The sequence below is a fragment of the Cynocephalus volans genome, chromosome 14 (genome assembly GCF_027409185.1).
Source record: "Cynocephalus volans isolate mCynVol1 chromosome 14, mCynVol1.pri, whole genome shotgun sequence".
Taxonomy (NCBI): Eukaryota; Metazoa; Chordata; class Mammalia; order Dermoptera; family Cynocephalidae; genus Cynocephalus; species Cynocephalus volans.
In genome coordinates, this window is record NC_084473.1 from 67181050 (window position 1) to 67253138 (window position 72089).

General features: G+C 45.2%; 1 protein-coding gene across 2 annotated transcripts; it reads right to left on the bottom strand.

Annotated features, from left to right (window-relative positions):
• Positions 1 to 14488: 14488 nt before the first annotated feature.
• On the bottom strand, positions 14489 to 55702 carry ADD2 (adducin 2). Of its 2 annotated transcripts, none has more exons than XM_063077929.1 (14): positions 55520 to 55702; positions 53562 to 53700; positions 41532 to 41683; positions 41063 to 41143; positions 38266 to 38415; positions 36714 to 36857; positions 33876 to 33974; positions 29242 to 29418; positions 25550 to 25807; positions 24583 to 24702; positions 23441 to 23530; positions 21305 to 21452; positions 19863 to 19988; positions 14489 to 14793 (listed from the first exon to the last, which is right to left on the bottom strand). In XM_063077929.1, the coding sequence occupies exons 1-14, from the start codon at positions 55700 to 55702 to the stop codon at positions 14489 to 14491; spliced, it is 2172 nt and encodes a 723-aa protein (XP_062933999.1). The 2 variants fall into 2 exon arrangements, with proteins under 2 accessions (XP_062933999.1, XP_062933998.1); XM_063077928.1 differs by having other exon boundaries at positions 14489 to 14796.
• Between the last annotated feature and the right edge of the window lie 16387 nt (positions 55703 to 72089).

Here is a 72089-nt window from a genome sequence, read left to right on the forward strand (position 1 = left end):
CTAAGCAAAGTACTCCACTGGGTGTCGGGGAAAAGATGAAATGGGAGGTTTCTGCCTTCAAGGAGCTCACAGCCTGATATGGAAGATAGTTCATGAAAAGCAATACATCATAGAAAATAGGAAATGTCATAAGTGAAATGCCACCTTCAGCGGCAGAGACCTGGGAAGAGCGCACTGAGTGCAGAAGGTAACATTTGGATTGGAGCTTGTTAAAAGAGAAATTATCATGTACCTGTGTTGCTTGAAATATAATTGAGACGAATTTATCTTTTAACATAAATAAATAAATAAAACTTTTCAGTGTTCAGATATATAACGTATGAGCCTCCAATTATACTCTAGCCCTGCACCCCCCACAGTTCAGAGGGTTGGTCAGAAATGACTTCGTGGCATGCTGAGAAGGCACAAGGCAAAGACACGCCTCTGGAGAGGAGGAACTCCTGTGGTTCACTCTGAAGTCAGGATATTTTGAACAGATAAAACAGTGTAAACTGAGGTAATCAATTTTAAGTGTATTTTAGAATGGTGCTGGTGTGTCAAAGTGTGACTTTGTGTGTGTGTGTCTGTAGATGTGGATATGAATGTGTGTGGTTGTGTGTCTGTTTATGTGTATGGGTGTGTGTGTGTGTTTATGTGTTCATTTGTATGTGCATGCATTAATTTTAAGAATAGTAGAAGCCAACCTTTAGAGGTCTAAAGCAGTGAAAATTTTATGCTGCCTCCCATGGCATAATTCAAAATTAAAATAACCTTAAATAAAAAAAAATTTAGTTCCCCCAGATTATGATTTTTTCTCCATATTAATTATTTCCCCATTTTACAGATAAGGAAACTGTAGCTTGGAAATGTTAAGTGACTTACCCAAGGTAAATGAGCCCAGAACTAGGGTTCACCCCAAACAGTGTGGCTCCAGAGACATGGGCTCCTGTTCATGATTCTGTACGGTCCTATGGCCTGGAGGACAGACCCGAGTGAGCAGGGGCCATCGTGCTGTCTGCCCAAAAGATGGGGACACAGGAAGTTGGGCACAGAGTACTAGACATTACATAAGTGTTAAGAACTGCTCAGACATGGTAATCAGATAGGTTCTAAGGTCTTGGATGAGTAAGGAGGCTCACTGCTCACCCTTAATCCTTTTGCTGGTGACAAAAAGAGACAAAGGATTGTGACAGCACTGCTGGAGGCTTCCTGCAGAAAAAGGGAGTCCTGCTTGGGACTGTTTCTGCAAAGTGGAAACAGAGAAGGGGAATGTTGCCACCTGGTGGGCATCTTCGGGAGTGGCAGTAGGAGGGGGAATAGTGTTGGGTATGGGGTGGGAGGCAAAGCAAGGAAGTTTTTTGTGTCCTGGAGGATGACTGTTTTTTTCTAACCCATGGCCATTTGAAAGGAATGTGCATTCTGCTCATAGGCTATATATGTGTCTGTTAAATCAGGATTTTTTTGTTACGTTCTTCAAATATTATATATATATTTTATTCATATATATATATATATATTTCTTGTCTACTTGATCGTGAGGGCAGAAAGGCATGTCAACACCTCTCACCTATAATTGTGGCTTGTCATTTTTCTTCATGCCTGCTATGGTTTGAATATTCGTCCCCTCCAAAACTCACACTGAAATTTAATCACTATTGTAACAATATTAAGAGGTGAGACTTTTAAGAGGTGATTAGGCCGTGAGGGCTCTTCTGTCATGAATGGGTCAATGTCATTATCGAAGGAATGGCTCATTATAAAAGGCTGAGTTCACCCCTTCTCTCTCTCACACCCTCTCTTTTGCCATGGGACCATGTAGAGAGAGGACACTCACCAGATCCTGGCTACTTGATCCTTTTTCACAGCTTCCAGACATGTGAAAAATAAGTTTCTGTTCATTATGAGTTATCCAGTCTCGGGCAGACTGCTGTAGCAGCAAAAATGAACTAGACATATCCCCATCTACTTTTGCTTTACATATTTCAAGGCTGTTTATTCAACACAAAAAAGTCTTTTACTATGATCACTCATTGTGGATTGGGCTACTAATGTAAACCAGGCCCCTGTGCTACGTATTTCTAAGCCTTTGACTCCTACTGCATATATTTATATTACCTCTCCTGCTCTTCCTTCCTTTGTATTTGCATAACTATATCTTTGCACATCCCTCTGTTTTTAACATTTGTTATTGGATATGTGTGTATCTTTTGAACAGCAAGCAATGGATTTTTTTGACTCAATCTGAAACCCCCCCTTAAAAAATCGGAATAGCTTAGTCCATTTACGTTCATTCTGAGAACTTATATTTTTAATGCTACTTCTGTTTGGTTTTATGCTTTCCATTTTTTATGCTCCTTTGCTTTCTTTTTCCCCCTCTTTCTCTGACTTTAGGCATATAAATTAATTTTTTAAAAGTTTTACAGAGGCAATAAATGCACATTTATGAATATAAATATATATCATTATAAATGCTGATATATATATACATCCATGAAACTGTCACCACAATCAAAATAACGAATATCTCCACCACTCTCAAAAGCATCTCTGTGCCCTTTGGTAATACCTCCATCCCACACAACACCCACCACAGTCACCACTGACATATTTTCTATCGATCTAGAATAGCTTGCATTTTCTAGAATTTTCTGTAAATGGAATCATATGGTATGTACTTTCCTTTGGCTTGCTTCACTGAGCATTATTATTTTGAAATTCATCTATGTTGTACCATGCACCAATAGTTTATACACCACACTTTGTGTATCTATCCACTGGTTGATGGACATTTGTTTCACAATTTTAACTCTTACAAATAAAACTGGTATGAACATTCGTGTGCAAGCCTTTGTAGGGACGGACATATGCTTTTATTTCCCTTGGGTAAATACCTAGGAGTAGAATGGATGGATAATACCTTAGGTATGTGTTCAACTTTTAAAGAAACCGCCAAACTGTATTCCAAAGTTGTACCATTTACATTTCATCAGTAGTGCATGAGAATGCCAGTTTCTTCACATTCTTGCCAGTGCTTGGTATAGTGTTTGCTCTTAATTTTAGCCATTATAGTAGGTGTGTGGCAGTGTCCCATTGTGGCTTTCATTTGCATTTGATAATCTTTTCATGTGCTTATTTGCTATTCATATTTTTTTTTTGTAAAGTGGCAGTTGAGATCTTTTGTCATTTTAAATTTGGCTTTTTATTATCATATTACTGAATTTTCAGAGTTCTTCATATATACTGGATATGAGTCCTTTATCAGATATTTTCTTTGCAAATATTTTTTGCAAATATTTTCTCCTACTCTGAAATAGTCAGCCCAAATTATTAATAGTGCTGAGGATGAGAAACGTTGCTGTAACTCTTTGTTTTATCATTTTACAGATCATTTCAGGCTTTACAGGGCTTATATCTTTAACTTATCACAGCCCACCTACATTTTCAAGTAATATTGTGTCACTTCATATATAGCATAAGAACTTTACAATAGTATACTTCCATTTCCCAACTCCCAGTCTTTGTGCTACTGTTGTTATACATTTTGATTTTACACGTGTTGTAAACCCCATACCACAATGTTATTTTTATATATACAGTCGGTTATCTTTTAAGGAAATTTAAATAATAACCAAAAAAACTTACATCTTTACTCTTGTACGTAGCATTTTTGCTGTTCTTCCTCCTTTGTGTAGACCCATATTTCCATTGGCTATTTTCCTCCTACATGAAGAACTTTAACAATTCTTGAAGTGTGCTTCTGCTGGTGATGGATTCTTTTAGCTCTTGTAAATCTGAAAAAGTATTTGTTTTACCTTAACTCTTGAAAGAGATTTTCAGTAGTATAGGATTCTAAGTTGAGAGTTTTTTTGTTCTTTAGTACTTTAAAGATATTCCTTTTGTCTTCTCACTTGCATGGTTTCTTACAAGAAATCTGCTGTTACCATCAATGTTGTCCCTCTACATACTGGATTTTTTGTTTTATTTTGTTTTCTGCTTGTTTTTAAGATTCTTCTCATTATTAATCATGGTTTTGAGCAATTTGTTAATAATGTGCCTTGGTGTAGTTTTCTTCTTATTTCTTGTGCTCGGAGTTTATTGAGTTTCCTGGATATTTGGGTTTATAGTTTTCATCAAATTTGGAGAAATATTGGCCACTATTTCTTCAAATAAATTTTCTGCCTTTCCCTCATCTCCTTCAGGAACTCCAGTCACTCATATATTATGTCGCTTGAAGTTGTCCAAGAGCTCGATGATGTTCTGTTCATTTTTTAAAATTATTTTTCTCTGTGTGTTTTGTTTTGGATCGTTTCTATCGCTATGTCTTCAAGTTTGCTAATCTTTTCTTCTGCAATGTTTAATCTGCTGTTAATTTCACTTAGTGTATTTTTCATCTCACACATTATGTTTTTCAACTCTAGGAGCTGGATTGACTTATTTTTTATATCGTCCATGTCTGTACTTAATATTTTGAACATATGAATACAGTTGTAATATATGTCTGCTGAGTATAACATCTAAATAAGTTCTAGGTCAGTTTTGATTGATTGTTTTTTTTCTCTTCATTATTAAGTCACATTTTACTTCCTCTTTGCATGTCTTGTAATCTTTTATTAGACACCAGACAATTTGAATTTTCCTTGTTGGGTGCTAGATATTTCTATGTTCTTATAAATAATTTTGGCCCTTGTTCTGGCATGCAGTTAAGTTACCTAGAAACAGTTTGATCCATTCAGGTCTTGTGTTTAAAATTTGCTAGAGAGGACCAGAGCAGCATTTATTCTAGGACTAATTATTCCCCACAACTGAGGCAAGATAGAGTACCCTTCTGTGTACTCTGTCCAATGCCCCATGAATATTGAAGTTTTCTAGCCCTTATGCTAGGAACAGACACTATTCCTTACGTCTAATCCTTTTGGGTAGTTATTTCCTTGGTCTTGGGTGGGTTTCCTCACATACGTGTGCTGATTGGTATTCAGCTGAATACCCAAGGGGGACCCTCTGCATATTTCCAGAGCTTATCTATGTATGATTTCTCTTTTCCTGTACTCTGTCCTGAAAACTCTAGTTACCTTGATCTCTCAGGGGTCTAAGCTCCATCTCCTTAACTAAGAGTTTTCCAGGCCCTGCCTTGATTCACCCTCTCTGTACCATGGCCTAGAAATCCGCTTAAGGCAGTAAGCTGGGGCAGCCATACGGTTCACTTCATGTGTTTCCCATTTCTCTGAAATCACCTTCATTCACTGCTGGACATGAAGTGTCTTGAAGATCATTGTTTGGTATATTTTATCCATTTTTTGGTTATTTTAGGCAGGATGGTAAACTTGGTCTCTGTTATTCCTCCATCTTAGTTGGATTTCTATTGATTCATTTTTCATTGTTATTTTTCTCTTTAATGATTTGGAGGATATATAGCCTTTTAATGAAGATTCTCTTTACATTTTTATAAATCACCTCTAAGTTTACAACTGTTGTGAACTAATTGTGTCTCCAAAATCCATATGTTGAAGTTCTAATCCCCAATATGATGGTATTAGGAGGTGAGACCTTTGGGAGGAAGTTAGGTCATGAGGGTGAAAGTGCTCATAAATGGGATTAATTCCCTTATAAAAGGGACCCTAGAGAACTCTCTTGCTATCTTTCCACCATGTTGGGGTACACAGAGAGTTGGCAATCTGTAATTTGGAAGGGGGCTCTCACGGTATCCGACCATGCTGGTATCCTGATCTTGGACTTTCAGTCTCCAGAACTGTGAGAAATAAAAGTTTGTCCCTTAAGCCACCCAGTCTATGGTAATTCGTTACAGCAGCCTCAACTGACTAGTAGAACAATTTCATATGTAATTGAACCCGTATTCTAACAATTTAAAAAACAAAATCTATTAAATCCCTTTTATCAATACTGGAAAATCTAGCATGTTTTACCACCCCACTGCTCCAAATTATTTTTTAGAATATTTTAATATTTCAATAATTACTTTTTTGACATTTGCATTGTTTTTAAAATTAACAATGAAAAATTAGACAGCTATAAATCTATTTGGTTTAATTGTTCATTACTTTGTTTTAATTGCATGTCCTTCACATTCTGGAGTTATTATATTAACTTTTGAGTCAACTGGATACATGACTGGCTACTTTTCTTCAAGTGGTGGACTTGGGATCCTTACATGTCTGAACATATCTTTCTGTTCTCACTCATAATCAACAATATTCAACCTTCTATTGACAGACTTTGCCTCATTTTTAAATATGGCATTGTTTTTAATTGCTAAAAAAGTTTTCTTGACTTAAAGTGCTCTCTTTTCATGACTGGCTGGTCTTTCCTGATAAATGGAATATTAATAGAGATGTTCTTAAGCTTTCTCCTGCTTCTTGCCATAACTCTGTCTCATTGAGGACAATGTGTTCGTTTCTCAGACTGACCTTTTAAACTGCTAAATCATAGCCACATTATTTTTCTCCATGCTTATTCTTACCAGAGTGAGATCTCTATATAGATTAAAGCTGGCTCCTGTCAAAGGTGTGTGGCCCTGCGTGCAAAGGCCCAAATGAAGAGAAAAGGAAAGATTTCTATTTCTTGTGGTTACACTGTGCCAGATTAGAGATCTGGTTATCTGTGTGGCAGTGGTGGAATCCACAATATCGTGGCTAAAAGTTTCCTTGTTCATATTCACTTGGGTGGCCAGGATTAGCTGGGGCTGTGGCTCCCTTCTCTGACCTGTTGGAATTTTGGTGCTGATGCCTCCCGCCCACCCCCAATCCTTATTCCTTCAACCTTGCAAATGGTCCTGGCAGTGCGAATGCCAGCATCTGGCTCATTTCTCTGGCGGCCAGGCTTGGTGCCCACCACATTTGCCCAGTATCCCCTGGCCCTCTCACTGCTGCCCTCACTGCTGGCTCAAATGGGAGCTGCCTTCCACCCTGGGTCCTTCCCTCTTGTTCTCCAGGTAGACCCCCTTCCATATGCAGCAAATTGCAGGTTGGTAGGCCCTAGATTCAATTTCTTTCTCCTGCATTATATACTCTGGAGAAATGCCTCCGTGTTTCTGGCAGGCAGAGGGTGCTCTGTTCCCATGTGTCATCCCTTTAGGGACCACAGTAGAAATTGAGGAGGAGTTCAATGTGTGGGTGCACATCACCATCTTAAACTGCAGCAAGCTTTACAAAATGGTGTCAGCACATTGACTATTGTCCTTGACTTGATCAATGCACACAACTGTGAGAGTACAGAGAAGTTGTGTTCTTTAAAGATAGTTTTCTTGGCTACTTCATCAGTGAAGAAACTGATAGCTTTGGAGCAGGTGAGGACCTGGGTTTTTTGTTGCTAGGTCCCCAGGAACCCATGGGAGCTTCGGGGTACATGGGTGTGAGAGGAGGAAGGGGTGGCTCTGTCCTTGGAGGTAGGCAGCATGTGGGGAACGGATCTGCCCAGAAGCAGTGGGCCTGAGAGTGAGGACGGAGACTGCTTCGTGGAGCACTGCCCAGGGCATTCAGGCACTGGTAAGTAGTGGAGCACGGGCTTGGCTACATAGAAGACCTAGGCTTGGATTTGGGCTTCACCATGAATTAACCTGTCACCCACAAAAAGTCTCCTTATTTCAAAATCTGGGTGCTCCTCTATAAACTGGGTAGTAATAATAGAACCAGCCTCTGAGTTTTATGGGGATTAAATGAGGTGCTATGTATAAGATACTTAAACAGCACTTGGCATGTGTGTATGGACGCTCAACTGATACTGAATGTCCGCAGTATTTTTTCAGTACAGAAGAGCTGGGCGGTGGCAAATAGTCTCCTTTCTCTTCCCTCTCTTCCTTTCTCCCTCCTAGTATCTCTATTCCCCTTTCACCTCTAGGGTGACTTCTTTGCTCTCCCCAACCCACTGACTCTGGACTGACACCCCTTTCTATTTCAGCCCACAAATCTGCCACGCTGCTTCCCTGAGGATGCCACAGGTCCAGGTGTCTGTTTTTGCAACCTCCTCTCCGATGCCACCCCACCTAACTCGGTCCCCTCCACAGAGCGGTCGGCCAATCTGCATGGCCTTTCCCTCCTCAGAGGATTATCGTATTTTCTGACTTCCCTTCTTGCATCAGAACTCAGTGATTCACATGTGCAGCTTTCCATGTGTGAGCAAAGGTCTCAAGGGTGAGTTTCTTGTGTGGTTAATGTTTCCATAAATGGGCCCCCTTCCTGACTTCTGTTCCCCAGGGAGCCAGAAGAACTGAAGAGCCGACAGAGACGGGTCACACACACTGGGAAACCAAGCACGTTAGATTTACTAGGGTAATACCCGCAGGTGAGATAATAGCACGTACATACAGAAATCCACAGGCAGAGATGCCACCCTGGCAACACGGTCAGACACCAAAGTAGCAGAAGGGCTCAGGAAGTGGCTTTGGAAAGTTCTCATGAAAATCAAAGGGCAGCTTTGGTGCTCAGAGATTCCAACAGAAAATGATACAAAACCAACCCATAAATATATATATATATATATTATATATGTGTATATATATAAAATTGCAAAAGAAACCCAAGAAATTAACCATCAATTTGCACATCAGTGGCTCAAAAAGTGTCAGCATAGAGAACGGCAAACTGTTTGTGGGGCAGATGCGTGATCGGGGGGCTGGCATTTCAGTAGCAGAAAGGGTATTTACATGGAACCCCTATCGGAAACCTCACAATACCAGGAAAAGCTCAACACAGACAAGGTATGTACAAGGGAAGACAGTAAGTAGTACTCTCGCGTGACGATTGTCAGACACAGACATTTCACTGAAACCATCCACAGCTTTAGAAACACTGCACTTTCTATCCAGACAGGGTTCCTGCAACCCCACACCCCAGCCAGGCAGTCCCAGGCCCCGGTCTGTTTGTTCTCCCCACCCTGTCTCTTTCTCGGGAGAGGGTAGCATAGATTGCAGTACCTGGATATCAAACAAATACCCACAAAACAGGACCAATAGGCATCAGGTGGAGTTAAAATGTTGGGGGTGGGGTTCCCTGAAATATATTCCCATTTTATAAGGGACTTTGATGTTCTTCAAGTGTAGCTACTCTGTCCTTGGTCCAACTGTCACCCTCCTCTTGCTTCACTTTAAAAGGGAAGATCTAGCCTTTGGGCTTTTAAAAATTATACAAAATGATTTGCTGGAGGGGAGAAAAAAGTTTAAGGTCCTTCTACATTTATACTCAACACCCCTCAAATTCTCGCAACATTCCTTTACATTACTTAGAGATAAAGGGTTTGCCACATCGCGGCTGGCCTTGACTCGATGCCTGGGTAACAACGGGTGAGAAAAGGAGCGGAGGGACTGACTCTACCAGGAAAAGTACTGGTATTTTCTCACGCTGAGGGTCTGACTCCAGCTACCCCTGAATCGGCCCCTCGCATCAGTAGTAATAATTTCTCCTCCCTCTTCAGTTCCCAATTTCTCATAGCATGACTCAACTTTTGGGAAAATCTTGAAGGAAAATGGCACCAGACGCCTATTTGGCAAAACCTAATACCACCTAAATATGAACCAGTGCAATCCATTACTTCTGTATTTTTAAGAACACCCCCAACTAGAAATTCTTCCTGCCTGTCCCTAAGAAGAGAAGTTTGCATGCTCAAAGGAACTGTCTGTATAAAAGTGAGGAAAGGTGCTTTCTCCACTACAGGATACCACACCTGAAATCCCTACACTGATCCTCGGCGAGTGTGGCTTCTCACCGTGAGATGCAAAAGGGAGCCTACCTGTGACCTCTCATTTCTGATAGAGGGTGCCGCACCCAAACAGGTTGGCTAGACAGGATTTGTGGAAATAATTACACTATCGTGTACGCTTTTTCACACTGTGGCGCAAGTGGAACTGTGCACGGATGATAACCTCTGAGCATATTTCATGAACTTAGAGTCACTTCAGGCCTCTCACTTCTTGTATTAAATAGTCCCTTTCAAAATAGATGTAGGATGTCCCTTTGGGTTTTGAATTATGGGTGCCCTGTCCTTTTCGTGGGAGCATAGATATATCCTTGCCTTCATTTCTTCTCAGTCTCTTTGAATTTTATCTTAGAGTGTTTGGGCTCAGGTGATGAGATGATGCAAGACCTGATTCCTCCATGCCCAGCATCAGCTGCAGCTGGGGGCTGCTGCTGACCCATGTGTGAAATGAGTAGGGGGGATGTTTTCTCATCTGGTCAGTCGTCAAGAACTGATTCCTCTTGGCCTGGAGCTACAACATAAAATTCACACTCATGACAAAGCATGGCATACAGGCCTGTGGTAGACTATGTGTCTATCTACCCCTCTGCATACCTTCACAGAGAAATCCAAACTGATTTTTAACCTTCTAGACTTTCAGAAGTGAATTGTGCCTTTGGTTCTGTCAAATCCATGGCAACCGAAGAACTGGATTTATGGCATTTCTCCGCACATGGGTGAGTGGTAGCCCTCTGTCACGATGGTGCTGAACAGCACGTGATGGCCGTCTTGCCACCTTACCAGGAGTGAGTGTTATCTGCAAGGAATAGGGTTCACGCTTCAGTCTCCATGAAGCAGTGCGTAGGGCAGTGCTTTACGGTGGGTTTCTTACTGTAAGAACTTACTGCTCCTCACCCAAGTCCCCTAAGTCCTTTAAAATAATTTATCTGTCCACAGAGGAAGAACCTCATTTTAGTTATGGGAGTGTTGAGGGGGGTTCTTTTTATGAGTATAACCTGGTTGCAGTAGGACAGTAATTTGGGTCACCTGCAGGCCAGGAGGCTCTTATGGAGCCCAGACCTGGGCTGAGGAGTGACCCCTGGCAGCACTTATGCAGTTTAGGGATAGGTCACACGGTAAGGATGGTCCTCGCACACAACTGGGTGTCAGCCACCAATGGCGGAGAGTTGTTGGAGCCAAAGTTGTCTCTCTGTAACCATTTACTCCTCTTCCTCCCCTCCCCTACTCCTTCCCATGGAAACAGGCTCAGAAACCTCCCACTTCCTGCTCAGCCAGCCACACGCAGCAGATTGGTTCACATTTTCTCATCCGTTTTCTGCGGCACGTCCAAGCACAGAGGCTCAACTAGAAACAAACCTATTGCCTGCCAATTCTGAGCTCTCGAATATACATTTTATCTAGTCAGCTACTCGTCAAAGCTTTCAGCCACTTGTATCCAGAGCCAAAGAAAATGCCCTTTCCTCTCACCCTAAAAGCCTGAGGTCTTGTTTGGACACATGTCTGTTTCTACAGCGTCTGGTGCATGTCCTCAAGCCTGGAGCTATGCATGTCACATCCCATACATACAAAGGAAGAAATCAACAGAATGACCCAACCAGTCTCTCCCAGCACTTTTATACCAAGGTGAGAGAGAATCAGAAACTGTGGACTAAGCATTAGCTCTTCGCAGACTTCCCTCTCCTTGCTGAAAATCTCTCTTATGATGCTTTATCCAAAGAATTTTATGGAAATGAATTTTGTGCTGGAAATTCGCTATTTGCTATAGGGGAAAGTGTAGTATGGGGCAGGCCATCAAACGAGTTATAGTACTGACATTTCAGAACGGCCTCACCATATCTCCCAGGTCTCCAGCTCATGACCACAGTCCATTCTGCGCTCAGCCACCAAAGGGATTTTTCTAAAATGCAAGTATGATCATGATTCTACCCTGATTAAAAGCCCTCAGTGGCTCCAAACCCCTTCCCTGATAAAGTCTAGCTCCTCCACACTTTCTGTGTTTCCTTGTGATCCAGCCCTGCCTACCTGTGAGGCAAACCTGCCTTATACTTCCTGCTGCGGTGGTCCTGCTTTGCCCCGTGAACACGCCGTGGAGCCTTACGCTTCTGTGCCTTTCCTCGTGGTCTTCTCTCCACGTGGAACACCCTAACCCTTTCATTCTCCTGGAAAATTCCTCTTTGTTTTGAAAACCTAACTCAGCCACAGCTGTATTCAGGAAGGTTTCTCTAGCCCCCAAGATTGTCAGTTGTTGCTTCCTTTTGCACCTCTGTACCCTTCCCTGTTTTGTAATGTCGACACACCTTCTGTACTCACGCTCTTCTTGAGGGCACGAACTATATACTACCCTCATGCCTCGCCCATGACCCACGCTCAGTGAGCATTTCTTGAATGTATGAGAAATGAACAAATTGATAAATAGGAGGTGGACCCCTGGCAGAAATTCCAAGGACGGGCTCCAGCAAGGTTCCAACATTTTCACCTAAATGAGGCCTCTCTGTCACAAAAGGAATACAGAGAATTTGTTGAATTCAGGGTCTATCAGCATCACCTCTGGACTACAACCACTCACACACAGAAAGCCACATCAGGGATCATGTCCATTCCACCTCCTCCCAGCGTTGTCTGCCACTTATTACTCTAGTCACAATGATTGCTTTCTTTTAATGTCAGCATAATGCCTGATGTATAGTGGATGCTTAACGAATATTGTGAAAGGATAAATGAATAAATGTGAAATCTATTTTTTTAAAGAAGGCATCAAAGGATTGACTTTTAAAGGCATTTTCAATAGGACAGATTTTTCTGAGGCATCGGTGCCCCTGACCATGAGCTTAGGTTTCTATCCTTTGACCCAGTCAGGAAGCAGAGCAGAGAGAGGGGCCTAAGGAAGCAGTTAGGAACCTGCACTAGAGAGACACAGCATTGGGTTTTCCTTGGTCATCTGCCAGTTTCCTTCCTTCTCAAGAAATAGCCAACTGTGGATGGTATTTCCTGCCCCAACTGGAAGGCTCTGGCTTCTCCATTGTCAGAGGCACACACCGGCACCACCACAGTCCATGTTAATCAGGAACTTAACGTGCACTGATGAGGTGAAAACAGGTAGCTTCCTGCCTTCACTTCAAGTGCTGACATTATGCACTGGACACCAGTCACAGAAATGGGTCCTGGTCTAAAAGAATCCCCCTTGGGGATTAAAGTCCATCCACCATAGCTGTTAAAAGCAGGGCTCTGGACTCTGACTGACCTGGGTTCAAATCTGACTCTGACTCTCTTTAGCCAATCACCTGAGGCAAGTCAATTATCCTTGTGGGGGTTCAGTTTCCTCACCCATAAAATGGAAATGGTCTTACACACCTCACAGGATTACTGTGAGGGTTAAAGGATATAATGTACGTGAAGCCCACACAGTGTTATAGATAGTAAGTGCTCAAAAATGGAAAACTATGATTTAAGAACTTTCAAAAATATTTTTACAATATCAGAACAAAAGGGAAAAAATATTGTTTGAAGATAACTGTGCTTTAAAGAGAATGGATTGTCTAATTTTTAGGAGCCAAACAATGCTCATTAATCAATGCCCATGGAAGAATATGAAAAGATAGTGTTGGCATTTAAAACAATAGCTGTGGACACTACCAGGCCCCAGGATGGACAAACAGTGACAGAACTGGGGACACTCAAGCATTTTTCTGAGACCTGGTCCAAGAGGATTAATCCTGAAGGGCTCATCTCTGACTCTCTTCTTCTGGACCCAGAGTGACTCAGAGTTGGATCCCCAAAGGAGCCAAGGTCAAGGTGCCAAGAGTAAGATTCCAGTTCTGGTCTGTGAGCAAGTGCTTCTGGGTTTGAGGAAAGGTCAGAAGACCCTGACTGGAGGACAGGAGTGAGGCAGGTACTGCTGCATTGCTTCGGGTGTCATGCAAAGCTACAAAAGCAGAGCATTTCCAGTGTTGTTTTAATCCTCCTTGTAAACCCAAGGCCAACAGAATACTTAAACTTCCCCAAATTTCTACCCTGAACATGAGACAACTTCTTTCTATGTTAAATTTGGTTTTAGTTCTGAAGCGCCTGAGATGTACACTTTATATGGGTCAAGTTCCTGGCTTCTTATATTGATTAAGACATCCCCAATTCTCAGGCTTCGTTGGCTTGCCCTCATGTCTGCCAACTCTGACAACTCTTCCATCCATCATTCAAGAGGTTCCATGAAGAAAGCTCAGGGTTAGTGTTTGGGAAAGCGCAAGTTAAGCCATCAGCCCTTGGGAACAAAGATTAACTTCTATTGGAGGGGATGGGTCAATTTATCTGGTTACTTTGAGCAGCAGGGCAGGGACCCAAAATGGAAAAGAGAAGAGAGATAGCTCCATCAGCAGGAGGTTGGATTCCCACCAAGAAATGGACCTTACTGAGAGGAAGCCTCGACCTGTTGACTTAGTCTGAGCCTGTGAGAGCTTGTGGCCCATCTCTGGCCTTCTCGCCTTGGGCTCAGATTGGTGGGCAATATCCTAACACAGGCAGCCCACAACTAGGCAGTGTTGTGTAGGGGCAAGAGCACTGGACTGGGATCAGGAGACCTGAATTCTAGTACAGGCTTTGCCACTAACTGGCTGTGTGACCTCGGGCAAGTCACCTGATTTCCCTGGGGCAATTGTAAAATGAGAGAGTGGTCAGGCCATCTCGAAGTTCCCCCTCCAAGTGTGATCCAGGGTCCTATTCTATCTCTCCTTGGCCCTATGCTTCCAGGGACAGAGATGGGAGAAGGGAAGGGGAGGAGAGGAGACAAAAGGGAGCCCATGGGTGCCATGAATCAGGACTCCACTTTCTCCTTCTTTTTGCTCTTTTTCAGGAAGGAGGGGGTTCTGAATTTCTTTTTCTTCTTTGAGGGAGACTTGGAAGGTGAGCCCTCTGGGGACATGGGGCCGCTGGTGACTGACTCAGTTTTGTCCTTGGAGGTATCGACATCCGTGTCAGCACCGGTGGTCATCTGGCTCAAGCCCTTGCTGAGGATGTCCTCCGCGGTCTGCTCCTCCTCCCTCCCGTTGACCACCACCCCTTCTGGCTGAGTTGTTTCCGGCTCTGCGGTGGCTTTGCTTGTTTCTGTCTTCTTAGCATCTTCTAGAAAAAGATCAAAAGACATGACCCATAACATTTCCTTCAGGTGAGGGATTCCACCTGGCATTAACAGAACCATTTCTAGGCAATTCTGTAAAGCAAGTCCAGAGCAATGGGAAGGCAGATTGACACGGTGGTTGGCGGGTAGAGCAGGGCTCTCAGTGGGAGGTGGAGGATGGTGTCTCATCCAGGCCTGCACCCCTACCATGTGGCTTGCTCGGGGAACACACCCTCAGCAGGGCGGTAACTCCTGCCTACGAATTTAAACAGATATTGATGTCTGAACATGGCAGGGGGCCCAGAAGGGGCTCAGTTCAGAGTATTTCTAGGCAGGGTGGAGGAAACAGGCAGAGGGGAGGAGAGAGGCTGTTGGAAGGGGGAGAGCTTGTCATGTGCACCTCAGTGGAGTTTTCTAAGAATTAACCACCAACAGAAATATGGAAATGACATGTTTTCATAGCCATGTCATTTCCTATGAGGAACCAGTGAGGAACTTTAGGAAATATGGAGAGTATCTTCCCAGAAGGCAGACAATGATCTTGCTCTCCTCTAAACCTATGCTCATATATTCATTTTGCACTTGCATGTGGCATTTATCTCTTTTCGTCTAAGAGTCCATTCATCACCCAGGTAAACCATTCAGGACAGAAACTCTGTCTTTTACTTCTCTGGCAACCATCACGCAGCTCAGTGACCACATGCTCGAGCCATGCTTACTGCAGCTGACTTTTGCCAAGTGAGGCCAGATGAAGATTCAATAGATGCCTTGCTTCACCATAGCAGCGGGGCTCTTCTGTGTGGGTGCACTGGGTTGAGGATGTGGGGAAGGAATATTGTCCTTTCCTAACTTTAGGAGCAAGCCTGCCTTTCTTCCCCTGGCCTGCTAACATCTCAGGGCCAAACACATGACCCCTAGTCCCAGTCCCACAGTTTAGAGAGGCCCTCTTTTTGCAGAAGGGGAGACAGCAGTGGAGGGCCTAGAAACTGGATTTGCAGAAGGGGAGACAGCAGTGGAGGGCCTAGAAACTGGATCTGCTAACTTGCTTCCGAACCCACTGTCAACCAGACTGACCATGACCTATATACCAAATGCATGGAGAATTGGTGACTGCGATGTACTGTTTTTACTTCCCTTTTGAAAAGGCAGCTCTGCACCATCGCACAGAGAAGCCATAGAAATGTTCATTAAAAACCCTGAAAAAATCTATGACCTATGCTGACAAAGGGCTGAGTGCTCATGCAGCAACAATCAGAAAGGCCCACAGGGTGCTCAAAGCACAGAGCAGAGAAACAGAAGAGCAGCAAACAGAACTGCCTCGCAGCTGGTCAATGAATTGGATACTGGCCATGCAGAGAGGTATGCAATAGAGTTTCTGTCTGGGTTTAAATTCTCAAATGTCAGTGTCTGAAACGATCACCAAGGGAGCTTGTGAAAATGCAGCTTCCCGGGCTTGTCCCTACAATAGACTATGAAACACAAGGTGGGCCAAGAGATATGTATATTAACAAGTCCCCACATAATTCTGATACAAAAGGTCCACTGGCCACACACTGGGAAAAATGGGTTTAGAATGATATATTTCCTCTCACCTTTACCTACCCCAAGGACTGAGACAGCACCACCAATAGAGAAGAAAGTAGAGCTGGTAAATAGGTATGGTAGACTATGTAATTCCCATCCACTCGCCATGGTTGGGACATAAAAACTCCCCTAAGCACCAATATGCTTTTAGTGTGTGGTACAGCTGGTGTGCAGATGTGGCCCTAATGAGCCATGCCTCCAGGTACTCACATGCTTGTGTGGTCCCCTCCAGCACTGAATCTGGGCTGGCCCCATGGCTCACTATAACCAACAGAAGCAAAAGTGCTATAAAGCCAGCCTCAGGCCAAAGACTTAAGAAGGCCTAGCAACTTTGGCTTTTACAGTTTTGGGAGCCCTGGGCCACCATGTATAAAGTCCGACTACCCTGATGAAAACACATGTGGAGAGGCCACATTTCAGGGGCAGGAGGAAGAGGCCCAGCCATTCCAGCGTCCCAGCTGAGCCCAGCCTTCTAAATGCTCCTGCCAAGGCACCAGACATATGAGTGTACCATTTTGGAAGTTCCAGCTCTGTCATGCTCCCAGGTGACTACAACCACAGCTGACATCACATGTAGCAGAAGAACCATCCAGCTAAGCCCAGTCAACTCCAATCCACAGAACTAACTTCCATAAAACTAGATTTTATTATGCACCATGATTTAATACCTATTAACAAACCACCCCAAAATTTAGTGGCTTAAAACATCAAGTGGTTTATCAGCTCTCACAATTCAGAGACCATGGTACATAATAAGAGCTAATTTACATAAGCACACTACAAAGTACTTTTATATTCATTAGCTCATTTTATCCTGACAACAATGCCGCATTAGGAAAGGTAAGGATTTGTGTTATTCCCCGAATCTGCAGTGTTTTTAAGTGACTTATTTGAGATGGGTAAATTAGTTAGTGGCAGAGCTGATCTTCTAATGTCAAATACAGGTCTATCTCTTTGAGGGCTTAGCCAATACCCCAGAAGGTTCACCGGGGGATGGAGTCAGCAGACACAAGGGTCAGTCAGGAGCTAGTCAAAAAGAAGGAGATGGCCACATATACAAAAGAAAAAGATTTTAAAGACTCTCCTTCAGGGAGGTTGATGGGGTAGGAGTCAGGGAGACAGATGAGGAGGATATGAGAGCATAATGACAAATGGTTGAAAAAAGCCATCCCTGATCTGATGAGTGAGCTAAATATGGGAATGCAAATACCAGTGCACCAGCCCTGTCTTCCCTGAGGAGCTGGGCAAGCCATTGAGCAGCCTGGCCAAGGCTACCCAGCCCCACTTCACATTGTTCACCCCATGCAACTACAACGTGGCTCATCATGCAGGGTCTGCTCCAAGGCAGCCATGCTCCCCAGCTCTGTCTGTGTACTAGGAAGTGTGTTCAGGGAAGACCTTGACTTTTCTAGTGACTCAACCACAATGTGCCCCTCTAAGGGCATGAATTGGGGTCAGAGAGAACATTGAATCCTGCTACAGTGGGTACTATGTCAGGCAGTATGTAAACAGCTATCCCATCCATTGCACACTCCTCCTGCCCTTTGTCCCTCCCAGGAGCTGATATGGAATTGCCACTGCTTGTCCCACTCCTGCCATGAGCCTCCTCTCCAGCCCTGGATTTCTTTCCAGCAGTTAGTACATGTGCCCTGAGGGATCTTGAAGACCCTAGTCAGGTCAGGCCCTTTATGCATCCTTATAAGACAATTGGTCCCCAAGGTATTCAAGCTCTGGCCCACAGCCCCAGAAGAGATTGTGGGCTCTTTAGAGGCACCAGTGCATTAGGAATGGGTGGGGTAAGCTCCTGAGGGCCATGAGCACTCCACTGCAGGAGTGCCCGAGAGATGGTCCCACTGCCCACTCACTGAGGGGCCTGCTGCTTCTGGCTGTGTGCGCCCTGTGCGTGGGTATGTTTGTTGTGTGTGTCCTATGTGTGCATATCCATGTCTCTCAAAGGGAACCCTAGTCCACACAGAGCACATGGAGAATTGGTCATGATTTGACAACCAGGAAAACTCCTGAAGGCGGGGTTGTGAGTAGCAAAAGAAAAACCTGGGGAGAAATATATTTCTTTTGGAAAAAGCTCCCTCCCCCACTGCAAGTGTCAGAGTGAGTTAGTAAACAGCCTCTCTATACTTACTACAGAGACAAGTATTCAGAATCGGAGGAAACTCCTTTGATGAAGGCACAAATAGGAAGAGAGAGGAAGACATTGTGGAGACAGGTTGACAACACCACGATGAGACACATGAATACAAACAGTAGGGCACATCCCCTTGAGGCTCTGGCCTCAAGCAGGTGGGTTTCCTCTGGCAGCACTGGGCCTAGGCTCAAGGCAGCAGCTTGCTTGTGGAGGGAGCGCAGGGGTTGGATTCCATCAGAATCCACACATATGGCCATTCCACCTAGGAGGCCACCAAGTTGCTGCTCTTTGGATGGCAGACCAACCCCCTGTGTGGGGATCTCTGAGGGGCCCAGGGCAGGAGTGATCATGCCCAGGAGTGAATACAGGAGCTCATTAAAGACACTTTTATGATTTAGTTGACTAGGGACTATAATAGTATTCATCCACCATCTGTATATTATTATCATAACCATAATTAGATCTTACATTTAAATCATGCTTTTACTCTTTCAAAGTATCTTTTCATCTACACTTCCCTTATACATGTAAGAACCTTAAAAAGGGAAAATATTAGTAGCCCCACTTGACAGCAAGGAAACTGAGACACAGAGAAGTTATCTGGTTTGCTAAAATTAGCAGCTGAATTATTGTTAATTAGCAGTTCAGTTGGGCTTAGAACTCACTTCTCCAAACTAATATCTCTCTAATGAAGCTATTCTCAACCTGGACTACATGTTAAATTCCCCTGGAAAGATCTTAAAACTCTAGGTTGCAACCCATCCCCCCTCTCCTGCCAAATGTCTCCCAGACCATTTAACTCAGAACCACTGGGGGTAGGATCCAGGCATCAAGATTTTTAAAGCTCCCGAGGTGACTCCAATGTACAGTCACATTAAGGTTGAGAATGACATCATTAGCCTCACTTGGGAAATGCAGAATCTTGGGCCCCATCCCAGACTTACTGGATCAGGGTCCTAATTTTAATAAGATCCCTGGGTGTTACCTGTGCATATTAAAGTCTGAGAACTGGGCTACTGCACTGCAAAGGACCATCAGCCAGCCGTGTCTGAGTTAGAGGTGAGGAGGCTGCAGGCCAGTCATTAACTTATTGATTGCTGCCTAGACTGGGCTGAAGTGGTAAGGTATATTGTCATAGCTTCGAATGAAACAAGCTGAAATTTGGTAACCCCTGTCTCAGATTCCCTAGAAATAGCAGAGGGCAAACAAAGATTTTCAGCAGCGGGGCAAAGCTTTTGGAAGGCAGGGTGCCTGCAGTGTGCGTGCCTGCCCCGCCTGCCCCACCTCCCACGCCTGTGGACACACCCTTCCCTGGTTCCCTCCCACCCGCTCCGCTCCACTCACCCTCTGAAGACTTGGAAGGAGAGACCACAGGGCTCTTTGTCTCTGCCTTCACTGGGCTCTGTGCTGGAGAAGCAGGTGCTGACTTCACAGGTGAGCTAGGCTCTTCTGTGGCGGGTTCCTTTTCTCCTGAAAATACAGAAAACCACCTTAGGACAGAGGTCAAGTAGAGGAGGGATAGGCAGAGAGAGCAAGCATTTAAAAAATTGCTTTTTCTGCTTGGTCATTGTTTCTCTTGGCTGTTAATGAGCCTCTGGTGGAAGTTAGCTGCTCTCCTAATTTATTTCTGCTACTACCTCAGGGAGGCAAATGGGAGAACTTAGAGTCATGTGTCCCTCATCAAAGCACATCTACCAGTGGAATTTGTTACCCCTGATGTGGACAGTAGGACCGTGGGAAAATTCCCACGCTGCCAGACAGAGCCTGGCTCCGTCCCTGTCCTGTCTCTGAGAGGAGCAGCCAGGTGCTGTATGTTGTGACCACAGAGCTCATCAATGGCAAGAAGTGGACCCCCAAAGAATCACTAAATCCCCTTATAAACACTCTTGATGTGTTTGCATGTAGCTAATTCTTTACTTAACTGATTTCATTTACATTTTCTGTCCAAACAATCCCTAAGGATTAAAAGCACCATGTCTTTTTATGTACTTTTCAATTGCCACATTAGAACTCCAAGCTAGCCAGCAAGGGTTTTCCTAGTGCCTGCTTTGTGCCAGGTTGGGAATGTGGTGGCAGTGGAAGACTCTACCCTGAGGGAAAGACAGCCTAGCCCGGTGGACACAACCAGGAGCTGATTTATGTGTCTCAGACCCCAAGTGCTCTTGAAGCAAAGAAAAGGAACAGCTCAATTTGGTTGGGGAGGGTGGCAAGGAGGACTTTCTAACTGGAGGGGGTTTGAGATGAGGTTTGAAGTGTCAAAAACTTTGGATCAGGCTAGCGAGAAGGGAAACCACGCCAGGAAGGGACAAAGCATGAAAGAGGGCATACAAGCTATCGTCGGTACGAATATTGGGGGTCACCGTGGAGAGATGGAATTGACTGGAGGATTCTGAAATGAAGAAATAGTGAGAAAAAGACATAAAGGTGTTAGCTGGTGGAGAGTTTTGATTTCCAGGCTCCAAGATATATACCAGATCTGACAGATAATTAATGATAATTATGATGACTGCAATTATATTATAGCTAACATTTATCTGGTGTTTACTGACTTAAGCCATACTCACAGGCACTATTCTAAGCACTTCACAAATGAGGGTCAAATGAGGTCATGAAGGCACCATGTAACTGTCTGGCACAGAGCAACGAGGGGCATTATTGTGATTCACAGTATTATATTAATAAGAATATTAATTGGTGAAGGGCAGGAAGGTCCTCTCTGGGTGGTCCTGAGCTCTCCCCTCCACCCTGGGAGATTCTGAAGCAATTGGGGCCCCAGGGTTATTTACCTTCAAGTTCTAGTTTCTTCCTCTCCACCTCTTTCTTGTACTCCTCCAGCTCCTGGTCAGTGAGTTGGCTGAAGGGGTTGGGCACTGTCTCCTCTGAATCGTCTTTGGTATCCTCGTCACCCTTGGACATCAGCTGGCTCTCTGTAGACTGAAAGTTAACCACAGAGTGTGTGTCGCTCTCTGAACGCCGCAGTTGGGGCCCAGGCCCGAGCTTCCTTTCAAACTCATGTGGCTGCCAGTCATCTTGCTAGGGACAGCGTGGCAAGCAGCTCCTTGGAAACAGCTCAAGGCCTTGGGGGTAGGGATCGTTCATTCCTCCCTATGACTACCTCCCCCCAAGACCCAGATTTTGCAACTGCTTGGATAAATATAGGCCCCTGTATTTACTGCCCCTGAAATAAAATCAAAGGATACTCCCAAGCAGAAGGAAGACGCACCTTTATTGCAATCCCTCCTATGGACACTTCCAAGCCATCACTATGCAAATACAGTTGGTGACCCAAAGTCAGTCAGCCAAAGCCCAGCAAGCATAGCATTGGCTCAAGCAAGCTTCACGTCAGCCATTCTCCACCACGGCCCCTCCCCATCCCCCAAGAGCAGTGCAAGCCACAACACACAGCATTAAATCATATACAAAACACACAGCGGCTTCAGCGTTCTGTCTGGACTGTTGGTCCTGTTTTGCACACAGTCACAAGTTACAAAGGGGCAAGGTCCTGAGTCTCGGATCTTCAACCCGCCTGTACTGCTGGTCCCTGCAGGGACATTGGCAAAATCACTGGGTTTCATCACCTCTGTGGAGCTCCCAGCTCTGGGGAGCTGACCAGCTGGACCTTGAATAAGCTTCAGGAGTCCTTTGACCCCTCTAGCCCAAGATAGGGACTAAACTTCAGGCTCCTCAGCCCCTTTTCCTAACCCAGCATTCTTGTCTCGGCCTTTGAGAATGCAGGGCTCTGAAGCGGAGGAGGAGCCAAGGAAAGTGAGGCCACAGGGAGCGGAGCCCGGAGCAGCAGGCTCAGACCGCGCCCTCCACTCATCCCTTCCCTGGCCTGCCAGGTCTTCTGATGATGGGCCTTTGGCTCCTTCCAAAAGGGAGGCCGGAGCAAGCCTATTATAAGGAATCATGGAGTCAAGGGAGAATCCAAGACCAAGATCCCAAGGAGAGGGACACCAAGGAGAGCCCTTGGTATAAATGGCAGAGTCATTTTTTAACAATTTCACTCACTGTATTGAACTCCCACCTTCCCCAGAATCCTGGGCTGTTTCTGTCACTGGCCCTGTGGTTCATTCAGTGTTCCTCCTCTCAGCTGAGCTGGGGTGGGTGGAGGGGGTGTGAAGATACAACTTTCACACTTCTCCTGCCAATGGGCACCCACTTGTGGGCTGCAGCCTGATCTGAAATCATCACGTTATCTCAGTCTGCTCCGTAGACAGGAACCCTCCCTGTATTTCCCCACTTTTTACCACTGAGGAAGATGCCATGCCCATTGCTACCTGCAATGAGCAGCAATAATTTCCAACACAAGCCAGAATTCTCAACGTTGCCCCTTTTGCTGACTAAGCACTAGACAAAACACTGTTCTATCTCAAGCACGAAAACAATGAGTTTATACCTTCTAACTCTATGTGGATTTGTACGGGCAACTAACCATCCCTTCCCATCCTGTAGGAGCACTGGTTCTATCTATGCGCCCCCCTCTGTGGGTACACAAGCATCTTCCCAGAGCTCTGGCCCAGACGGCACCATATCCACGCACAGAGGTCAGAAATGCTCAAGGCCGGGCAGGCTTGAGGCATTGGCCCCACGCCTATGAGTCCATATTAGACAGGGTGTTAATAGAGGGCAAAGAGGAGCTCCATGGTGGAAGGGGTGGAAGCCGCCAGCATCACTCCTGTGGGCAGGCTGGGCTGCTGCTCCCTGCCCAGTGCCCATAGAGGGCAATTAGACGTCGTCCTCCCAGGCCCTCACAGCCCCCCTGTGAGGTGGACCTCCACTTTGCAGCAAGAGCACTGGTACCCGAGATCACCGGGGAAGATGGGCATGAGCACTCAGGGGTCCTGCTGCCCAGCCCCAGGCACAGAAGACCCAGAAGGCAGGCACGTTTCCCCTCCAGTCAGGGGCAGCCTCTGCTGTACCGGGCTCCGGCTCTTCTCAGCGATGACACTCGCCAGGAGCTGGGACTGAGGCCCCGCTGACTTCACATCCTGTCTGTTTTGTTCTCGAATCTGTATGGAAAGGGAAAGGGGGGTGAGCTGACTGTTTAGTGTAAGAGTGTGGAGTCTGGGAAGGCACACTGGGGTCTGGTGTGGCCTGTGACTGGGTCCAGTGGTATGGGAGCCCGTCTCTTATTCTAGTACAGTCCATCCCCTGTAAGAGGTGGTCTCCATGTCTGTTCAGAGTGAATTAGTGGTTTATGTGAAACATCAGAATTGCATGAACTCTGAGAGGGTAGTTGTAAGAGGCAAAGAGTAAAACGAGGCACAGTTGAGGGAGGTTCTCAAATTTTAATGTTCCTAAGAAGCCCCTGAAGAATTTGTTTTAAATACAGATTCCCAGGGCCACTCCACACCTATTGAATCTATGTCTCTGTGGGGCCGAGGGGGGTGGGGCGGGGTGGTGACCAGGAATCTGAGCTTTGAGCAAGTGCTGCAGGGGCCCAGGGCCACACATGGAGCACTGTTCTGTGAGCCCTCTGACCCGTGAGAGGTGGTCTGCTACAACTGAAGTTGTTAAAGTAACATCAGAAATGTAAGTGAGTGGGGCCGAGCCCGTGGCGCACTCGGTAGCGTGCTGCGCTAGCAGCGGGGCGACGCTCCCCCCGCGGGTTCGGATCCTATATAGGAATGGCCAGTGCACTCACTGGCTGAGTGCCGGTCACGAAAAAGACAAAAAAAAAAAAAAAGAAAAAAAAAAGAAATGTAAGTGAGTGAATTGTCAGGCAAAGATCCAGAAACAGATACAAAGGATCTTGAAATTGTAAAAATAAGCCAAAAGGAAAATGGCATAAAATCCATAAAGACGCAGTTTGTGGGCAGATCTTTCAGACACATCTAATGTGCAAAGCAAGCACCCCACCATGTAAAGGGGTCATATAGGACCACGCAAGCACAGCACTTAGCACAGTGCCTGGAACATGATCAGTAAACAGCAGCTGCCTCCTCCCGTGAGGCCTCTGGGGTGTTGGTGAGTCGGGCGCACCCTGAGAACCTGCTCATGTTTGCAGGACTCACGATCCCCCCTTGTTGGAGGAGAGAGAGACGAGCAGCCACCAGCTCACCTTGTTCCTCATTTCCAGCACTTCCTGGGGGTCGGTGTAGAGAGGCACAAATTGGTTTGGGTTTTCGATCCTTATGGGCATGCCACTGCTGGACTTCTCCACCTCGTCAGCTTTCATCCACTGGGCAAACACAAGGCCAGGGTAAGGCACAGCAACAAGGCCCATGCGTCCTCCCTGCTGGTCCACCCGTGAATCCTGGGCCCGCCAGCCTGCGTGAAGGTCAGCAAGCCTCTACGTGGATGTTCTCTCTCCTTGAGCCTCTTGATGTTTGTCTCCCAGAGCAGAGACAGGCGACAGATGACCCAGCTGCCAAAGAAGGCCCTTCGGCCAACAGCCAGCCAGGAAAAGCACTGGCAACTAGGAGTCAGAACCCTGGAAACCAGCTTTGACAGACAGGCTACCACTTGGGCTTCAGAATTAGGTAACTCGATGTGAGTTTGGAGGGCTTCATATTGTTTTATGAAGAACTATTCTAGTTGGCTGCCGGCTGCTTTTATGTGAATGAAAAATCAGACTGTGTGTGAGAGAAGGTAACTTAAGAGAAGTGACTTAAGAGAAGATAACTTAAGAGAAGTGACTATCCCACCCTCCTGGTTTTGCGTCAGTCAGATCTGCAGTCCAAATGTTGGATGCCCATGCTTTGAATTTCCCAGGGTCCCCTGGATGTGGGAGCAAGAAGCAAAACCCAGCTGCTCCTGGGTTTTGTGCTGCTGGGAGTGCCCTGATCCAGCTGCCCTCTAGAGAAATCTGCTCCTCAGACCCGAAAAATCAGCTCAGAGGTGCCAGAAAGAGCAACTCAGTGGGCCTGAGAAGCTGTTCCCAGATGCCCAGTAGAAAGCCCTAGGAGGAAAGTGCACTAACCCAGGCCCAGGAGAGATTCGTTCTGTTCCCCTTTTAAAGCTGCCTAACCCCACAAATGTAGCCTGCCCCTCTCTCCACCCACATCTGTGCTGGGGATCCCCCTTACTGTGGTCTTGGGTCGGGGGCTGCCCATGCTCCTCTGGACCTCGTCGGCCACATTGACCCGCAGGTAGGTGTTGGGCGTGTTCAGCCAGCGTGTCTTCTCCTTCTGCTGTTTCTGGGCGTGCTGTCGCAGGGTGGGGACTGGGGTGCCGTCCTCCTCAAACACGAAGGCTGTGACCGTGGCTGGAATCTCCACCTCACTTTTGTGTTTGGTTTTCTCTTGGACAAAGGGGTGGCGGTATGTGTAGCCAGTTCTATAGCCCTAAAAAGGACAAAAATAGAGCCACTAATTGTGGGGAAGAAGGGTCTGTGTGTACAACACACTTTGCCTGCTTCCACTAAAAGCAATCAGTTTAAACCCAAATCTCAGTAAGACGGACTAGGCCTTGCCCACTCCTATGGTATATTCAGAATTGTTCCCTCCTCTTGGTTCCTCAATCCCTTCCTTCCTTAGCCCTCTGATTAGGGTTGAGAAAATCTCTAGAACCTTGTAGACCACATAGACAGAGCTCCTTACCCAGACAGAGCCCCCAATTTCATCTGATCCAGTGGCTCTCTTCCCTGGCTGCGTGTTGGAATCATCTGGAGAGCTTTAAAACGTATTGATGCCTGGGACCCACTTCACAGTTGCCAATTTAATGCGACGGTGATGCAGCCTGGGCTAGAGGATATTTCAAAAGCTTCCCAGCTGATTCTAACAGTCATCCGTCTTCCTCAACTCTGAAGCTTCTTAACCATATTCCTCTTGGAACTCCGAATTCTGATTCAAGAACACCCTTGTCTCCTAAGTAAGAGCATCTCCCACACAGGCAGAGCTGCCTGTGGCTGAGTGAGAACAAAAATTCAGGAATTTGGCAGCTGCTGGAGCAATACTCGGCTCTCCCTATCTTCTCATCTTTTTACTTTTTAAATTAAAATGGCATTAAGGTATTTTTCCGATTATCAAGAAAATATAGACCCACATAGAAAAATTAAGCAATACAGAAAAACATAAGGAAAAAAGTGAATTTTATGCAAAATCTCACTCCTAGATATAACCGCTAAAAATCTTTCCAGTCATCCCTCTATGCATACGTACATGTGTGCATGTATGTTTGCTAGTAAAATTGGATATTTTAAATTACATGTGATGGCCACTTGAATCTCTTCCTTTGTAAATTGTTTATGTTCTCAGCCCATTTTTAAAATTGAGATTCTCTTTGTCACATTGATTTGGAATATTTCTTTTTACATTAAGAATATTAACTTTTTGACTGTCACAGATGTTGCAAATATTTTCCCCCATAATTTGTCTTTTAGCTTTGTTTATGGTAGGGAAGTGGTTTACAGAAATTCAAGTTTTGAATTTTTTAATGTATTCCTCTGTCAATATTTCTCATCACGATTTCAGACTTTTCTGCCATATTTGACAAGGTCTTCCCTAATGCAAGAGCATCAAAAATATGAATTCATGTTTTTTAATACCTCTATGAGTTCACTTTTATGTTTAAATTTTTGATCAATCATGAATTTATCTTGTGGAAAGGAATCAGGTAGGATTCCGTCTTAGTTTTCTTTCCCGAATGGCTAGTAGTCTTTTTCCCCACTGATTTATAAAGTGCCTTATCCTGTGTTAAATTCTCATATATTTTGGGTCCATTTCTGGATTCTCTAAGTGTTGCATTGGTTTGCTTGTCCATTCTGCTAGTGTCACACGGTTTAGTTACTAAAGTTTATTATACTTTACCATGGAGTGGAACTAGTATCCCTAATTACTTTTCTTTTTATAGCATCTACCTAGCCATTCTCAATTTCATGTGGAAGAACATTTTAAGTCCTTGTACCTTCTCCCATTTTTGAGAGAATTGCATTGAGTTTATTGATTAATTTTGGGGAAGTGACCTCTTTACCCTGCTGAAGCTTTCTAATCAAGAATAAATTACAGCTCTTCACTGATTTCAGGTTTTCTCTGATGTCCATTGGTAAAGTTTTAAGGCTTTCACTAAATGGGTTGTGCTATTGTTTTATGATTTTGGTGCATTTGCAAATAGGATTATTTTCTTCCATTTTATATTTTCAAAGTAGTTAATGTTAAGAGACAATAAATCTACTGATTTTTGTATTTATTTCCACAACTGACCACCTTTAAATACCCTCATTATTTCTAATATTTTTTCAGATGAATATTTTGGACTTCACAGGTATGTAACCATACTATCTGTAAAAAAATAGTAATCTTGCTTCCTTTACAATATTATTCCAAAACAATATTAAGTAATAGTGTTAAGAGCAGGAATCATTGTTTTGTTTCAAAGTTTAATGGAAATACTTCTAGTGTTTCACCATGATACTGCCTCTTGTTTTGAGAAAAATAATTTGATTGAATAAGTTAAATAAGTGCCCTCCTGTCCTAGTTAACAACTATTATTTTTACAAATTGATGTTAAATTTTTATCAAATACCTTTTCATATTTATTAAGATGATCAAAAGGCTTTTCATCCTTTGATTCTTCAATATCATGAAATATATTTAGAAGATTTATAATATTAAGCCTCCTTCAATTCTAAGAATGAGCCTTCACTTGGTTATTCTGTATTATTATTCTAGTGTTACACTCCATACTATTTGCTGGTTTTCAGGCAGCATTTTTCATCCACATTCAAAGTAAAATTGGTCTGAATGTGTTATAGTTGTTATGGCTTAATGTTCTTTTTTCACTCTTCTCTGAAACAGAATAAATAAATAGCATAAGAATTGTCTGTTTCTTAACAGGTTGGAAGAATTCTTGTATAAAACCATCTAGTCCCTGGTGCTTTATTTAGGTACAGATGACTCATTATACAAATGTTATATTTATGAAGTTGTATCTGTTTTGTGGATTCTTTCATCATGATAATGTGACCCTCATGGTCAGCCTGGTAATAAGGTAGAGATGGTTTGGAGAAACTGATGGCAGGGAGGAAAGTATTATTATTGCAGTGACCTTGACACAACAAGGAGGGTCCAAGGCAGTAGCAGTGAGGATGGGGAGGATAAATCAGAAAGAAATGTTATGAAGACAGATTTCATCTTTCACTTCTCTGAGCAATCTGAGAATTTATAGTCTCTCGCTGCAATTAGCTCCTCATTGTATATGTTTTCCTCTCATTCTTGAATTGTCTCCTGTTAATATCTCATATCATCAACTAAATTGTTAGCTCCAAGCAGTAAGAATGTTTTAAAATTTTGTACCTTTTAAAGAACCAGCCCACTCCTAGACATATACCAGTTTAGTTTCTTCTGTGATGATTCATTCATTCATTACAATAGGATATTGTCCTGAAACTGCTGCCCAGGAATAAGGTAATTCGTAGTACTATGTGCTTTCTGCATTAAAATCATGAGATTAAAAAGATAGGTAGGACTAACTACATAAGAGGCATGAACTAAGCCCCAATATAGGAGAGGCTCTGTGTTTTCATTTTTACTGGCTTACTACTTCTCATAGAGCACTCTGCAGATATGGTAACATCCACAGCACTTAGTGGAGGGTAGCAGAGGCCACCATTTTAGAAAACTCAACTATTAGAAGGACCACAAACTCTAAATCAAACTGCCAATCTATGAGGCTTCAACAACTTAACTGTGATGCTGGTATTTCTCGTGCCCACCTAGTGCCTTGTACTGCCTGGTTCCGGAGGGCTAAGCCTCAGTGGACTGCTCAGCAGGGGACTCACCAGGTTGTCCAGCATCCTCATGAGGGCCTCAAACTCATGCTCCCCCAGCCGGCTCTTCTGCATGGGCCCGAAGGTGCTCCCAGCCCACTGCACAGAGCCCACCTCATGGGGCCGGTGCTTCTCCTGCTCCAGGAGGATGAGGTTCTCCACACCCCCAGCACTGGACAGAGCCGACACCTGCAGCGAAGAGCAGAGAACCTCAGCCATGCCCATGTGGATACCCCCGCATTTGCTCCCATATGTAATGGGAGAAGGAACCGAAGAGAACTTAGAAACCAGAAATGTCTGGGAAACCGAGGAAAAGCCACCCCAAACTTGTTGGGCATACACCCATTTCCAGGGAAAGAGGTTTCTCTCCTGATGTCAGTTCCTAGAGGCTATAGAGAAGAAGGAAATAGCAAGTGTTAAACCTTAAGAAAAAACCATACAGAGGACTGAGAAATTACCTGGGCTACAGACCAATTTAGGATTGGGGACGGAGGGAGGATGAGATTGGAAAGGACTCCAAAGGGGACTTTAATATTTGTATGTAATATTTTATTTCTTCAAGAGGTAAAGACTTGAAGCAAAAGGGCTGTTAATATTTGTCAAATCTGAATGGTGGGTGGTGGCTGTCGTGTTATTCCCTGCATTTTTTTGGTATGTTTGAAATATCTCCCATTTAAAAAAAAAAAAAGTCACTTGAAAGAAATAGGCTGGCTTCCAGGCCAATGAAATTTGAATGTAACCTGAAGGGATGGATTAACAGGTCGAGAGAGGAATGCACACTCCACGATAGGGTGAGCCAGTCAAGGAAACCCAGACAAGGAAGCAGATAAGATGTTGATCGTGCACAGGCAGGGGTGAGAAAGCTTTCGCCCAGGGATTATAGCATGTCTGTCCCACCGTCAAGGTGCCATGGGGTGGGGATGATGCAGGTGGCTGCAGGCATGAACTTTGAGTATTAGGACAAGAGGTGTGTATACAGCAGGTGGTTTTAGAATGATCTTTAAAAAATTCATTAGTCTAACCCATCCCCTTATTTTCTAATTCCAAGCTCATCTAATGGTGCATTCTAGTTACCCATATACATCCACCACTCACACTTAATTGGTTAGGGTTTGGCGTCCTGGATAAGTCCAGTGATGGACAGAGATGGTGGCTTTTGAGTATTCTAGCTAGTGCCAGGTGTTTTGCACACTAATACATTAGCATTCTGCATAAAATTTGATCTCATCTAAGCTTGCTTATTATGGGAACTGCTCCAATTATATAAACTTTCAGTGTTTCAGTGTTTTAGTGACAGTAATTTTTTACTGAAAATGAAAGAATCTAATTTAGCATGCTGACAAATGCAGGTCCATGAACCCATGAGGATCCAGGACAGACGACAGAGCGTATTAAATTCACCAGTGTTAACAAATGCCCCAATGATTCTTCTTGGAGGTCAACCAATGTGATGGTTAATTCTAGGTGTCAACTTACTAGATTAAGGAATACCTAGAAACTTGGTAAAGTTATCTTTTTGCATGTGTTGATGAGGGTGTTTCTAGAAGAGATTAGTATGTGGGCCTGAGTGGACTGGGTGGGAAAGATCCAGGTTCCTGGATCTTTCCCACCTCAATATGGGCAGGAACCATCCAATCAAATCCGGGCCCGGAGAGAATAAAAACAAAGAAAAAACGGTGAATTGCTCTCTCTATCCACTGGAGCTGGGATATGCTCTACTCTCCTGTTCACGGACATCAGAACTTTTGAGACTCTTCAGCTTTTGGGTTCCAGGACTTAGACCAATGACGCCATCAGCTTCTCTGGTTCTGAGGCCTTCGGACTTGAACTGAGCCATGCTACCAGCATCTAGTTTGTAGATGGCCTGTTGTGGGACTCCTCAGCCTCCACAATCATGTAAGCCAATTCCCCTAATAAATCCCCTCTCATATCTGTATATACATATCTTATTGGTTCTGTCTCTCTGGAGAACCTTGATTAATACAGCCAGGAAGACTTCCCAGGTGACCTCCATCATCCTGTGGTGAGGAGGTCTTTTCATCCAAGACACGAGTCCAATTGAAGGCAGACTTTTCCCACTGACTCTCACTGCCCTGGAGAGGCAGTGCAAGGTAGTGTTGGAAGGCACCAACTCAGATGCCAGCCTGCCTGGGTTTGAATCCTGGCTCTGCCGCTTACTCACTATGTGACTTTGGGCAGCTATTTACCATCTCTGTGCCTCAGTTCCCTCATCTGTAAAATGAAAATAGCAATACCTACCTTGCAAGGAGTCTTTAAGGTCACAGATGTGAAGCACTTAGCACCTGCTGCATAAGAAGCGCCCCATAAATGTTTTTGATACATGAATTCCAAGAAGCAATATCCTCTGGGGACTGGTCATTAATGGAGAAGGAAAGACAGGGATAACTGCCCACACCCTTGCAAGAGCTGCCTGCTCCCATCTCCCTCTTCCTCCATGGGTTTCCATGGTGATGGGTAGCAGATGGAGGAGAAATGTCTGAGCTTCTTCCCATCTGCCCATCAGCAGAGAAGGGAGCTGCCTCTCTCAGCTGGGGATGACCCAGTTTCCTAGAACCCCAAATTGACAGGGATCAAAGAGAACACTGTCCCCAGGAGAACCAAATAGGCTCTCAGCCTTGAACGACTAACATGACTACAGCCACGTTTGCTTGTTTGCCAAGGTCACTGAGGGAGAAAACTAGGCCCACGGTGGAAACACAGCTTCACTGCTGGACCTCCACCCTAAAATGACCTGGCCAGCAACTGCAATCCAACAGCTCCTGCAGATTGCTGCTACCTGAGCTCTTTCATGTCCTAATCCACCCATGCCTCTGATCTAATATTTCCTGTTTTTCTTCCACATCTTCCAGCTCCATTCCTCTCTCTAAAAGCCTCTCTATTCCACCACCTGAAAAAAAAAGCCACTGGATCTTTTCTGGGGGTTAACTGCCTGCATTGCCTGAGGTACCTTAACAATGTCACATCAAACTAGTCCTGAAAAGAAAGTGACAGCAGCTAGGGGTGCTGTCATGGACAGTGGCCGGCAGCTCTGCCCTTTGATCGCAGATGGCCATTCTGCTTTGGTTAAATTGCCCAGGGACCATTTCTGGGGGTCTGGAGCCTGGGGGAGGCATAGATCACTGTGTGGGGGACACATGGGCATACCTCTCCATCCATTTTTAGGGCTGGGCTGTCTTTGCAAAGAGATGAGGCTTTTTCATGAGCTATTTTCTCATGGAGGCCTCTCTCCAGAAGGAAGATGGGCAGATTTTAAGAGTTCAGCTGTGGGAAGGGAAAGTGGCTTCCCTACATATTAGAGGCTCTGCCAGGTTCTTACAGCAGTAAGTAGTCAGAGCTCAGGGCCAGTGTCCTTGGTTAGGCAGGCGGTCACCACATCAGAAAGGAACCACCTGGGTCCTGTGCCCATCTTCCTCACAATCCCCTGTTCAGACCACTGCTGTTTGGCACAGGGCGAGGGTCTCACATCACTTCCGCTAATACCTCTGCATCATTGTCTTCACAATGTCCTCTCAACACTTTCCTTTAAAGACTACTGAAAGGGCACTACTGTGAGCTTCCACAGCAATGCTTCTGGGCCAGATCTCACTCCTCGCTGAGCTTCTCCCAAGAAAAAGGCAGGCGTTCTTCCTACGGGCGCTGCTCCACCCACGCCAGCCAGGAGAGGGCAGACTGGACACCAACGGGCCCTGCAAAGAGCTGACTCATCCTGGAGCAACCAGAGGGCCCCCCCCCCAACTGAGTCCTAAAAATACCATCAGCAACACCCTCCCTCATCTGAAAGTCCTGTCCCCACAACAATCCTCTATGCCACACATCTACAGTTGAGGAAACAGAGGCTCGTGGAGGACAAGTCCCCTACCCAAGGGCACACAGCCCAGGGTGGGAACAATGGAGCCCAAGACTTGGCTAACACGTCTTTCCAGGGCTGTGCAGGGCCTCCTACTCACCCCTGACCAACTTGCCACGTTGAAGGGTGTGCGCTTGTTGTCCATAAAACCACAGATTTGTCTGTCTTCCTATCGCTTCTCCACCAACTCCTCTAGGGGGTTTCGTGATCACTGATACTCCCTGCCCACCCCCTCCCTTACCAGCTAGGGGACTTCAGGAAGGACTCCCTGGACATCACCTTGGGGTTGCCTGGCTGTTCTGGCTGCCTGCTGTGCCAGCACTCCTACTGTCCTGCTCTCCACTTCTCTTTCTGGACTTGACCATGTTCCTGGCCTATACAAACCCTATTCCCTACCCCCCACCATGAAAAAGAAAGAAAAAGAAAACCTACCTGTGTGTGTCTATCGGGCATAGCTAGGTGTAGCAGGTCCACCCTAGGTAACATATGAGCATGGTAAGAACTTATCTATGCCCTATTATGATTTCTCCACTGACCACCTGATGAGCCCAAGCAAACCCTGTCCTGCACACTGACCCCCAAGAGTTGGGTGTCAGTTGATAGACAACGATGATAAAATTCTCAAAGCCACAGAATTGATTCTAAGTGTGAAACTTCAGAAGGGTAAGACGGTGCCAAGACAGAGAAATAGGACAAGGCTAGGCTCAAAGGACTCCCTGAACCACAGCCAGCGGGGCCACCACCTCACCTGAGACTCTTCCCAGAGGAACCCACTCACCTGTATCTCACACGCAGCCTGCAGGTGGAAGATCTTATAAAACGCCTCCTCTACAGTGTCACCTAGAGCAACCACTCCATGGTTTCTTAGCACCAGGATCTGCAGAGGAGTAAATAGGTAATTAAACTTTCAGCCTTCGAAACTGTGGTTAAGAGGGAAGACTTCATTTTATTTAGATCAATTTCCAATCTATTCCCAGAGCCCCTCCCCCAACTCCCTGTTCATTCTCTCTAACCAAACACCTCAGTGCTACATGTGATTTCCCCCAACCCTTGGCCAGTGGGGCTTTTATTTTTTACTTTAGTTTTTCATTATACATGTTTATGGGGTATAGTTTGTTGTTTCAATACATGCATATATTGTATAATGATCCAATCAGTAGAGTTAGCATATTTATCACCTAAACTTTTATAATTTTTTTTGTGGTTATAACATTCAAGATCTTCTTTTCTGGCTACTTGAAATACGCAATACACTGTTACTAGCTATTGTCCCCCTAGGGCACCAGAACTTATTCTTCCTGTGTAACTGTAACTTCATAACTTTGCACCGGTCTACCAACCAACCCTTCCCTGGCCCGCCTCCCCTCTCCCTTTCTCTACCTCTGGTAATCACTATGCTACTCTCTATTTCTCTCTCTTTCTGTCTTTTTAATTTATTTTTCTTAATTGATTCATGATAATTTTATATATTTATGGAGTACAAATAATTGGGTGTATTTGTACTATGTACAATGATCATATCAGGGTGCTTAGTAAATCCATCACCTCAAACATTTGTCACTTCGTGTGAGGAACATTTAACGTCATCATGACCAGCTATTCAAAGAGACACAGTGCTTTGTGGTTAACTGCAGTCTCCCCGTATTACTAGAGAACCCTAGATCCCATTCTTCCTAGCTCTCTACTATTTTGTATTCACTGACCATCCTCTCCCCTTCTTCCCTTCCCCTCCCCCCCACACCAATCTCTAGTAACCACTATTCTACTCTCTACTTTTATGAGGTCAACTTTTTTAGCTCCCACATGCGAGTGAGAACCTGTGGTATTTCTCTCCCTGTGCCTGGCTTATTTCACATGACATGATTTTCTCCAAGTTCATCCACCACATGTGATTTTAACCCAAAGCATCCACCCTAAAAAACTGAAGAGGCATTTTTAAACTTGGCCAATTTCTTTGGACCATGCCTGGGTTTTCAGGCTTTGGAGAGCTTAGAAGTCTGAAAAACTAGTGTGTGTGTTAAAGTGAATGAAATTATTTATATCTAATACAAAGGTCCAGCCTCAAAAGCAATCTGTTGTCCCTGTGACTTAGTCAACAGGAGTCAAAACCCAAGGGAACAGTGCTCTGAGAGGTGGCTCTGCAGAAACACGGCCTCTTGGGGCCTCAGGTTTTTGGTCCATAAACTCATTGATCTACCAGCTCTAAGATCCCACAGTTCTATGGAAGAGGCCACAGTGACCTTATAATTTAACCCACTGGTTTTACAGATGAGGAAATAGAATCCTAAAGAAAGTGAAAGTCTCCCGGGGGTTCTCAGCATTGGTGCAATGTTCCTGACTCAGCCAGGGCAGATAAAAGGAGGGGAAACCAGAAATGAATTTATACTGAGAGCATGACTCCCCGAGGTCCAAGTGCACCTTCCCTGCCACCCACTTTTTTGGGTTGATTTTACCCTCAAGAACTCTCTGAAACTAGATGATGCCCACCTGGGAGCTGAGACACAGATCCATGTGTTGGTTCTATCCTTGCAGAGCCTGGGCTGAGGCCTGGTGGCTCTAAATATCACATCCTCTCTTGCTGAAAACAGCTCTCTCAAGGGCCAGAGAAATGGAAAGAGATGATGGCTCTGACCCACAAAAGACACTGCAGACAATGAATACCCCATCTCTCAGGTCCTTGTCACACTTCATAGATGTGAACATCTCAACCTTCTCCCAACACTGCTAATGGTGCTTTGGAGGACGTTAGGAAAGAGTGGCGAGACTTCCCCCCCATGTTAGAGACAGGAAGACAGGGACTTAGATGGGAAAAGGACTTGGGCAGTGAGTGCCTTGCCAGTATGGCAGCAAGTGCCCCTCAATCTAGGCTCAGCTGTGAAGTTCCTCCATCCTGAGGAGGTGACCACCCCCAATTATGTGCTGTTATAAAATAGGGTGTCAGACTTCAGCCAAGCCATAATGAGATTCTGATTTCTCTCGCAAGTTGGTAAAATAAATAAATAAATATGATAACAGTCAAGTCTGGGGAGACTGTAGGGAAATAGCATTCTTATATTTTAGAGATGGGGGGAAGGAACAAACTTCGTTGGGGGCAATCTGGCAACATGAAGTCAGAGTTCTAAAGTGTGTATCTCTAGGAATCTATCCTAAGGAAATCATCTCAGGCACACACAAAGATTTAGCTGGAAGGATATTCATCACAGTATTGTTTATATTAAGAGATAATTCAGGAAAACAAAGTCCTCTAATATCCAACCATAGAGGACTGTTCAGGGAAATGGTGGCATAGCCATTCTCACAATGAGGTATAATTTAATAATTTAAAATAGTGACAGAGATAATATTTAATAATATACAAAGATGCTTGATGTATGTTGCTTAGGGGAAAAATAACTTATTTTATGATCCTAGTTTTGTAAATATATGTGAATATCTTTGGGGTGTGCACCAAAATCTTAGGGTAATATGATAGAGAGATTTTTATTTTCTTCGTTTTCTTTTCTTTTTTGGTTTATCTGCAATTTCTAAACATTCTCAAATAAACATATATCACTTTTGTCATATTGGTCTTTGATAATGCCACTTCAGAGCACCCTCCCAGAAGAGCTGAGCAAACCTTGCAGGTGGGTCCAAGGCACTTCTGCAGGTTGATCCGATCAGCTTCCTGCTCCATTTCCCCGTTGAAGTCATAGTAGGCCATGTCCCCCACCAGCAAGGAATTGTGGGAGACAGGCAGGAGGCCACACTTCATGGCTGACACCTTAGGGAGACCACGGAATGGTTAGCACCTGCAGCCCCCCAGCCACACTCTGTCACATCTTTCTTCAGAGCCACACAGTCCAGCTATACTCTGGGGGCCAGCGGGGAGGTGAGTGGGGAAGCAGGCACACGAGAAAGGCCTTTGATTCCTCCACCTGGCTTGGGTCTGTTCTCATGCTGCTTGCTGTAATGTCTTTTCATTACAGTTTTCACAGAAGCCATGTCAACATACCACCTTTTAAAACTGCTGGAAAGAATGCACTCAAGAGAGCTACTGCCGCCCCTGCCCTGGCTTTGCTTTTGTCTCAGGACTCTGAGAAGAGGCAGGGTGTGGTGGAGTTTGCATCCGGCTGAAGTGAAGCAGGGTCCAGGTCCCCTGGGATGGGGTGGTGGAGACCCTCAGCTTTGGTTTCAGTGCAGAAATTGCCACAACTCCTCACTAACAGGGAGGCCCATTGAGAAGCCCCATTCTATGGCACTGGGCCAATACAAGTGCCAGGGACCAGCATTAAGTCACAGGTTGTAACCCCAGCCCCACCTTTTATTAAAAGCCAGGATCATGGATGCTCATCCTGCCCATGTGTCAGCTTGGGCCCTGCAGAGACGCACATGCAGCCCAAAGACATCACTGAGCCTTAGTCCAAATTCCGGATGGAGGTCTGAATGTTCATAGTTGGTGTGCTTCACTGAGGAAGCAACAGGCTGGTGACATATCTGCTCTGACCCTGCAGGTGTGTGGCCTGGGGTCAGTAGAATGGGGTGAGGATTGGGGGAACACCCCGACTGGTTTTCTGCTGTCTTTCCAAGTGACGTTGCAGTGTTTTAGGTACACACGGAGAAATGACCAGAGACCCTTGGGGAACAACCCGCTCCTGAGGTCATTTCTTCTATTCTCTCCCAGTGTTGCTGGCACTAGTCCTCAGGTCACAGCCTACCCTGAGCTATGGAAAAGTGGGTTCAGGTTCCCACCATCTTGTTATCCTCTGTCAAGATATCCTCTAGCCAGAGCCTGGGCTGTGTGAGAGCAGGCACCACCCCTGGTCCTGAGTAGACGACAGACACTCAGGAGGTGCTGTCCCTTGGGTAAGTGGTCCCAGTTTATGAATGTAGCAGGGTGGGAGACTTGGCAGAATGGACAGTCCACGTCTTTACTCTATACTAAGACTTTGCTGGTTAGAAAGATGGATGGGATGAGGGTTCCCTCATTGGGAGTTCTCTCTCCTCACCTTGGTCTGAGTTCCAGGAGATCTTTCCAGAACTGCTCTAAATAAGATTGTTACTACCTTGGGTGGCTTATGTATTTCTCCAGGGAGAATCTCAGAGAAACGGGTTCCCTGGGTCTGGCTGCCAGCTGCAGGGAGTGAAATGCTGGATGCAGAGCTCCCGTGGCTGGGGAGGAGCCCACTCACCGCTGCCGTGGCCGGCGTGTGCAGGTGGATGACGCAGCGCACGTCTGGTCTGGCGGCGTAGATGGCCGAGTGCAGACAGAAGCCTGTGGTGTCCACTGGGAAGCAGCTGCTGCCCTTCTCCACCACCTCTCCCAGGACGTTCACCTTGATCTGGGCCAGGCAAGAAGACAGACTTACAGCAGCAGGACGGGGCAGAGGTCCCTCACTCATCTCCCAGTGGGTGGTCCTGCACATGCCACCCACCTACGCTCGCTCACTGCAGACACCGTGAGCAACGGCTGGGCTTGGTGCTGGGGGAAAACGCCCCCACCCCTGCCATCAGGGAGCACACAGTCTAATGGAGGGCATAGATGATTGTCACTCAGCAGGAAAAACGCTAGAGCAGAATTTCTCAGACTTTACTGTGCACACGAACCCTGGAGAGCCTGGCAAAACACCCATTCTGATTCATAGACTGAGTATGGGCCTGAGAGTCTGCACTTGTAACAGGTTCCTAAGTAATGCCCATGATGCTGGTCCACAGACCATACTTTGAGTAGCAAGTTGTTAGAAGAGAGTCATTCACAGAATTCTCTAGAAGCAGATAGAAGGGGTCTTTAATCCCAGCAGAAAAGGAGGATCAGAGAAGCCTTTCCAGAGGAAGGAACATCTAAGCTGAGCCCTTTATTTTTTTTTTATTTTTTGAAATTTTAAAAAGCATACACAAAGGTCAGGAGAATAGTATAATGAACACCCATCTACCAATCACCCAAAAGCTAGGTCTTAAAGGACAAGTGGAAAGTAGTCACTAGTTTTATGAATATAATCTGCTTTTGACTCCAAGGGGCTGGCAGGTGTCATGGCTAAAATATTACACGCTTGTGTGTGTATGTCTTTGTGCGCAAGTGTGAGCATACTTGAGAGAGAGCTGGTGGCTGGTGGCTGGCCATGATGTTCCTTACTTAAACAGAACACCAACATCCGAGAAGGTCACTTTGTGACTGCGATACAACAAGACATAGGATACTCCTTAATCCTGTCTAAGCACAAATATAAACAAACTGTGCAAGCACAAAAACGACCAACACCCTCGTCTCCTGGCTAATAAGAGAGGTTGGCTGCTTCTTTACCAATGACAGCTTTAGCCTCGTGCCAGCCCCCAAGTGCTGGGACGTACTTAGTGAGTGGACACAGGCTGGATTTCACCCTCTCCTCTCTGCCTCATCAACCAGGCTCCCTTGTGCAGTACACAAGCTGCACAGCCATACACAGAAGCACTAAGTCTATAAACACTCTCTGAGCATCTTACGCCCGTGACTCCCAAACCTGTATCTCTAGGCCAGATCTCCTCTGAACCTAGGATAACCAACTGCCAACAGACGTCTCCTCCTGTATGTCCCATACCCCAGCCCAGCTGATCACCAGGCCCACTAAACATGCAGGCCCAGAATTTCCTTCCTGGCTTACTGTAATAGCCCCAACTAGTTGTCCTGACATGAGTTTGCCTCCACACAGCTGTCAGAGTGATCATTCTACAACAGAAGCCTAATCGCATCACTCTCGTGCTTACTATACTTCAGCAGCTCTGCATGTCCAGCCTTCTGTGCCACTTATCATCTGGTCCCTTCTCAGCTTCACCTCCAGACACAAATACTTGATCCAGGCTTGGCCACTTCCTGTTCTCCCACATGCATAGGGACCTTGCATGCGTCTGGGCTTGGTGCATGCGGCTCTCCTGCTGAGAGCTCAGTTGTTCTGTCAAACCTCTCCCTGCCACCCTGGTCCAAATCTGCTTATCTTGTTGGCTCATGAGGACTCCACTCCTGCACCACTGTTTTGGCCTTGAAGCCTCCTCTCTCACCCCTCCAACTCCAACCGCTCCTGGCAGGGCTAGGAGCCCCTTCCTGAGGCTCGCAAGCTCTCTGCATCTCTGTTGGAGCACTCTTTACTCTGACTTTTCATCGCTGTTTACCTCACCTGTCTGCCCTGACCAGACCATGAGCACCTTAGATGGAATCTGTGTTGTCCTTATCTCTACGGTCCCAGTTCTCATTTGCAATCACTTCCATGGGTCACTTACCTTCTCTGGGCACAAGTGTCCTCTTCTGCCTATAAAGTGGTCTTAGTCATCCTCACGATTCTGTCTTGCCCAGATATTCTGTGACTCAGTCAGCCTGGACTTTCAACTGAGCAGCTGGACTCTACACCTGAGCGTGTCGCAAAGCTGGCAGACACCCCCCCAGATGGTGTCCTCCTCTCCCAGGTGCATGGCACGGCAGTTGCGGCCCACACATCTGAGAAGGACTGGGCAGGACACAGCGCTTTCTACTGCTTTCCTCCTCCCACCCAGAAGCCTTTCCTGATCTAAGCCAACTTCTGGAAGTTTCTTCCTGCTCCACCTAAAAGGAGGAGCACTGGAAGGGGACCTAGCAATTACCTCTAAAGGCTCTGGCACTAGATGAGTCTCACACTGCTTTGAATCTCATTCTAATGTAGCCCCCCACCCAGGAAAGCCCCCAACTCCCAATCTTTGTGGCCCCACCCCAGGCTTAGCTATCCATGAGTCTGCTCAGAGGACTCCAGGCCCATCTCCTCTCCCTCTTCCTCCTACTGCACTTGCTGCCTGCACTTCACACTTGGTCTCTTGGTCACATCATGCTCTGGGCACTCAGTTCTTTCCATGTGTCTTCTCTGCCCCACCAGATTGCAAGCTCCATGAGGGACAGGACAACAGTGGCTAATACGGAGATGACTCATCACTGTAGGAGCAGAGCGGGTACTGTCATTTCAATAAGGAGTGAAACACCGATGTACTCACCAGGCTGGATGCTGTGACTTCACTGCAAGAAACTCCCTTAGGGCTAATCAGGAAGTGGTCTTGCTCCTTACTGACTCTCAACTGGAGAAAAGACACACATTGTCACGGACAAGGAAGGAGAGGAGACATTTCCAAGGACATTGCTTGAATCCCCTCTTTGCCTGAATCCACTGTGCCCAAGTCTTCCTCCAATGAACCCTTATCTCTCCCCTCACCCATGAGTGATCAAGAGGACTCGGCCTTTATTTGGAGCTGGGGAAATGGAGCTACAAAAGGAATCTCACAATGATCAAGGATAGCTCTAGATATAGGATCTGGTAGTTCCTGGTCCCCATCCAAAGAAGTCCCACTGCATTTTGGCTAAAGGCTACCAGGCGATGCCATGGCCATGCCAAGGGTTAGGCATTCTCCCTTTGGATTCTGTGGGGGCCCCATGCAGTGCCCCACCACTCCAAGGGGCTCTCCTCACCGTGACATAGGTGTCACTCAGCTGGGCCCAGCCATAGAGGTCCAGGAGCCGGTAGACACTGCTGATCTTGCATCGCATGAGCCGCTCCCCCTTGGCCAGGTTCAGGGAGTCAGCAGTGTGGAGGTCATTGATAGGCGTCATCATGGAGAAGTCTGCAGGGCGCAGTTCTCTCAGGGGCAGGGTCTCTCATCTGACCACCCCTTGCTTGCCCATGCCTCTCCAAATTCTCAGTGGCACTACACTGCACAAGACACTTGTCCAGGCAAGGGATTAAACACTCTTTGACCCTTTCTCAGGGGGAGATAGTCCATTGAATGGAAATTTGTACCCAGTAGAGTCCTCTGCTCATTCAGGTAAGAAAAGCATTGCTTTTGGCCAAAAATCATGGCATGACTAAAGGCCACAGAGTAAAGAGCTCTTGGAATGCTAAGCTTCCCATAAATCCTATAAAGATGAACACTGAATAAAAACAAGAATAAATTTCTGAATGGAAACATGGGCATATTCCATCAGTTAGTTTTAGTGAAGAAGTTACTCATCATTAAACCTGCTATTATCATGTTGTTCTAACTACACCATGTAATAGAACTTCTTCTGTGATTTGGAAATAGGGCAAATAGAAAGCCAACTCAGCCAGGCAGTAACTTCCTGAACTTTTATGATGAGTCACAGAAGTCTGCATGGCTGGGTTTGGCTGAGGGGCCTGAGGCCTCACACAGGGCACATCTGCTCCTCTCTGCATATGCAGTGCCTTGGTTATGTGATGGCTCTTTCTGGAATTTTTTTTTTTTAAGATGACCTGTAAGGGGATCTTAAATCTTGACTTGGTGTTGTGAGCACCACGCTCTCCAAAGTGAGCTAACTGGCCATCCTGATAGAGGGATCCGAACCCGTGGCCTTGGTGTTATCAGCACCACACTCTCCCACATGAGCCACGGGCCGGCCCTTCTTTCTGGAATTTTGGAGCGATGTGGAAAGGATTTGGAAATGGGCCTACAAGGTTTGATAGCCTTGTCCTCAAGGCACCCAAAGGGTTTGGGAGTTGACATCCAGTCTATCCCATTAACCATGATGACTTCCTCCTATGACTTTGGAAGGCAGAAGAGGGCATGTGAGCACCAGCATGTGGACTAGTCAATGTCTAGGAACCAATAAAAGAATCAATAGAGAAGGATTCTGGCTTAAAATGATGTCTGGCTGGGAGCCTCCTGATACTGCCTTTCCCAGCTCCCCACTAAAAACTTTAATGGATTAAAGTGCTCTTCAGAAGCTTTCTTCATTTCTGTAAGTCTCTCTGCTACACAACGTGATGTATGTAGCAGGTTTGCCATTAGTTAAAACGATGAGATGGTCTGCAAATGTGAGGGCAGATTGGGTGCTGTGCACCAACATCCAGCAAGCACAGCACCTTGAAATCCCCCAGTGTGGAGTATACTATAAAGCAAATGTATTTCGCAGGGCCTGGTTTTCCAGAGCACTGCAGTTTCAGGTTTAGCCTAACTTCTTAAAAGTACATATAAAAATGTTGACCTTGCAAAAGACAGGAAATTTTCCCCAGGCTAAAAGTCTCTGTTGTAAGATAAAGAATTGTAGCACAGCAAGGTTGCTGGCTCAAGGACAGACAAGTTACTGATTAATATGTAAACATACTGGGAAATTGCTGTAAGGAGAGAGAATGATTGCTAAGATCAAGCTTTTGTTGGTAGATCGACTTAACCTCTTGCAAATTGCATTATGATATGTCACTTTGCTTGTTTTACTGAATGTTACTAGCCTCTATTGTTAAACTTGTTAAACTATTACCCCACCTATGTTCTTTTTCTGTAACTTCCTTGTCTGGAGAATAAACACGGGGTGAGAACCCCAGTTCTTGGTTAATTTCCCAAATGGAAAGAATGTCTCTCTCTTGAGGGTTCCAGGAGATTAACCCCTTTTTGGGGCCTCTCACTGCTCAGAAGAGATGGGCTTTGAGTAATCTTTGGCAGCTCCATCACCCAAGGGAAAAGGGGTGACAAATCCATGGGAGGCAAAGCAACACCAAAACCCCAAATTCTGAGGCAAATGCAGCCAGGCAGAAAACAACCTATCTGAGTTTGAACTCATGACACTCGGGACCTCACCTCTCCACATCCCCTGACTCACACACCCTAGACGTGTACTAAGCTGATCCGTTTGTCTTCCTGGCATATGCTGATTGGTGAGGCAATGGGAATGCTGGTCAGCCCTACTGTTCTCTCAAAAGAGACATGAAAATAACGACAGAGAATACAGTAGATATGGGAGACAAAGACCAGAGAGCCAGCATATAATCAGTATTGATATGATAGAAGAAAAAGTTTCTGAACTGAAAAAAAGACCTGTGTATACAAATTGTAAGGACTACTGTATTACAGGGTAGGGGAAGTCCATAAAAAGATAAAACCGAACAATTATATGCTTCCTGGAAACATTTCTGAAATACAGGAATAAGAGAAAAATCCACAAGCATCTAGGGAAAAAATGTTGGTTACCAACAAAGGAACAAAAAAAGGCTATCTCAGATTTCTCTATTAACAACCACAGAATGCCATAAGACAATGCTATAAGAGGTTTACAAAAAAACAAAAACAAAAAACACTAAAATAAAGTGACCCAAAACAGGTAAAAATAAAAGGAAGATCCAAAGTACACAAGGCAAATATAAACAAAAAGTAAGCAGAGGTCATAATATCATTATGAAAGTAAAAGTCAGGTAAAACAGTATTCTCTTGGACAAAGAAAGGTATTTTATACAGATTAAAGGTAAAATCCACAATGAAGCTATAGCAATAAAGAATGCTTATGCTCTAAATAATATTTCATCAAGATATATAAAGCAAAAACTATCATAAATACAAACAGAAATGAAAAGAAATCAAATATAGAGGGAGACAACACAACTCTCATTTTTGACAAAAATCAAATAAAAATGAAAATATAGACTAAGTATTATGCCCTAGAAATAATCTACACCCATATATCAATTTTAAATGATATTATTAGGCCACAAATAAAATAAAATAAAATAATTAATTGAATAAATAAAAATAAATAAAATAAATACCCAACACAGAAATGAAATAGGCAACATTTTCTAAACATAATGCAATAAAACCCAATGTTGTTAAAAAAGTCTTTAAAATAATATATATTCAACTACTTGGAAATGAGAAAACACACTCCCAGAAAGCTCTTAGAATAAAAATAAAGTCAAGATTGTCCAGTTAGCTCAGTTTGTTAGAGCGCAGTCTTATAACACTAAGGTCAAGGGTTCAGATCCCTTTACCAGCCAGCCAGCCAGCCACCCAAAAATTAATAAATAAAGTTAAAACAGTAATTGCAAGCTATTTAGACATTAAAGAAATACTATGTTTCAAAATTCGTAGGATAAGGTCAAATCTATACTCAGAAAAAAATTCATAGCTTTAAATGTCCTTATATTGAATTAAACATAAAAATAAAGTCTGTTTCTATTTATATAGAAAAAAATAAAAAATAAAATAAACCAAAGAAAAGTTATGGAAAAGAATTAATAAATATAAAAACTAAATCAATGAATTGGGAAACAGGAAAATAGTAGGACCAATAAGTAAATCCAAGAATTGGCGTATGTGAGAGGGTATATGAATAAACAAACATCTGGATTGGTCAATAAAGAGAAAGTAGAAATACACAGCACCAGAAATGACTTATTTCAGTAATAAAAAAAAATTTCAATATTCAGAAATCTATTACTACAACTCATCACATCAATTGTTCAAGAAAAGAAATATCAACAAATGCCCAAAATGCATTTTATAAAATTCAACATTCATTTCTGAGAAAAGCCCATAGTGGACTAGAATAAAGAGATATTTTCTCAACATGACAAAAAATAATTATCTCAAACTCTTGTGGTTTTGTTAAAATAGAAAAAATAAAAAGAAATTCCATCAAAGTCCGAAACAAGACAAGAATGATTATTCTCTAATCTATTATTGAACATTGCTCTGAAAGCTCTAACAAATGCAATGAGAAAACTGGAATAATAACCAAAGGGTAAAGGTTGGAATGAAGGAGGCAAAATGGCCATTATTTGCAAATTATGTGACTTTTCTATATATAAAACCCATGAGAATTAACGGAGAAGATATTAGAATTTAAATGAGTTTGATAAGGGGCTAGTTTAAATATACGTATCCAACAATTTTCTTAAATGAGAGCTATAACCAGAAAGAAGATTGAATGGAGAAAGATTCATTTAAAATAACAAAGTTACATAATATTTCCAGGATAAACTTAAGAAATTAGTAGGGACTATGTGAAAACTACTAAGCTTTTCTGATGGATATTAAAGAAGACTTAAATAAATAGAAGGCATACCTCATTTCTGAAAAGATTTAAAATTCATTCATGCAAATATTATTTTAAGCACCTACTATGCGCCAGCACCATTCTAAATCCAGGACACTATTCTAGGATACAGCAGTGACCCAAACATACAAATTTCCCCCATGGAACTTACCTTCTAATATAAAATTATAAATTTATAAATTCTCTACCAAATCAATCTATTCATTTAATGTAATCCCAATCAAAATCCCAAAAGGAATATTTTAAGGCAGATGGGGGGACTTGATGAAATAATTCTAAAGTTATTTTAAGGAATAAACTTGTATGAACAGTTAAGAAAAATTGAGAAATGAATAATTAAGTATATTTGTCAAAGTGGATGATAAAACACAGGGAAGGTGTTTCTAAGCATGCAATTAAAAGCAGAACACACAAAGGGAAATTATAATGCATCAACTACATGGAAATTAAAGAATTCTATGAGGCAAAAAACACCATGAACAGACCCTTGCGGCACCAGCACTGGGGCCCAGTCTAAGGCCCAAAGGGAAGCGCACATAGCCCAGCAGCTGCAGAGGTGAGCCAAGACCCACATGGCACCAGGGATCAGTCTAAGGCCCTGGGGCAAAGGGAAGTGCACACAGCCCAACAGTGCTGAGGTGAGCAGAGACCGGACCCTTGTGGCACTAGGGTCCAGTCTAAGGCCCTGGGGGGGAGGGGTAGTGCATGCAGCCCAGCAGCCACCAAGGTGAGCTGAGACCTGCACAGCACCAGGGGCTCAGTCTACAGCCACAGAAAGCTAGAACTGGAGCCAAGTTGGTATAATATAGATTGCACCACACCTTCTGTTACCACAAGGACAATTCACCACCATAGTAGGAGCTAGGGCCACTCTACAGGCAACCTGCTACTCACTTGACTACATTGACATAAGAAGAGTCACAAGTAGAGACTGCAAATAGAGGAGGAAGTCTTTATCCTCATAGCCAACCCCAGAGTAACAGAAAAAGCAAATCTTCTACCAGATGACCAAACATCAACGAAAAAATACTAGAACTACAAACAAGAAGATATGACACCACCAAAGGAATACAGTAATGCTCAAATTCCAGACCCCATAGAACAGGAAATACTTGAAATGTCTGAAAAAGAATTCCGAGCAATGATCTTAAGAAAGCTTGAAGAAATAAAAGAAGACTCAATTAGAGCATACAAGGAAACAAGAAAAAATATCCAGAACACAAAGGAGGAAATTTACAAAGAGATTAATACCTTAAAAAAGAATGTAGCAGACCTCCTAGAAATGAAAGATTCATTTCTTGAAATAAAAAACACAACAGAGAACTTAAGCAGCAGGCTAGAGCAAGCAGAAGAAAGAATTTCAGATCTTTTTTTTTTTTTTTTTTTTTTTTTTTGTCGTTTTTTCGTGACCGGCACTCAGCCAGTGAGTGCACTGGTCAGTCCTATATAGGATCCAAACCCGCGGCGGGAGGGTTGCCACGCTCCCAGCGCAGCACTCTACCAAGTGCGCCACGGGCTCGGCCCAGAATTTCAGATCTTGAAGAGGGTCTTTTCAAAATAACCCAGGCAGACAAAAAAAAAAAAAAAAGGAGAAAAGAAATAAAAATAACAAGGAAAATCTAAGAGAGATAGCCGACAACCTCAACCACTCTAACATCCAAATTGTGGGTATTCCAGAAGGGGAGGAGAAAGAAAAAGGTATTAAAAACCTGTTCAAGGAAATAATAACAGAAAACTTCCCAAGGGTAAGGAGAGATCCAGACCTTCAGATCCAGGAAGCTCAAAGGTCCCCAAACAGATTCAATCCAGAAAGACTCTCTCCAAGACACATTAAAGTCAAATTTGCAAAGCTCAAAGACAAAGAGAGAATCCTAAAAGCAGCAAGAGAAAAGCGGCAAGTCACCTATAATGGAACCCCTATCAGAATAACAGCAGACTTCTCAACTGAAACCCTACAGGCCAGAAGAAAGTGAAATGATATATTCAAAACACTAAAAGAAAAAAATTGCCAGCCAAGAATTCTTTACCCAGCAAGGCTCGCCTTCAGAAATGAGGGAGAAATAGTGCATCTCCCAGACAAACAAAAATTGTGGGAGTTCACCACCACTCGACCTTCCCTGCAAGAAATTCTCAAAGGAGTCCTTTATCCGGAATGTCACTACCATGGATACACAAGAAAGAGCAAAATCTGCTGTTAAAACAAAAATGCCAGTGAGAAAGAGTAAGAAGCTAAATCATGCCACCTCAAATATCCAACTAACATTGAAGAAGAGAAATGAAAGGGGAAGTAAGGATCAAAAGATATTTAAAACATCTAAACAAAAAGCAATTAAATGACAGGAATTCAACAATATCTGTCAGTAACCACCCTAAATGTGAATGGATTAAACTCCCCATTCAAAAGGCACAGATTGACTGACTGGATTAAAAAGCTAGACCCAAGTATATGCTGTCCTCAAGACACCCATCTCACATACAAAGACACAAACAGACTGAAAGTGAAGTGATGGAAAAAGACGGACCATGCAAAGAGAAACCAAAAATGAGCAGGAGTAGCTATTCTTATATTGAATAAAACGGACTTTAAACCAAAAACCATAAAAAGAGACAAAGAAGGCCACTATATAATGATAAAAGGACCTATCCAGCTAGAAGACTTAACAATCATAAATATATATGCACCCAATACTGGAGCACCCAGATATATAAAGCAAACACCCTTAGACCAAAAGAAAGAAATAGGCCCTACTACATTAATAGTGGGTAACCTGAACACCCCTCTTTCAGTATGGGACAGATCTTCCAGGCAACAAATCAACAAAGAGACATAGGATTTAAACCACACATTAGACCAATTGGACCTGGCAGATATATACAGAACATTTCACCCAACAACTAAAGAATATACTTTTTTCTCATCAGCTCATGGAACATTCTCCAGGATAGATCACATGTTAGGTCACAAATCTAGCCTCAACAAATTTTTAAAAAGTGAAATCATTCCAAGTATCTTTTCAGACCACAATGGACTAAAATTGGAAATTAATAATAAGCACAACCCTGGAAACTATACAAATACGTGGAAACTAAATAATAGGTTCCTGAATGACCTATGGATCTAAGAAGAAATTAAACAGGAAATCAAAAAATTTCTAGAAACTAATAAAAATAAAGATACCTCATACCAAAACCTATGGGATACTGCAAAAGCAGTACTAAGAGGCAGATTTATTGCAATAAATGTTATATCAAAAGAATGGAAAGACTTCAAATAAATGACCTAACACTATGCCTCAAAGAACTTGAAAAACAACAACAATCCAAACATAAAGGCAGTAGATGGAAAGAAATAATTAAGATCAGAGCAGAACTAAATGAAATAGAGACCCCCCAAAAATAGAAAGATCAACAAAACAAAACGTTGGTTTTTTCGAGAAGATCAATAAAATAGACAAACTATTAGCTAGGTTAATAGAAAAAAGATGAGAGAAGACCTAAATAACAAAAATCAGAAATGAAAAGGGAGACATTACAACTGATACCACAGAAATACAAAGAATCATTAGAGACTATTATAAACAACTGTATGACAACAAATATGAAAATCTGGAAGATATGGATAAGTTTCCAGACACATACAAACTACCAAGACTGAACCAAGAAGAGATAGAAAATCTGAACAGACCAATAACAAACAAGGAGATTGAAGTGGTAATTAGCAATCTTCCAACAGAGAAAAGTCCGGTCCAGATGGCTTTACAGCTGAATTCTATCAAACTTTTAAAGAGGAGTTAATACCAATTCTCCTTAAACTATTCCAAACAATGAAACAGAAGCTACTCTCCCAAACTCATTCTATGAGGCCAACATAACTCTGATACCAAAACCAGATAAAGACACAACAAAAAAAGAAAACTACAGGTCAATATCCTTGATGAACCTAGATGCAAAATCCTCAACAAAATATTAGCAATCAGTATACAGCAACATATTAAAAAAATTATACACTATGATCAAGTGAGATTCATCCCAAGGATGCAAGGATGGTTCAACACACAAAAGTCAATAAATGTGATACATCACATCAACAAACTCAAGGACAAAGACCATATGATTATCTCAGTTGATGCTGAAAAAGCATTTGACAAAATTCAACATCCCTGCATGATAAAGACTCTCAATAAATTAGGTACAGAAGCAAAACATCTTAACATAATAAAGCCATTTATGACAAGCCCACTACCAGTATCATTCTGAATTTGGAAAAATTGAGGGACTTTCCCTTTAAGAACAGGAACAAGACAAGGATGCTCACTCTCACCACTTCTATTTAACATAGTATTGGAGGTATTAGCCAGAGCAACCAGGCAAGAGAAAGAAATAAAGGGAATCCAGATTGGAAAAGAAGTCAAACTTTCCCTATTTGCAGATGACATGATACTATATATAGAAAAACCTACAGGCTCTATCAAAAAACTCCTAGAGCTAGTTAATAACTTCAGTAACATTGCAGGATACAAAATAAATGCCCCCAAATCAGTTGCATTTATATATGCAAATAATGAACTAACAGAAAGAGAAATAAAGAAAGTAAGCCCATTTACAATTGTCATGAAAAAAAAATACCTAGGGATCAATTTAACCAAGGAGGTGAAAGACCTCTACAATGAGAACTACAAACAACTTCTGAAAGAAATTAAAGAAGAGACAAAAAGATGGAAAGATATTCCATGGTCTTGGATTAGAAGAATTAACATTGTTAAAATGTCTATACTACCCAAAGCCATCTACAGATTCAATGTAATTCCTATCAAAATACCAATGACATTCTTCACAGAAATGTAAAAAAACAATCTTACCCTTCATATGGAACAACAAAAGACCCCAAATAGGCAAAGCAATCCTGAGCAAAAAAAAAAAAAAAAGCCAGAGGCATAACACTACCTGACTTCAAATTATACTACAAAGCTATTGTAACCAAAACAGCATGGTACTGGTATTAAAATAGACATTTAGACCAGTAGAGGAGAATTGAGAACCCAGAAATCACCCCTCAGGCTTACAGCCATTTGATACTGGACAAAGGCAACAAAAATCTACATTGGGGAAAAGACTGCCTCTTCAACAAGTGGTGCTGGGAAAACTGGATATCCATATGCCAAAGAGTGAAACTAGATATGTACCTCTCACCATACATTGCAATCAACTCAAAATGGATGAAAAGGCTTAAGTATAAGACCTGAAACTGTAACATTACTAAGGGAAAATGTAGGTGAAACACTTCAGCCACTAGGTCTGGGCAAAGACTTTATGAACATGAGCCTGAAAGCACAAGCAGTAAAAGAAAAAATAAACAAATGGGACTATATCAAACTAAAGAGCTTCTGCACAGCAAAGGACACAATCAACAGAGTGAAATGACAACCTACAGAGTGGGAGAAAATTTTTGCTAACTATGCATCCAACAAAGGATTAATATCCATAATATACAAGGAACTCAAGCAATTATACAGTAAAAAAACACAAATAACCCAATTAAAAAATGGGCAAAGGAGCTGAATAGACATTTTTCAAAGGAAAACATACAAATGGCTAACAGGTACATGAAAAAAATGATCAACATCACTAGTCATCACGGAAATGCAAATTAAAACTACACTGAGATACCACCTCATCCCAGTTAGACTGGCTAGAATCAAAAAGATAGTGAATAACAAATGCTGGCGAGGGTGTGGAGAGAAGAGAACACTCCTACACTGTTGGTGGGACTGTAAACTAGTACAACCACTATGGAAAACGGTATGGGGTTTCTCAAACAACTACAGATGGATCTTCCATACGATCCAGCCATCCCACTTCTGGGTATATACCCAGAGGAATGGAAATCATCATGTTGAAGGGATACCTGCACTCCCATGTTCATTGCAGTTCCGTTTACAATAGGCAAGACATAGAACCAACCTAAATGTCCATCAATGGATGATTGGATTGGGAAACTGTGCACCATGGAATTCTACTCTGCCATGAAAAAGAATGAAATTCTCCCATTTGCAACAACACGGATTACCCTGGAGAAACTTATGTTGAGTGAAATAAGCAAAGCACAGAGGGATAAATAACACATGTACTCACTCATATGTGGGAGCTAAGAGAGAAAGAAGGAAGGAAGGAAAGACCTCAGTAGTGCGTTGGACTTGCAGAGGGAGAAAACATTCCTTGGGCTACAAAGTGGAGTTGGGGGGGGAAGTGGGCAGGAGAGGGAGATTGGGGATAATTGGGTGGGAGACACAGGGCACAAATGCAATTTGTGGTAATGGGCATGCTGCCAGTATGAATCTGGCCCTCACATCTTGGGCATGAGGGGTGACAATCAGCTTTGTATCTCATGAATATTCATAACCAAAAACCAGACAAACAAACAAAAAACTACCATGAGCAAAATTAAAATGCAAAGGAGAAACTGGGAAAAAATTGCAGCATATTTGACAGATAATATAGAAAGAGCCTTACTTTATAAATATTTGAAAATCTTTAAGAAAAGAATATACTGTAGGAAAACTGGCAAAGGATGTGAATAGGCAATTTACTACAAAAATAAAATCAGATCCAGTATGTATATGAAAATACACAATACATCTAACCTCATTAGTAATCAAATAAATGCATATTAAAACACAAATAAAGTACTATTTATCACCTATCAAATCAGAAGGATGAAACAAATGGTAATATATATCACTATGGATGAGGACAGAGAAAATGGGCACTCCACGAGTATTGCATTGCTGTTGGAATGCAAATTGGTTCCATCTTTCTTTCTCCGAGATGGAGAATGGATGTAATTTGCCATTATGCAGTAAAGTCTTTAGAACATGCATATACTTTGAGCCAGCAATTCTACTTCTAGTAATTTATCTTAAGAAAATAGTCAAAGATATAATTTTAAATTTATTTACAAGGATATTTATTGCATTGTTCATAACAGCAAAAATTTGGAAATAATCTGAAAATCTAATAATAGGAAATTGATTAAATAGGATGTATCCACCAAAAATTATGTTGCAGACCCTATTTTATTACGTGAAAAATTAGTCAAGTTATTGAAATTATATGCATAATATGATTTCATTTCTGTTTGCATAATCTATATATGTTAAGAGAAAATGCTGGAAGGATAACACCAAAATATTGATAATAGTAATTTCTGGGTTTTGAGAGCACAGTATAGTGATTTTTGCTTCCCTTTCTTATTTTCCTAATTTGCAACCATAATCTTATATTAATCTTGTTGAGGGAGAGTATTTTTCAATGCTTATTTTTTAAAGCTTCATAGTCTTGGTTCCTCTTGGCCCTTTGGAGTCACGCTGGCCTGTCTAGTGGGGCTTCAATGGCCTCCTCCCATCCCCTGAAGTCACCTCCACCCCTCTCACTCCTGATTCCAGGCATCAGGGGTAATTCTCCTGTGGGTCTTTAGTTCACAGCAACATGCCAAGCAGAGCCAGGTACCTCTCTGGCTGCTGCTGAGCTCTCCCAGGCCTGCTAATGCAACTGCCCGGCTTGCTCGTAGCCTGGCAACAAATCTGCCTCTGGCTGTTCCTTCCTTTCTTCCCACCCCACCCCTCCACCCCTGCTCCTGGCAGCTGCCCAGATACCACTTACTCATGGAAGATGTTGGGAAGACTGCGTGGGAGGTGCTGGCCATGAAGTCCGCGATCTGCCGCAGGGCCCAGATGTTGGAGGAGTTGTTCCCCTTCTTCATCTGCTCCTGGATGAGGCCTTCCAGCTCCTCCCTGAAAGACTGAAGCAGGACCCGAGGTGCTGGTCCCCCCACAACCTCTCACACCGGGGACTGAGGGCCCCTTGGCCCCTGCGGCATATGGTGAACTCTTCCAAGTACCCACCTCTAGGCTCTGGATAAGCTAGGCCAGGGCCATGCTTGGGATCCCTCGGCCCCAGGGGACACTGGGCAATTCCATTGGGACCTCAAGAGCCTCCCCAAATTGATGTGTGGTGAGCAACAAGGAGATGCTGGGGAAGGATCCTGTGTTCCGTTGCCTTGTGGGCAGCAATCCAGATTCCATGTCCTTCCTGTGCCTACATGATGGCCAAGACCCCTCCCCACCGTCAGACATGGCAGGACTTCACTTTAGGAATTAAGGACATTTTTAAAAGTAGAACTGAATGAAAAAGTGTGCCACCTTCCCTCTCCATTAGCCATGCCTATGGCTCTCCTGGGCCTCAGTTTCCTCATGTGCTTAATGAAAGGTTCAGAGGAAGGGCAGAAGGATTGGATGACCTCTGAGGTTGCTTCCACTTCTACTCTAAGTCGGGCTTTTCAGACCACCAAGTCATAAACAAGGTGTCCTGCCCACTAGGTAGCAGTGGGAAACCCACAGGAGGAAACAGGAGCTGCTTAGGCGTGGCGAACCTATAAAAGGACAGAAGGAAGCATAACCTCCTCTAGTCTCCATCTCCTGCCTGAGAGCAGAGTTGCATCCACCAACCCAAAACCTGGGCTGGTGCTGTCTAATGCTGCCACCTCTCCTACCACCCCTCCTAGTCACAGTCTGGGGGTTTTCCTGTGCTTTTAGCACAGTGCTCACCCCAGTGCTTTTAGCGCCTGCCATATTTCTCCAGGCTCCCCAGCATAGTGATGCCAAGACCTCAGGCCTATCCCTCAGTGCTCCTCTGCCAGGCCCCAGCATGCACGTGGGCTCTCAGCCAGGGTCACGTGCAGTGCACGCACACGCCCTGGCTTCCTGAAGCCCAGGGGAGCTTCCACCCTCCCCAGCCCCTCCTGGCCAGCACTTGGGGATGCCAGCTCCATCCCTGGGCTTCCCAACCCTCAGGGTCATGCGCTGCTTCCTAAGGATCCCCAAGCTCTACCGCCCTTGGCCACCCTCTTGCCTCCCACCACACTGCTCTTTCTCCTCTCACCCAAAGGCCTGCATCACCCTCCTACTTCAGTGGTCCATTCTGCCCTTCTCAAGGAGGCACTGGCCCCAAGGAGGAGCTCTGTCCATGCCAGGCAAGACACCCACTGACCCCAACTCTGGAGGGACCGTAGGGTGATCTTGACTTGTCCTCCCTTCCCCCACGTCTGTCCCATAGTCCTATTGAACCCCCTCACGCTCCTCACCTCCACCCCCTGCACATCAAAGCCTTATTTACCTCCAAGAGTGAGTTCCTATTTTGTGGTGTTCAGTAAAGGGAGCCCCGAGCCTTCCTGGGGGAGCGCCCCCTGCTGGCCTCTAGTCTATTCATTGTTGCAGCTTTCGGTGAGGAGGGAAGACTGGAAACTGAGGCTCGGAGTGGGCACAGGAAGCTGAAGTGGGGCTCCAGTCTCTCAGCCCCATCTCCCCCCAACCCCCAACCCCGCTGAGCTAAACTGCCTGCGCACAAATCGGGTTTTGCCATGCACCAGTGACTAGGGGGAGAATCAAACACCCACGTGGCCAGACCCGTCGTGCTCAGCGGGCTTCAACTGCTGCCACCTCTGAGCAAGGGGAAGGGGAGTTAGTCATCTTTCAGGGTCACCCTGAAGAATCTGCGCCGCCCCCGCCCCTCCCCGGTCTCCTTCGCCCTCTCCCCGCCCGGCCCGGGTCTGACCCACTCACGGGGCTCTGCAGGATCATGGTGACACGCTTCTTCTGCTCCATCAGGTTGAAGTCCTGCCGCAGGTCCGCTGCGCGGTTGCGAAGGCGCAGGTACTCGGGGTCATCTTCAGAGAAGCGGTCAAAGTAATGCTGCCCCTGGGGGGGCGGCGGGGAGGCAGCCTCGGGGACCGTCTCTTCACTCATTTTCCTGGTGGGTTTGCAATCCGCTCCTGGAACCCTACAGAGGAGGGGAGAAGGTGAGCGGGCAGGTTGATGCTCCCAGTCGGGTTTCCCACTTCCCAGAGCAGAGGGTTGGGTTCCGTCGGATGCAGAGGGTTGGGTTCCGTCGGATGCACAGGGGGATGCGGCTATTCCTGGGAGGGTGAAAGCCGAGCCGCGGGGAGAGGGCAGGACGCGGCGGCTGCCGCTGGGCCGATCTGCAGGGCGCGCTAGTGCATCATCAGACGAGTGAAAACATGGGACCGCTCAGGTGTCCACGCCCTCTCTAACTGGCCAGCCTTAACTGGTCACACTGGGCTTGAAGTATAGATAGTTCCCAGGAGAAACACGACCTGCAGAGTTTTTGAGCATTTCTGTGATGCATACCTACATAGTGAAAACCTATATACTGCGAATTAGTACTTCATCTAAAATGTAAATCCTCTAATAAACCTCCTCAGAAATTATGGTGGGAAATTCACAAAAGAGCACTACCACTACTAAACAGGAACTACTAAAACTACTACTAAAAAAGAACAGGAACTACTAAAACGTGGGAAACGCTTTGCTCCATGCTTTTCTTTAGAACTTGGCCCCTGGAAAGGAATTATTGGTCAATTTGTTTCTCTAAAATGTGTCTTAATGCAAAATCAGATTCTTACCCCAAGTTTAGAAAGTATGCAGTTTTTACTAATGGAAAATTATTTTCTCCCCAAACCCCACGAACCACATACTGAGAAAGTCAAAGAATAAATATTGTTGGAAGGGTCCCTGCTATCTAGACCCAATCCTGGAGTAAGAACCAGGGCAGCCTTTGGAAAGCCAAGCTGGGGAAAAGCCCCATATTTTTCTACTCAAGCACGCTTTTTTAAATGCATGAAAAAAAGGCTGCAGTTCCAGCCTTCACTTCCCAGCTGTGGGACTTTGGCCAAGCCAGTCTCCTTTCGGGTGTCATCACTGCTGGGCCCTCAAGTCTGTGTTATGCCCCTTCAACACCAGGGCAGCTTTACAGAGCTTTAGCCTTCCCCCTGCTGGCTAATCCCCTCCTCAGCACAAGAAGGCATGGACCTTGACTGAACAATCATTAGTTTTTGAACATGTGTGTGGAAATTCAAACAAAAGAGCATTAGATGGGGTTGGGACACCTGGGTTCTCATCCATAACCTGCCGCTCCCCACTTCACCCCGTGGGCTCCCATTCCATGAGGATATGGAGTGTTCTCTTGTCCTCTTCAAGAATGCTCCTGGCCTCCCAGGCCCTGATCTGCCCTTTACCCTCAGCTGGCCAGTCCTGGTCCCCTCCAGCCTTGCTCTAGTGGTCCTGTTTGCACCAGCCTTAACTTTCATTCTGGCCAGTAGATCATTAGAAAGGATGCCTTGCTGATGGCCAGGAGAGCATCTTCTTGTCCCTGAGCTGCCTGTGACGTCTTCTTCCATCCTGTGTCAGGACTCTACCCTCCACCCATACAGCCTCTCTGGGTGGGGTGGGTGGAGGATATAGATAAACCTAGAGAGGACAAGCGGGAGTCCTGCCCATCTACCCAGATGGTTTGTTGTTGTTGTTTGTAATCTTCCTTTGGGGAAAGGAATAACAAGTTCAAGGGAAGGTACACAGACAGAGTCCCTCAAGGGTTGGCGGATGGTGTGGATCCTTGGCCTGGAGCCGTGGTTCTCACCCTTGGGGGCACATTGGAATCACCTGGGGAACTAAAAACTCTGATGCAAGAGATTCTAATATAATTAGTCTGGGGTGTGACCTGGACATCAGGATTTCTTTTTGCCACAGGAAACTGATCTTTACTCAACAAAGTTCTACGCAAGCGGGCTGTCACGCCACCTCAGCGCCAATCCCCAGCGCAGCATGGTTACAAATGGAGCCCTGAGGAGGGGGGAGGGTGAGCAGGGAAGGAGGGACTTGGGAAATAGGGAGAGAGGGACTGCGAATGAAGGCAGTCTGGGTCCACAGCCCTGGGCAAGGGAGAAGGCTGAGAAGCTGAAACTTCGTTGTGCAAAAAGCAACCAAAAATAAATTAAAAAATGAAATAGCTTTCATACTAAAAGAAGAAAGAAAGAAAACAAGAAGAGCCAGGCTCCCCTTCCCTGAAGGTGTTTGGAGCTCCCTAACTTGGGTGGAGAGGGGGCTACCAATCCCATCAGACAGCCGATCCATCCGGACATCCCAAGACCCAGCAGAGGATGTTCCAAAGGACTGAAATTACAAGAAAATGTAATGGTATTAAAAAAAAACTTTTTTTTTTTTTTTTTACAAATGGCTTCCAGACACCTGCTCAAATTTCATGGGGCGGGGCGGGGGGGGGGAACAGCTAAGTTATGGACGTGCAGTAAGTACCCCCTGGAACAGAGGCACGCCTGACCCTGTCTGAGAGAAGACACTGGGCTAGGATGAGGGTGGGGTCTAGGGCCTCAGAAGGATGGATGGAGCAAACCCCAGCATGCAGAACTCCAGTCAAATCCCACAGCACAAGGAACCCCCAAAGAAGTAGAAAGAAAGGAAGGAAGAAAAAGGAAAACAATCTTAAGGAGGCTGTGGGGCCCAGTTTTCCAGCCAACGGGGGAGTGACTATGCCCCCTCCCTCTCTAGAGGAGCCCCTCCCACCTTGACCACACCCTCAACCAATCCCAGAGGGTTCTCTAGAATAGCTGTCTCAGTTTGGTGGGGTCTCTGGGACCACTGGACACCGTGATGAGCAGGAAGTTCCAGGGTGACATGGTGGGGGACAGGGAGCTCACCACCTTTGGTCTCCTCCAAGCCCTTGGGTTTCCTTCTTGCTGGCAAAGTGTAAGACTTTATCCTCTGTCATCATCAGTTAAATGCCCGTGCCATGGCCCTCGAGTTAAAACTTGGGCTTGGACCTTGAGAACAGGGCTCTCAGAAGCAGACGTCAGGATTTTTAAAAGCTCCCTAGGTGACTCTAATGAGCAGCCAGGGTTGAAATATCACAGGCTAGGTGTTAATGGATTTAACATGTTATGGAAGGTGTTCATTCCAGGTATTGGCCATTGCTAGTAAGCCTCCCAAAGATAGCACAAAGCCTCATGTTTCTAACACTTGTACCACCTGCCACTTCCCATAGCTGTGCCTGGGACAACAGGAGTGCTCCAGATGCCACCACAGCCACTTCTGCAAGTCTGCCAAACCATGACCTCTGATCTGAATTCTTTCACTAACTAGTCTCCTTAGGAAAGACCTTACCAGACCTCTCCCAACCAGCACCACCCTTACCAGTCATGTTGATGAAATATTTGGCACCAGGAGACTGAGATGAGGAAGTGGAGGTGAGGAAAAGAATCTGCTGGGTGTGGCAACCAAGAAATAAATGCTCTAAAGAAAGATTTTGAAACAGATCTGGCAGATTTCTATAATGGTTGCAGTTGTACTTAGTAACATTTACATTCAGGCTTTTCCTTTCATCTCGATGGAGAAAGAGTGATCAAGTCTGTTTGGGATGTTTCTGGTGGAATTAGCTCTGGACTAGAAGTCAGAGTCTGTCAGTCTTGCCCCAATTCTGTCACTCGCTAGCTGCATGGGCTTGGGCAGGTCATGTCCTCTCTCTGGGTCTCACTTTGTCCATCCCTAAACAAGGGAGTGAACAGAATGACCTCTGTCGTCCCTTCCAGCTCTGACACTGTATGATTTATCTGAGCTGGAGACAGACAGAGTCATGTAGACAAGGCAGAAGGATGGAGGATCTGGGTTTCCTGGAGCAAAAGACCTTCCTGCTTCTCCCAGGGCCTCTCCCTCACATCAGATGCCAAAAGAGAAATATCTGCAAAGAACACACGTGAACAACTGACATCAGCTTTGTGGGTTCAAGTCAATCCCACATGCACAGAGTTCATTAAGAATACTTCACGTTCATCATGCTCCCACCCAGCCTCATCCCTGGACCTTGGGTGGAAGAAGGGACTGCAAGGTCAAACACAATGAGACTGCATCAGAGCCATGAGAACATGCGGTTGCTGGGACCCAGATTCTCCTAAGAAGGCAGCTCTGTAGCCCAAAATTATTCCAGAGGCATCACCCCACTGAACCCAACCCCTTCTCTGTTTAGTGACTCATCATGGCAAATTAATTCTCTTTGGCACTTTCAAAGCCCTGAACCTCTGATGTTATTTTTAAAACAGCAACAAGCAGCCCCCCAGTGAACACACTGAATGTGAGATAGGGATGTGAGCTCCCTGCATGCCCTAGGACTCTAGGCCCCACCAGCTCCAGAACCACCTGAACTCTGAGCTTCTCTGAGATGGGGATTGTTCTGGCCAGCACAGTCTGGTACTGAGCCTTCCTGGCATCAATCATTTTTATCCAGGCAGGAAAAGTCTGATCCTCTCCCCTTCCCTGTGGAGAGGCTGCATTTCCCAGGAACGGGTCTGTGAAGGCTGTGAAGCAGCTTCCCCTGACCCCACATACCCCCAAAGCAGGAGGAACCAAGAAGTTCTGCGCCCAAGGCACAGGAACACACACCACTGTGCCCAGGCCCACTTTCCTTTCTTAGAGCCCAGCCTCATAAGGTGCTGGAGAGTTGCTCCAAGGGGAGTGGTTTAGGAAGCCCTGCCTCCGTCACCATGACAACAGGGGCAGACCCTGTAGCTTTGTGAGGCAGAGGCAGAGGCAGCTTTTGTGCTCCTTCCTTGCCTTCCCAAAGTGCCCTATAGGTGATCAGTTACGTGCAGCAGAGCTTAGTGGTTAAAGGCATAGCCTCTGGAACTAAACTCTCTGGGTTCAAATCTCAGCTATGCCATGAATGAGCTGTTTAATCTTGAGCTAGTTACTTGAATGCTCTGTGCCTCAGTTTCCCCATTGTAAAATGGGGACTGTAACAATTTAATTGCCTCGAAAGGGTATTGTGAGGGTTAGTGGAGATAATATATGTGACATACTAAAACAAGGCCTAGCACATAGCAAGTGCTATTGACTATTTGCTCTTATTATATATCATTTAGGGGCTGGAATCATCCTTGCCTTGGGAACTGGAGTACCGAGAGGCTTGTGATTCTACTGTAAGCAGGTGTGCACTGAATAACTGGAATTATATGTTGTAGTCCAAAAAACGAATTCAAACTTGAGCTATATTAACAAAAAGAAGAACATCCAGAAAAAGAATCATGAGAATACCTAGTTTTCTGACCAGATAATAGGAACAGTCAACCTGGAGGAAACCGAAGAGAGGCTAAACAGGATGCTAATCAGAGGAAACAGCGTCTCCCGTGGTCATTATCTAGATGCCCCTTAACTCCAGGTAGTTAGTGTCAGAATTGAATTGGATGGTAGGAAACCCAGCTGGTGACAGAAAATCAGTGACATAACAGCATGAGGCTACTTCTACTCGTGATTTATTTTCATTCTCAGGATCGCTCTATGAGGTAGACATTATTGTCCCAGTTTTACAGATAAAGAAACTGAATCACAGAGAGGTTAACGACCTTGCCCAAGGTCACACAGATAACAGTGGAGTGAGGATTTCAACAAGGACTGTCTCTGGCTCCAGATCCTGCATGTCTCTAGTGCATCATATTGTCCCTAAACATCTGTTGGGCTGCGTTGTGGAAGACAGATTAGGCTTATACCCTAGAGCCTCAGGGGCCAGAACTAGGCAACTGGGTGGTTGTTGCAGATAGGCATGAGTGAGAACTTTCCAACAGCAGGAGCTGCTCAATAACAGGAAGATGGAACAGGCTGCCTTTTCAGATGGTCAGCTCTCTCTCCTGGGGGTCAGAGTAATCACAGGATGCTGTAAAGGGGGTTCTACCCTTGCTGGGGGTGGGGGAGGAGTGGGGGTGGACTAGTGGGCTTCTAAGGTCCTTCAAATGCTATGGTAGCTCTTGAGTCAGCAGGATTGGGGGAGTTCATGGCAATGACCTCAGTGACTGGAAGTCATCCTCATGCAATGGACTCAGCCACAAAGTGTGCATCACCCCCCATTACCACCAACAACCACCTTCTACTTACCAAGAGGCTGACCCAGGCCTGTCTGAGCCTTACTCCTCTCAGTGCTCGGTCTGCACCCCCTGCTGTGCTCTCAGAGATGCCGGACACATCTACACCACCTCAAAAGTCCAGGTGGAAGCTGGAAAACACATATGCGACAAACATCAGGGCCTTGTCTGTACCACCATGACTCTTACCCCGATTTCTTTGAAGGACTGCTGGGAAATTCTTAAAAATGAACTTGAAATGAATTTTTGTTTCACAAGCAAATTATGTCTACAAAAAAGGTAAAGAAAGCTTCATTATCTTTACAATTGGGCTCAAAATTCCTTTTAAAGAGGGGAAATGGAAAATCAATTTGCTGAGTGCTGGCTGGCAAGCCTCAGAGGAGGGAGGCTGCTCTGCATGGTGGAGGGAAGAGGATGTGGGACTCCTGCACGAGCCCAGAGGGGGATTGCAAGTTGCTGGGCTGCAAGGAACATGACCCTGTCCTGAGACCCCCAAAACACTTCACTGACAGCTCTAAACTCACAGATGCTGAGGTGAGTGATTTTTGGACATAGCCCAAGCGGCAGAGAGCCTGAAGAATGTCACACCCCTGGAAAGGAGGAGAGCTTTAGATCTGTACAGGCCATGAATTGATGGATTCAAGACCATTTCACCTAGAGTTCAAGGGGAAGAAAGGCTCCCAGCTAATATGGGGTTAATAGGTTGTAAAGTACTACTGAAGATGGGCAAAGTTGTTAATATCTTATAAGCGAGGGCAAGTTACTACTCCAAAAATCCTGGAGACCAAGGTCTTCAAAGGGTTAATCATCAAAATGTTTAAACAAAAGGACAAGTAATAGTTTTTGACTTTCACATGGGCACCATATTGTTCAGACTAAAGGTGCTGGGGACTGTCTCACCTGGGGCTGGCAGCCTCCCTGACCACCCCCCTGCCCACCCTCCACCCCTATAGCTCTGGGCTCACTGGCCAGCTCTCAGCCTCATCCCTGACCCAATGCTGTCACAGCAGAGCCATTCAGGGAGACGCTTCCCACCAATGAGGGGCAAGGAGAATTCATCTTGGTGAGTATGATGTGCCTACGGGAGTCCAGGACACCTGTACACCCACTGAGGCACAGCCTCCTCCTCAACCCAACCAGGATCAGCGTTTCAGTGCCTGGATGGGCCCCGAGCCCTGTCCCAATGCTCACCCTTCTAACTAGGGACTTGGAGGTTGCTTCCAAGCTGGGCTCTATGCTCTGTATGTCCGGCACCAGCTAGGGTCCTCCTTCCAGTGGTTTTATTTTCAGCTAGAACAGAGTCACAGCCACCACTTACTGCTGCTTCTGTCCAACACCCTCCCTTCCAGGGCTGACCCCAGGGCGGGGTTTGCTGACATATCCCCACTGCCCTCCCCAAGGACCCGTCCTGCAGCCAGTTAAGCTGTCCTGCCTCAGGAACAAGCTTCCTCCCCTTCCCCAGCAGCACCTGCCATAGAGATCTGAGGCTACCCATGGCCATAACCTGCTAAGATTTGAATTTTCAGAGTCAGAGCTATTTCTTGTGTCCACTAACAGAGTCAATCCTTTGCCCCCATAAGTGACCTGTGCCATTCCTGTCAGAAGGCAGACATCTGTCCTCCAGGTAAGTGTATATATTGAACAAAATAATTCCCATCCCAATCTCCATCGATGCTGGAATTCCGCCATTAGAGCTCCATTGCTTGGGTTATGATGTTATCCCCTGATTAAAATGAAAACAGCCCTGAGAGGTACTGGAGGCAAATGTGTTATTTGTAAACCTTTATCCCCTGGCAGCAAAACTGTGGAATCTCTCACTGCAGAGTCAGGCTAAGCAGGGCCAGGACAGGCACCAGCTCAGCAAGTTTTAAGGAGAGAAAGGTAAGAGAAAGAGACCTGATGTGAGGGCCACTCCAGAGGGCTCTGGCACTTGGGGCAAGGCTGCTGTCCTGGGGTGCCTGCGGGGACCCCAGCCTGACAGAACCCTCTGAGCCTGCTCTAGCTGCAGAATCAAGCCCAGTGTCACCACCGCTCAGCCTTCAGCTTCCCAGGACGTGTTCTGAGAGCAAAGTTTGCCCCAGCTTCCAGCCGTCATGGCCCTAGGGCAGAGCTGAGAAGTGAGGGTCAGTGTGAGTCACAATGCCCCAGGTAGTGAGAACAGGCACCTGACACCTCCTGGGTGGTCCAGAAAGCACCAGAAGCACGGCACCTCAGGCCACTTGCTCCTTGCTCTTGGGGTGCAGTTGATCTGGGCTGCGAGCAGGAAGAGTTAGGATGCTGGATTCTAGTCCTAGTTGGCCGCCCACTAGACTGTGAACATGGACATTAAAATGCTTAGGGGCCTCTGCCCACCCATGTCCCACAGCCACCTTAAAATCAACCTGCCAAACAGGCGATCACTCCCACGAATCCCACACCACAGCCTCCTCTCCCAGCCAGCCCCTCCTCCCTGCCCCCCACCAACCAGTTACCCCACCAAGGGTCCTGGGGGGCAGTCTTGATACCCTCTTGTTGCCCCATGCATCTCATTGGTCACCAAGCTCTCTGGTTCTTTGTCCTAAATGTTTCCCCACCTGCAGCACCATGCCCTGAATCAGGCATCCATCTCTCCATCCTTTTAAAGGTCTCTGGCCCATGGTCCTTCCTCTGTCATGCCCACCAGCAATCAGTCTCCAGAGTCACTTTTTAAAAAATACGTATCTACCTGTCATTGCCCTACTAAAGACCCATTCCAGTCACTGGGGGCAGTATTCCTTAACCTTTTTAAAAATTCCTTCTTTTTCAGCCAAAACTTAGTCAAATTTATATTCTGTTACAAAAATGGCAGGTATTCCACATGTCCTCACTCATATGTGGGAACTAAAAAAGTTGATCTCATAGAAGTGGAGTATAAAATAGTGGTTACCAGAGGCTGGGGGAAAGGGGGCGGAGAGGTTGGTTAATGGATACAAAAATACAGTCAGATAACAGGAATAATTTCTAGTGTTCGATAGCACAGTAGAGTGACTACAGTCAACAGTAACTTATTGTGTATTTCACAATAGCTAGAAGAGAAGATTTGGAATGTTCTCCACACAAAGAAATGATAAATGAGGTGATGGATATCCCAACTACCCTGATTTGATCATTATGTTTTATATACATGTATCAAAAATCACATGTACCCCATCAATATGTACAATTATTATTTATCATTTAAAAAATAATTTTAAAAATACATCATCAGGTATTCTTTTCACACTTTCCAAACATAAAATTTGCAATCTGAATTTGCTTTTTCAAACCAAATGCATGCTGCAAGTGGAAAATTCAAACCCATCGGCCCCCAGCCAGCAGTGGGCTGTGCCTTTCTCTCTGCCCACTCCCTTCTCCTTGAGGATGGCCTGACTAGGCTTAGGTCCGACTCTCAGCTGACACCCACAACCCCATGGGCCTCTCAGTTCCCCCCTCCCCCTGCCTGTCAACAGTGCTGCAGGGGCTACTGGCAGGACTGGGAGGCACAGGCAGACAGGCAGGTTCTCTGTCAGTGCTGGTGTCTGCCAAGAACACCCGTTCCTCCTTACCTCCTCCCTTCAGCTCAGGTGCCCTCTCCTCCCGGAACCCTGCCCCATACTTCCCTCCCTTGGGCTTTCACATCACTTTTACTCGCCTCTTCCATCCCATTTGTGACCTGGCAGCAACAGTCTATTACTGTGACCTCCTAGCAGGTGGGGCCTGTGTCTCTGGCTTTTTTCTATCCCCCACGTTGCCATACGGCCTGGTGTGGGGCAGGTGCTGAATCAATGTTAGCTGAACTTGAATTAGGAAGTTGGGCCAGCTTAACAAAGCAGCATTGTCCAGGCCTTGGGGTCCCTGAGCTGGTTAAGGCCTGAGGGGAGCTCACAGTACAGTGTGGAGCGACAGACCCCTGAGCAGCCTGTTTCAGGGTTAGGTTCATGGCAGGTGCCCCAGTGCCCAAATCACCTCCTCCTAAAAGTGTTCTTTTGATATAGAACCCAATGGCTGGGCCCCCTCCAGCCACTCTTCTTCCCTATTTTGAAGCAGAATCCCAGCAACAGACTGCAACTCTCAAACTCATAAATCCAGCCCCACATCACAACACGGATTTTGCGGAGACAGAGCAGAAGGTAATACTACACGCCACACGTCACGCACGGCAACCCACTTGGCCCTTCAAAGCTCAGCCTCGCCCCTTCTCTGTCTCTCTCACCTCTGCCCCCAAGCACCTCCTCCCCACCCTTGCCCAGGACCCTGCGTCTGCTCAGGGCAGCCCTGGAGCTCCCCTCTCAGCATCACCAGTTCACATCCTCAAACCTCTGACCCTCCTCAGCAAAGACCCTGCTTGGGATTCACCTGGTAGGAGGGCAGCCAGGGATTGCAAATTGTGAAACACGCTCCCGGTCACAGACCATTTTCTTCCCTGTCTTGCTGAAGGCCAAGTACACATACCCACTGGAGTATGAAATCACATTTCTATGGATCCTTCCTTGTGGCTGCAAAAGGAATGGAAGGTCTGTAAGAGGAGTAACAGATGCCCAAGTTGTCTGACTTTTGTTAAAGTCTGCTTAAGCTCTGTGTGCCCCGAGGAGAGGTGGATGCCTATCTCCTGTCACTTCAGTGGGGACAGGAGGGGAGTTCCAGACAGGAAAGGCAGTCTGTATGGCTCAGCACCCAGAGCCCAAAGTGGAAAGATGATGCAAGCTGTCATTTCCCAGCTGCCCACCACTGCCACTGGCACAGCCGCCCCCTCGGAGGTGCCAGCCTCTGAAAGCCCCAGGCCCTGGCCCTTGGGTCAGCTCCAGACAAGGACAGCGCAGCACCTGCCCCAACCCTTAGGCGTAAAGTCAGAACTCGAACTCACTGATCCCTGAATGAGGCTCACACGAGAGAGAGGGCAGACGGTCGTGGGCGTACTGCTGCTGCTGCTGTGCCGAGTAAATGGGCACGTTGGAATAAGGGACTGGACCACACCCTGCCTGGAGTGTGCAGATAGAGAGGATGCTCATGCCTGTGCGTGGTGGGATTATGGGGGAAGCTTATCATCATCTCTTCACTCACTTCTGAGTTTTCCAGAGTTCTACATTAGGTATTAACTGCTGTAATCACTTAGGACAAAAATAGTTTAAAAGAAAGAAAGAAAGAGGAAGGAGAGAGGTACCCCCTCAGCTGGAGGAATCTTTTAACCCCCTGACTGCTGCAGGCCCAAGAACTACTTCTGGCCATTCCTGAGGCGTACTTCCCTAGCAAAGTCCAGTGAATTTTAAAAGCCTTCTAGCAAAGGATCTCAACCTAACAGTTGGCAGGCAATTTCTTCCATTCTCCTACCAACCAGGAATTGGACTGTTGTGGAATGAATGGACCCAGCATTCTTTCTTACAGGCTTGGAGTCACTCCGTCCCCTCTCGCTGGACAAGCATAGTTATTTGCTGAGTATTTCCTGGTGCCCTGGAGTGAGCAAGAACTGGAATTGGGCATGAGAGGGAAGGTACCTGGAGGAAATGAGACATGGCCCCTGCCTGAGGCCCACAGTAATGTTTGTATTCATGAAAAACATGAATACAAATAAAGTGTCCAAATATGTATATACACCTGTTAAGGTCAACATGATACAAGGCACTGACACTGAATGCTGGGGGTGATCTGAAATGAACATGTTCAATGCTCTTTGGAACAGAAGACTGGAAACCTGGGTCCACATTTATGAGGACAGAGGTCCTGAGTTAGATCTTGAAGAAAGACCTTACTCAATCAACAAAAACTGTGAAGTCCCAATAGGTGTCCAGTGCTATGCTGGGCTTTTCTCTCCGGCCCTGCAGTGAAGGGCCCAGCATCCTAGCTTTTTAGGTGAGGAAACTGAGGCTCTGAGAAATGGAGTGACTTGATCCAGGCCACAGAGTAGGTGAAGGCAGAGCCTGGGCTTGCATGCACCTGGTTCCAGAGCCTGTTCTCTTTCCTCTTGACCACACTTTCCTCCCCTTGCTCAAATGAACGTGAATGGATGCCAGGGGTGTGGTAGGAAGGTGAAGAAGGAAAATCAGGGTTTCAAGATGGCGGTGGCTGCGGCGGCTGGCGCGGAGTAGCTGACGTGGAAAAGGTGGCCACTGGGCCTCAGGCAGCCGGGAAACTTGTGGACCTTCCTCTGGCCATCTCTTAAGGGAGGACTGCTGCTGCTGGCCGGTCGTGGGGGCTCAACGCCAGTTTGCCCCCGGCAGGAGAGGCTGCCTCATTTACAGGCAACAGCTTTGAAGTGTGGAGCAGGAAAAGAACTGATTCTTAGCTGCAAAAGTGAGTCTTGAAACAGGGAACACGGCGCCAGGGCTGCTGTGGATGCAGCCAGGATCTCGGAGGCTGGGGCCGCACTGAAGGCGGCCAGCTGCCCTATTCAGGATTCGAGGTTTCAGGCCGGCATTAAAGAAGATTCCTGGGAGCGCCCGAGCGGCGCCGCGACTGAACAGCCCGAGGCGGCAGCGCCGAGAACACGGAAGGCAACAAACCAGAGACAGAGCGAGCGCCCGACCTGGCACAGCACTGTGAGTGATCCCTGGCACAGCTCTGTTCGGGGGGTGGATGCCCACGCGGCTCCCCGCCTGCACCACCAGGCCACTCACTGCCCCGGTGCTGCCTCCATTTTCCCAGGTGCGGGCAGCTCCGCCCTGCTCGGCCATCACTGAGCCCATTTGCTTGGCCTGGCGCGGGGCTTTCCGGACCCTGCGGGCCGGCCTCCTCTCCCACTCCCTCCGCGGTTCTCTGGCAGGGCTGGGGGTGTGGGGCATCCCGACCAGTTTTGGGAGGGCTAGGAAGTACGGGCGGGCCGACTGTCACTCCACCACGCCCTGGACTCCGGCCCCGGTAAACTTCCTGTTACTGGGAGGCAGATACCATCTCTGCGACCACCAGTTTGGAAAAAAGCCTAACGAATTTCTGGTTGGGAATAGTGTGGTAGGAGAGTTCCCAGGTCCGCTTGAACCTGCCGGAGAGCAGGCTGCAGGCGGGCACTAGACTCGGTTTATACCGGGGGGATACAAAGGTGAACAAGACCCGAGAAAGATCTACACAGTGCTACAAAGGCACCCAGAGAGACCGGTCGTCTGTGCCTAGCAGAAAGCTGGTAGACTTCCTGGGCGAGGCGGTGCTGAGCAGGGTCTTGAAGGCCCAGCTGATAGACGAGGGGTGCAGAAGACACGCCCCAGCCCAGCACAGTGTGCACAGAGGGGGGAGACGTGCGGCCAGGGAGGCGGAGACTCGACAGAAACCACACACCCGGTGGGGTCGCCACTGCACGATCTAACAGCCTGGGCCAGAGCACACGGAACGGGGAGAAGTCCTGTACAGAAAGTGAAAGCTCAACAGAGATCACACACCCTGTGGTACGTGATCCACCAGCCCAGCAGAGTACAAGCTGACCAGAAAGGTGGATCCCCGGAGAAGCCCAAGACCCGAGGCAACCACACACACAAGACACTAGAGGCCAACTGAGCAGTCACGGCAGGAGCCATACCAAATTGGCAACCACAGCAACATCCTAGTTAGTCATTAGTCTTAAACCGGTGGACTGTGAAACCCCCTGCCACAATGAATAAACACCAAAAAAAAGACACCAGAAATACAAAAAATCAAGAAAGTACACCACCAAAAGTTAATAAATCTCATACTCTAGATCCTATAGAACAAGAAGCCCTTGAAATAACTGACAAGGAATTTCGAGTGATAATTCTAAGGAAACTGAATGAGATACAAGAAAACTCAGCTAGACATCATGATGAAATGAGGAAAAGTATACAGGATCTGAAAGAGGAAATATACAAGGAAATCAATGTCCTGAAAAAAAATGTAGCAGAACTTGCTGAACTGAAGAAGTTATTCAGCGAAATAAAAAACACAACGGAGAGTTTAACCAGCAGGCTTGTCGAAGTTGAAGAGAGAACCTCTGAACTTGAAGATGGGCTGTTTGAAATAACACAAGCAGACAAAAAGAAAGAAAAAAGAATCAAGGACATGGAAGAAAATCTGAGAGAGATATCAGACAACCTCAAGCGCTCAAATATCCGAGTCATGGGTATTCCAGAAGGGGAGGAAAATGGAGATTCCATTGAAAACATATTCAACAAAATAGTGGCAGAAAACTTCCCAGGTATAGGAAAAATCACAGATCTTCAGATCCAGGAAGCTCAACGATCTCCAAATGTATTCAACCCAAAAAGGCCTTCTCCAAGACATGTCATAGTCAAATTGGCAAAACCCAGAGACAAAGAGAGAATCTTAAAAGCTGCAAGAGAGAAGCGTCAAATCACCTATAAGGGAGCCCCAATCAGGTTAACATCAGACTTTTCATCACAAACCCTAAAAGCTAGAAAGGAATGGGATGATATTTTCAAAATACTAAAAGACAAAGATTGCCAGCCAAGAATACTCTACCCTGCAAGGCTATCCTTCCGAAATGAGGGGCAAATAGTATATTTCTCAGACAAACAAAAACTGCGGGAGTTCACTACCACAAGACCACCCTTACAAGAAATCCTCAAGGGAGTACTGGGTTTGGTTCCTGAAAAATAACTACCACTGCCATAAAAACCTAAGAAAAATCTAAACCCGCTAGTACAATAAAAATGGCATACATGAAGAGAAAACAAGCTAACAAAAACACTATCTACAACCTAAGGAACCAACAAACAAAGAAACCAAACAGTAAATCAGAAAGCAAGGAACAAAAGACACCTAAGACAACCAAACAACCAATAAAATGCTAGGAATAAATCAACACCTTTCAATAACAACTCTTAATGTTAAAGGCTTAAATTCCCCAATTAAAAGACACAGACTGGCTGACTGGATCAAAAAGCAGGACCCAACTATATGCTGCCTACAAGAGACCCACCTCACCCATAAAGATTCACACAGACTAAGAGTGAAAGGATGGAAAAAGATTTACCATGCAAACAGAAAAGAAAAACGAGCTGGAGTGGCTATTCTTATATCTGACAAAATAGACTTTAAACTAAAAACCATAAAAAGAGACAATGAGGGACACTACTTAATGATAAAAGGACTGATCCATCAAGAAGACATAACAATCATAAATATGTACGCACCCAATGTTGGAGCAGCCAGATTTATAAAACAAACTCTATTAGACCTAAAGAAGGAAATAGACACTAATACCATAATAGCAGGGGACCTGAACACTCCACTGTCAATATTAGACAGATCATCTAGGCAAAGAATCAGTAGAGAAACACAAGATCTAAACAAGACTCTAGACCAATTGGAATTGGCAGATATCTACAGAACATTCCACCCAACAACCTCAGAATATTCATTCTTCTCATCAGCACATGGATCATTCTCCAAGATAGATCACATAGTAGGTCACAAATCAAGTCTCAATAAATTCAAAAAAATTGGAATTATCCCATGTATCTTCTCAGACCACAATGGATTAAAACTAGAAATTAATAACAAACAAAACTCTGGAAACTATACAAACACATGGAAATTAAACAGCATTCTACTTAATGACATATGGGTCCAAGAAGAAATCAAGCAGGAAATCAAAAAGTTTATTGAAACTAATGAAAACAATGATACATCATACCAAAACCTGTGGGATACTGCAAAAGCAGTATTGAGGGGAAAATTTATTGCATTAAATGCTCACTTCAGAAGAATGGAAAGATGGCAAGTGAACAACCTAACACTTCACCTTAAAGAACTAGAAAAACAAGAACAATCCAATCCTAAAGTTAGCAGGCGGAAAGAAATCATTAAGATCAGAGCAGAACTGAATGAAATTGAAAACCAAAAAACAATTCAAAAGATCAACGAATCAAAAAGTTGGTTTTTTGAAAAGATAAATAAAATTGACAAACCATTAGCATGGCTAACAAAAAAAAGAAGAGAGAAGACTCAAATAACAAAAATTAGAAATGAAAAAGGCGATATTACAACTGATTCATCTGAAATACAAGGAATCATTCGAGACTACTATAAACAACTATACGCCAACAAATTTGAAAATCTGGAGGAAATGGATAAATTTCTGGACACACACAAGCTCCCAAAACTGAACCGAGAAGACGTAGAAAATTTGAACAGACCAATAACAATAAAGGAGATTGAAGCTGTTATCAGAAGGCTCCCAACAAAGAAAAGCCCAGGACCAGATGGATTCACAGCAGAATTTTACCAAACATTCAAACAGGAATTGACACCGATTCTTTACAAACTATTCCAAAAGATTGAAACGGACGCAAATCTCCCAAACTCATTCTATGAAGCAAACATCATCCTGATACCAAAACCAGGTAAAGATATAACCAAAAAAGAAAACTACAGGCCGATATCCTTGATGAATATAGATGCAAAAATCCTCACTAAAATACTAGCAAACAGAATACAGCAACACATACGAAAAATTA

Excerpts from the sequence above, each read along its gene's own strand:
- ADD2 (XM_063077928.1), bottom strand. The coding sequence starts at position 55,702 with ATGAGTGAAGAGACGGTCCCCGAGGCTGCCTCCCCGCCGCCCCCCCAG. Across the intron at positions 29,419-33,875 it reads AGGCTGCGTGTGAGATACAG|GTGTCGGCTCTGTCCAGTGC; the intron begins GTGAGTGGGTTC and ends TCTTCGCTGCAG. Across the intron at positions 19,989-21,304 it reads GAAGAAACTAGAACTTGAAG|GAGAAAAGGAACCCGCCACA; the intron begins GTAAATAACCCT and ends CTGTATTTTCAG.